This window comes from Ixodes scapularis, unplaced genomic scaffold (assembly GCF_016920785.2).
Source record: "Ixodes scapularis isolate PalLabHiFi unplaced genomic scaffold, ASM1692078v2 ptg000005l_1___fragment_1__unscaffolded, whole genome shotgun sequence".
Classification (NCBI taxonomy): domain Eukaryota; kingdom Metazoa; phylum Arthropoda; class Arachnida; order Ixodida; family Ixodidae; genus Ixodes; species Ixodes scapularis.
The window spans coordinates 2,723,879-2,795,967 of NW_024609885.1; the positions used below are offsets into that span (position 1 = coordinate 2,723,879).

The 72,089-nt window shown below is 46.9% G+C and overlaps 1 protein-coding gene across 6 annotated transcripts; it reads right to left on the reverse strand.

Annotated features, from left to right (window-relative positions):
- Positions 1 to 18,974: 18,974 nt before the first annotated feature.
- Positions 18,975 to 40,731, reverse strand: LOC120848314. 6 transcript variants are annotated; one of them, XM_040220316.3, is made up of 5 exons: positions 32,773 to 32,920; positions 32,021 to 32,102; positions 30,967 to 31,018; positions 28,565 to 28,670; positions 18,975 to 19,194 (listed from the first exon to the last, which is right to left on the reverse strand). In XM_040220316.3, exons 1-5 carry the CDS (start codon positions 32,796 to 32,798, stop codon positions 19,116 to 19,118), a joined length of 345 nt encoding a protein of 114 aa, XP_040076250.1. In that variant the 5' UTR covers positions 32,799 to 32,920; the 3' UTR covers positions 18,975 to 19,115. The 6 variants fall into 6 exon arrangements, 4 of the variants coding, with proteins under 4 accessions (XP_040076250.1, XP_040076243.1, XP_040076241.1 ...); XM_040220309.3 differs by lacking the exon at positions 32,773 to 32,920 and adding an exon at positions 40,675 to 40,731 and having other exon boundaries at positions 18,977 to 19,194; positions 31,831 to 32,102; XM_040220307.3 differs by lacking the exon at positions 32,773 to 32,920 and adding an exon at positions 40,204 to 40,392 and having other exon boundaries at positions 18,977 to 19,194; positions 31,831 to 32,102.
- Positions 40,732 to 72,089: the final 31,358 nt, after the last annotated feature.

Here is a 72,089-nt window from a genome sequence, read left to right on the forward strand (position 1 = left end):
TAAGCAAGGGGTCATCGCTGCAGCGTCTGTATTTCAATGGCAACCTCACTAGGCTCTACCGAGAGCTCTTCTGGATGGCCCATTCCCACGCCAGAGAAATGCACTTGAAGTTTGTGTAGGTAAGGGACGTCAATGTCTTTGCAAAGATGGACAAGAAAGGCCGTCCCATCTGAATTTACTGACACGCTGACCTGGAAGAAATAGTGTAACATGATGACTTCGTCTCAGGTTTTTTTTTTAGGCTGACTATCGGATTTTTTGAGCCTTATGAGTAACTTGGCACTGGACGGCGGCATCATATATACTGTGAGCCGCCTCGGTGGCTCCGAGGCGAGAGCGCCGGCCTACGGATCCCCAGGTGGCGGGTTCGAATCCCGACCGAGGTGCCCGCAATATGACGGAGGCTTATTGCGGAGAAGGCGCCGTGTAACCGAGCTTTCGGTTGCACGTCAAAAGATCCCCAGGTGGTCGAAATTAATCCTCAGTCCTCCGCTGGGGCGTGCCAGATGCCCGTCGTAGGTTTGGCACGTAAAACCCCCAAATTTGATATATACTGTGGTACACGTAAATATTCGGATCATTAGAAAATATTGGGACCAGTTCTGTTTTTTTGATAAGAGGTGTCATCGCCAACGTTATTGTGTTTGTACTATCGGAGACCAACGCTCATGAGTGAGCAACTAAATGTTATCATCTGGATGGTTTTAGTAAGTTTTGTTTCACACGACAAAGCAGAAGAGGGGAAGGTACAGCCGTATTCATAAAAAATGGGCGGCATGCAGAATGTCAGGATCACACACACACCCGAGACAATATACCCAAGGAGCAAGAGGCAATATCTATGAATCGAGACGAGAGCCACAGGCACATAAAAACATCGAGGAAGTTTTCCCTTTCCTCCGGCATCAGTCAGCGAAATGGTTCACCGTCTCCGACTTCCAGTGACGACTTTCCAATCACGTTTCAAGAGAGTCAGAACGATCCTGCAACGCCGGAGGCAGGCCCTCCAAACTCGCCTGCCACGCCGCTTAGTTGCACACGGGACCAAGACACGGGGGGCATTCCACCTCTTCTCAGAAGATCCACACAGATGCGCCAGCCACCTACGCGGCTGGGCATTTGAAAACTTGTTTTTTTTTTAAAGGGATATTTTGCCGTTAGAGGCACTCGACTTCCACCAGATGGTGGAAGTCGAGTGCCTCTAACTTCCACCATCTGGAAATCGATTCGAAAGCTGCAGATCTATGTGGAGGGACAGTGGTTAAATGTAAAAGAAATGTGGGCTTCCTGCTTTAAGAGTGAGCTAACTGTTAGAACTAATACAGAAGCCCAAAACAAGATGCTCAAAGAGCACTACTTAAAATGCCACAGTGGACGAAAGAGCCTGATAAGTCTGCTGCAGATGATGAAGACATTTCTGAGTGACAGGGAGAAACATTTCTCAAAAGACAACTTGCACTTCTCCTCAGGCCACAGAGTTTATCACTAGTCTGTACCAACATTCCTGCACAACAGGCCACGTGCCGTGGTCAAGCACATAATGGCAAGTCTACATGCTGCCGGGGACAATGATGCGGACCACATAATCACAGATGAGCCTAGTGGCATATTTCATGTTCAAAGTGCTGCATCGGCAAATGCTTCTTACCTTGCACAGTTCACCACAACAAGCTGCAGTTGCCCTGATTTTCAGAAGACGAGACTGCCCTGCAAACACTTTGGTGCCATAATTTTGAATATCCAAGGTTGGTGCTTCGACAGGCTGCCTGCCTCTTATAGGAATGGCCCATTAATGAGCCTTGACAGCTTAACTGTCTCGGATCTTGCAGTAGCCACCCCATCGGAAAGGTGTGGACATCTTGCGGCTAATGTGAGTAAAGATTGCAGAGCCACAGACACCACACTCCCAGACTTGAAACATCGGGAAAAGTTGGGAATAAGAGTGCTGAAAGCAAAAGTCCCAGCTGAATTTGAAAGGGGAAAAAGCTTTTCCTACTACTGCACCAGCCAAGATAACCTGAGTGCTAGAACTGCTTAGAGAGTGCAGCTCCATGCTTCAGGAAGGGACACCATCTGTTGGCGGTCTGGGTCTGTGCGGCTCACCCACAAAGGGGCACTCCGGTCAGTGCAAAAGACAATCGGGCAACTGCAGCCTATCCAATGTTTCTGGGCTGAAACGACACTGCCCTCTTCATCAAGAGCATTGGCGTGCACGGGGACGTGTTTTGGAAAAGGCAGCCATACTACGGAAAACATACAATGTTGCACCAACATGAGTAAAAATTCAAGATGGGGGAAAGGATTCCAAGATCTAAATTTTTTAAATAGAATTCGATTTTAACATGTTCCAAATTGTAATATAGTACATTCTGTGGGACGTGGTTGTCCGTGAATGTTCCCTTAGAACCACCTTCAACCCTCGCTTGGTTTGTGTCCGTTTGGTTTGAATGAATGATTGACATGTTTCCAATTTTTATGACACTATTATGTACTCCTTGTATTGTACACTTTCTAGTACTCTCATCACACTGCAGAAGTGTACAGTATCCTGTACGATTTTTTGGTCCAAACACAACATTCATGCTTTGTTTCACTTTACTCATACGGATTAGCACTAGAAAACAGATTTTACCATTTAAGTGGAGGCCCAACTGGCCCACACTAGCTCATTCCATTACGTAGTATCTTGGGTGAGAACTATTCAGGTGTGAAAAAAAACACAAAAATTTGGCAACTGCAGATTTGTGTAAGCTGTGTCAAATTCTCTACCTATGAAGACACCACCTGAAGTGCACCAGACGTGTTGATTATTCAGTTTCCTCACCTACCTATTTTTTTCCATAAATCATCAGAACTTTCTGTGGTGCCTCAGTGAAAGATATGGTGTACACGTACATAGCATTGCAATTTCTTTAGCGATGCAATGACAATTTTTTTTTAATTTCGAGGTTTATTTTATACTAGAATGTTTAACCAAATGAGAAACATAATGAACAACCATGCACTTGCATACAAGTACCAAACACAGTACTGTACAAACTTGATACACCTCCATATTTTGTGTAAATAAAAAATTGTTTCACGTGGAACACTGTTCACTGCAAAAAAACCTGTCAATAAGTGCAGTTCAAGCGTGCCTAACGACACCTTCCCTAGTTAAACTGGACTTTCCCTTTAGCGCAGCTCGTCCTCTCTTAAAACAACATAGTCATGCCCTACAATGACCGATAGCCCATAAGTGCAATAACGACAGATATCTTTGCAATTTCAAGATATGTTTATGTAACGTAGAAACTTGAGATATTGAAATAAAGAATAACTAACCAATACTTCGTCTCATCCTAACATCAACTAGCCTGTGAGGTTACAAGCGCGAGCTCCTTGCATTGAATCATACTACCTCGGCTGCACGAGCGCACGTTCACCGGGAGTACCACAGCTACTCGTTCACGATTGTAGGCTTTGCAGTTAGTCCATCTCAGGATGAAAAGAAGTGTAGAAGAAAGTACATTCAAGTCGACACACTTGCGAGAGCAGCTGCTTAACCACACAACACAGATATAATAAATAATGTACAATGACACAAATCTCAATTGACTCCTGAGTGCAATGTGTTGCCTCTGCTACACTGTACTTGTACCACTTGTACGCCAAGAGGGGCGGTTACTGTGCAGCGCCAAAGAAAATGTGTTTCTGGAGCAATTTCTTGATTTTGTATGCGTCAACAAATATATACATTGTTAATGAGTGGAGACTTCAATATAGACCTGTCCACTGTATCTGCTTCGCAAACTGTATTTACCTCTATTCTCGAATCAAATGGTTTTAACAATTTAATCGAATGTCTAACATTTGACATCTTCATAACAAATAATGATAATGAACATGGGTATTCTGGCGTAATACTCAGTGATGTCAGCGACCCTTTCACCATTTTTATTTTTTCATTTATTAGAAAATTTCGCAGTAAAACATCAATACCACTACAGGAACCAATATTTGCTCAACAAATGAATGCCCAAAGATTGGACATGTTTTTTAATGCCATAGGTAATACTGACTGGAGCTTAGTATACATAAAGAAACAGCAGATGAAGCTCATAACATTTTCTTGTCTTCTTTAACTAGGATTCATGAAAATTGTTTTTCATATAACAAATAGGGAAAAGCAAAAAGTCGAGAACGCCATGGGTCACACTTGAACCAGTTCGTAAAATAAACATACCGTAAAAAAAAATCTTTTTAAAAAATTTATTCAAAACAGGGATCCAAGTCAATTATGTGATTATAAATCTTTCCGTAACAAACTGAATTCCGTACTGAAACATGCTAAATTGAATTACTACAGTTGAACCTCGATGTAACGAAGTCGGTAAAATTCGCAATTTACTTCGTTACATTGAAATTTTGCTAAATCGAAATTTGGCTTTAGCATGCGAAAAAAAATTCCGAAACATTTTACGGGTATGAAAACTCACCGAAAATGACATTTATTTAGGGGCGAAGTAGTCCGCGAGTTTTGCTTGCGCCTTGTCCGACAGTAGCAGCGGCGTCATACGGCGTTCGAGCGCCCAGAGCGCTTGCACGGCATCCTGCTGCCCATGCGACGCCGTGTACCTCCTCAGTACGTCCATTGCGTCGAGCACTTCCCGAGTGCTCGTGATCTCGGCAGTTTCTTCAGGATGGCGTCCAAAACGTTTGCTTTCTCATCCAAAGAAAGAACTTTACGTTTCCTTATGGCAGCAAGCACGTAAGTGAACCGCCCGGTTAAAAAATAAAGCTGTTTAGTTTAGACAGTTTAGGCGGTGCCAATGTTTCCAACCTACACAGCACTCTTCACCGCACAGTTTACTTGCCCCCTTGCCACCCTTGCGCCCACAGTGATGCTTGCGCCGCTTGCGCCCACGCTCGCAAGACGATAATCGGTCTTTTCGGTCTTCTCCTAGATGGCACTGCCCGTGCGGTCGCGCCATCACGTCGCTCCCCCGCTGAAGTTGGCTCCCGCGCTACCCGCGGTGCAGTGGAGTGGACTATGGTTATCAGTGAATGTCAGTGGTGATGCTGGTATGCCGTGTTAACTTTTTGCTCGGCATTTTCTGGCCAACCTCGCGGAATCCGCTTTGCCGCATGCCTCGCCGGTGCTACCGGCGCCGCATCCTCGGGCAGCCTGGGAACGTTGGAAGGCCTGTCCCCGTTAAGTAACCTATCAAGCGCTCGCGTTTGCGCATAATTTTTTTTTTTAACCACAATTTTTTTGCGAAGTTGTTTTTTAGAGTTGATTTATTTATTGCCTTCTATGGCAATGGCACTTCGTTATAGACTTAGACTTCGTTATATAGAGACTAAAAATACATGGGGTCTATGGGCAAGAAATTATGAAAAATAAAATACTTCGTTAAATCGAAGATTTCGTTACATTGAAGTTCGTTATATCGAGGTTCGACTGTATAACAATCTGTTCAATAATACCGTAAGACAAAAGGGAGATATTTTATGGAAACTCAAATTTTATAAAACCAGTTGAAAAATGTTCTCGTTATAATGTTGAACTAGATGGAAGCAAACTGCCCGACTTACAGGTTGCTACCACTTTTAATGATTACTTCGTAAATTTGGTACAACCAGCAAATTATAGCATAGATCCGTCGGTAACATCGCGATATGTTCCTAATGAATCTACGTTTTTTCCTACTACAATAAGTGAAGTGATTAGCATGTTCCTAAATCTTAAAAACTGCTGATCCCAGAACATAAGTGGATTGCAAATTAAACCCATCAAATATGCCATTGATATATTTGCTCCTCCACTCACGTACATTTTTAGCCTCGTTTTAACAACCAGTGTTTTTCCAAAAGTGCAAAAGGCAGAAGTAACGGAGCTGCACAAAGGTGGTGACAAAAACAACGTAACTATAGGTCGATATCAATTTTACCGATACTGTCTAAGGGTCTTGAGAAAATAATTCATTCAAGACTAACCAACTTGCTTAGCCCTTAAAAGCCCAAAGGGAATATGCTTCCCACTTCGAAAAAGGCGCCATAAACAACTGATGCAAATTTTTTATTTTTTCTGTATTGTGGCGCCATCTAGCCACATGCCTAACAAACTACACAAAATTATTTTGAAGGTTTTCGGTGCATCCACTAGGCGGCGAGAATGGTTTTTTCCCGGCAAGGTGGCATGGCTTCGGCTCTTTGTGCTCGTACAATTTGCCGAAGAAACTTTAGCCTGAGGACGGCAAAAAACAACTTCTAAAGGTGCATATATTTAATTAATGTCTCTACGGCATCTCGTGCATCGATTTTAACCACTTATAAGCATGTTCATTGCGTTCATTAGATGCTGTAATGGTTTTTCCCGACCATAGGTGGTGGGAATATATTTCCCTATGGGCGTTTAGCAGAACATTATACCTGCGCTTGTTTCTCCACATATGTCGAAGTTCTTGTCAGTGGACGAGGCACTGGATGTCTTTTTCTCCCTGCCTGATGACCCAAATCAGTCAAGTGACAGCGAGGAAGAAGAAGACGGCGACGATGTTCCGTCGGGTGCGGTAACCCGTTCGGAAGTCCAGCCGAGTAGCACAGCGTCACAAGGAGCAGCACAGGTGAGTGCGTATGATGTGCACTCAAGTGATGACGCCAGTGATGATGAAGAGACTGCAAGTGAGTGGACAATACGTTCGCTTCCCCACCGAAGCAACATTCCCGATTATTGCTGCCAAACACCTGCAACTCCTAAGCTTCCTCCAACGCACACGCCAATAATGATCTTTGATGCCCTGTTCGGAGGTGCTTTGACCATACTCGTTGAGCAAACGAACATATACGCCAAAGAAACCAAAACGAAAGCTTGGCAGGATACCGCAGCTGAAGAAATGAAAGGATTCCTAGATATTCTCATCAGAATGGGCATTCTTCAACTTCAAAACAGACGGGACTACTGGTCCACGGACAGCGACCTCGGAGTGGCATTAGTTTGCCCAGTGATGCCAAGAGCACGACTTTTTCAGCTTCTTCGATCACTGCATGCCAACGACAACAAGACAGCGACTAGAAAAGGAGACGTCGGCCATGTCCCTTTGCACAAACTTCGACCTCTTATCACAGAGCTCTCCGAAACATTCAGAGCTAGCTACCAGCCATCTGCATACCACTCAATTGATGAGAGTATGATTCTGTTCAAAGGAAGGAAGTCATTCAAACAGTACATGCCCATGAAGCCTATCAAATGTGGGTTCAAAGTATGGGTGCTTGCTGATGCTACAACTGGCTCTATTAACCAGTTCGAAGTCTACACGGGCAAAGAGGGCGATGGCGGTGGGCTCGGCTACAGGGTAATCCAGAAATTCACTGAGGAACTTGTCGGGACGGAGTGTCTGGTAGTGTTCGACAACTTTTTTAGTTCACCCGAACTCATGCAAAACCTGTTTGACCACGGGATATATGCCGTGGGAACTGTCCGTGCACAAAGAAAAGGTCTTCCTGATGTTGTGAAGAACAAAAAGAAAATCAATGAAGGCGACCACAACTACAAGGTGAAGGGAAATGTTGCTGCGATCCAGTGGCAAGACAAGCGGCTAGCCAACGTAGTAGCAACAGACCACGATCCTTCAGAGACGGTAACAGTGGAAAAGAAAAATAAGGACGCGTCAAAGAGAAGCATCAAGTGTCCACTAGCAATTGTGCAGTACACGGGGGTGGAACTCATGAAATGTACTTGGGAGCAGCCACGGGAGCAGCTGAAACAGCCGTTTTAGAGCATGTTGGGAGCAGCTAAAACTACATTCTGGAGAAGGCTAGGAGCAGCTCAGATCAGTTTGCATTGCACTTCAGCTTGTGTCTTAGATAAGCACGGGAACAATTTCAATTTTGCTGAGGAGCAGAGATGAACATCAGTGGTTAGGGACCCAGGCAGATGGGATAACAGTGTAATAGATGCGAAAACTTGAAACTTTGTGAGCCTTAATGAGAATCAAAAAGCTAGTACCTGATGTTTCTGAAGATAGCGTCCTTAATATTTTCTTAGTGGCTTTCGGCTGCTCAAAATGCAAACCAGCACTACTTATCGCACAACCCGCACGTGATTGACATAGTAATTATATGTGCGAACCACGTGACGAGCGTAAACAACGGACATGCAGTTGCACGGAGGAGCAGAGCAACAAATTTCGAGTTTATCCCATTGTGCAACTCGATATCGAAGCAGCAGGCTACGATTAACGAAGTTATCGTATTTGAAGCGATAAGCAGGAGCAAGGTTAAAGTACGCCGAGCAGATAAGTAGAGCTGCTGGCCGGCAAGGTAAGAGCTGCTGGCCGGAGAGGTTTCGGATCGGACCGCATTTCAGTTCTATCGAATCACGATTTATCTTACGAGAATGCGGTTCCAACTCCTAAGGATGAAGTACTAAAAGGAATTTTTTGCTCATTTGCTTTCGACTGGATGGCGTCCGGATCCCGAGCCGCAGAGCCTCATGCAATCTGGTGCTTACCGACTCGACCTCACCTCGGCCGACTTGCGCTACCGCTTATGGTTGAAGAATAACAATCCAGTCGCAGGTCGTGTAGCGCTTAGAATCCGAGTTTTTTTCGCGCGCTTCCGACTCGGGATAGACAGGGGGAATAAACACAACAAAGGATTACAAGGCCGACCAGGCTAATCGCCCTCATTGTTGCCAATCGAGTCGATAGAAACCGAAACTAAGACGAAATAAAGAGTTTTTTGGCGCACGTTTTGCGATTTGGCGCATAATGGCGCGAGGTATTGGCTGTGGCGCAGTTTCTGCAACATGGCGCAGGATGGCGCAGACACATGCGTCTGGCGCAAAATGGCGCAAATGGCGCAGCCGTTCCACGCCTGAGTACACGAAGCACATGCGGGGAGTAGACCGCTTTGATCAGCTGCGAGAGTATCACACCGTTACTCGTAAGTCAAGAAAATGGTGGATGCGAATCTTCTACTTTCTTCTGGACTGTGCTCTTGTGAATAACTTCATCCTTTACCAGCTGTCAGAGGGGGAGGCGAACCACCAGAGTTTTCTCCTAATACTTGCACGCCAGTTGGCCAACGGCTATAATGGAAGGAAAAGGTCAGCCACGACCGCTTTTCGACGCGTCTTGCAGCAAGCAAGTACCAACAAAAACCTTGGCGTGCCAGATGAGGTGCACCTGTCCAACGGGCCACATTACCCACAGGGCAAAGCAGCCTACAAAAGGTGTAGGTACTGCTCCACGGCCAAAAATGACAAAAGATCAAAGATCACATGCACAACTTGCAAAGTACACCTTTGTGTGGTGCCCTGTTTTGCCAAGTGTCACCAAGAGTATGTGTGGCACTGAAGGCCCAGAGGGAAGAATATTCCCATGCCCTAATTAATGGCTTTCAATTAGTATTTTCATACCTTTTATTATTTGTGCTTGTGCAGCAATAAACATTATTTCTAGCGAGTTTCATGTTCCTATCACTGATAGAAACATTATGGGGTTTTAAGAGTTAACAAACATAATATTCTATCTAACTCACAATTTGGTTTTCGTAAACACAGGTCGACAGAAACCACACTATTAACACAAAAAGAATGAATTGTTGAAGCATTTAAGAAGAAAGAACTCATACCTGGAATATTTATTGACCTTAATAAGGTGTTTGACGACATAAATCATGATATACTACACCTTAAGCTTCACGCTTATGGTATTAGAGGAAGCGCAGCATTATTAATTCAATCTTATTTACAGCCTCGGTCTCAATCTGTTTGTATAAACTTTTCTTTATCTCCACTTGACACTATTACAACAGGTGTGACCCAGGGCAGCACATTAGGCCCTCTTCTCTTCATGCTTTACATTGACATTATCAACATAATGACATCAGCAAAAATAATAGCCTATGCCGATGATATGACTTCTTTTTACTGGTACTGACCCGACTGATATAGCTTCAGAAGCAAATAGCTCTTTTAGAAATTTGCAAAGATACATCATTGCAAACTGTCTGCAAATAAACCCTTATAAAACTAGAGCGATTTTCTATAGACCCAGAAACAAATTAACTTGTAGGCCAACATATCTTCATTTAGACAACCAGAAAATAGAAGTTGTAAGTGAAATGAAATCCTTGGGTGTTCATTTTACAGAACACCTCGCATGGGACTATCATACCATTAATCACATCCGTACAAAGCCGAATGGCTGGTAAATAAATGGGCTGGTAATAATGCCGAATGCCGAACAAAGCCGAATGGCTGGTAAAAAATGGGCTGGTAAATAAACATAGATACAGCCTACCATGCAATATTAAGAAAATGTTATACAATGGCTCATTTTGTTCCTCACCTAACATATTCTAATCTCCATATGAGGTACAACTAATAAACATAACACACATATCCTCCTTCGTGCACAGAAAAAGTCAATTAGAATAATAGCAAATCTCGCATAGAATGAGAGCACTGCTAATTATTTGCAGCAGTTAAACATCCTAAATATATCTTTCCTATACAAACTAAGACTCACGTGCCTTTACAGATCTGCCCTACTCGCAAATAACACCTTCATAATTGAATTTTTTAATCTAAACAAGCATCTCACAAGCCATAATACACAACATGCAGAACCATGGTTTGTGCCGACATCTCAAACAACATATGGACATGAATCAAAAAGGCACAATCTAGCTTACTTACTAAACAAATTGATTCAATATCACGTCATACTTGAGGTTGTCACCAAGCCCCACGTGATATCCCTGTTTATGACGCTCACTGACACTCACTAACAAAATCTCACGTCTTTTGTTGACTACTGCTCAAATTTTATTGTATGTGTGTAGTTTTGTATTTGTTATTTCATTTGGTTTGTAAATGAGTGATTAGGAAACATTGTCATCACTGCTCTCTCTGCCGTTTCAATCGGGGCAGGGACCTCGTCAAGTAGCTGAATGCAGCTTTTTGTCCTTGCCCCTCCGCTCCCTGGAGAGGAAATAAAAAGTATCATATATTTTTTCAATACTCTTATGTGCATGTGTTTATTTTTAGGTTTAGAGTGGCTATGCTATGCTATGCTTGACTTTTTAACTGCAGGGTGGCATCACACAAGCACCTTATTTGCTTTGATGTGCCCGTTTTCTTAAAGAGAGCCGATGTCTGTGGTAATGAATTTATTAGTAGTTGTTGCGGCCGGAAGCGGGAACCTTGGCCAGAGCCGCCAGCCTTCTTCCGGCAAAGCAACAACAATCGTCGAGCGCAACGCCATCACGCCGACTAGGGTCGGACGTCAGTAACCTGTACTCTAACAATGTATTCACGTTTCTCGTCACCTATAAAGAACCCGAGTTACAAAACGTTGTGTTTCCTGACGCGCTAACAATGACGACGAGGATGGGATAAGGAGAGGACAACCGAACGCCAGTACATGAACGTTAAGTGGTGTTAGTCGGTGTGACGGTGGGGCCCGGGAACAAAGGAGAAGCGGTGGCCGCCATGGCGCAAGCTCAAGCCCTCTACGCCGCGCCGATCCAGTATGACCCGGCGGTGGAGAATCGGACAAACTACGTGGAGCGACTGGAGGCATACTTCGACGCCAGCAGGGTGAGGGACAACGGTAGGAAACGTTCGATCCTAATATCCGCTTTTAGCCCGGAAGTTATGCATGACTGCGAAGCTTGGTGGCGCCAAACAAACCGCGAGACGAAACCTTCGACACGATCATGAAAGCGCTTACGCAGCACCTCAGTCCGGAACCGTCCGAGATCTATGAGACGTTCAGGCTCCAGTCACTAAAGCAAAATGAGGGGGAAAGCGTCGCGGACTACCTGGCCGAATTACGGAGAATCGCAGACCACTGCGGTTTTGGGGACGCTCTAGACAACAACCTAAGGGACCGATTTGTCATCGGACGGTGCGAGAAGACGGTGCAGAGGATCCTCCTGGCAAAACCAAAGAAACTTACGCTCAAAGAGGCGCTGGACACAGCGTTGGCTGCGGAGTTAGCAATGCGGAACGCCGACCGGCTTCCTGGCTCAAGTTCGCTACGCACTACTGCAGGGGACGTGAATGCCTTGCGGTTTAAGAAGCACAAGGGACGTCAGCAGGAAACGTCTCGGACGAAGACTGCGCAGCCCTGCATTCGTTGCGGAGACAGCTCTCATGACCAGCCAAACTGTCCACACAAGAAAACGACGTGCTTCACGTGTAACAAGCAGGGAGATTTGGCGAGCCGGTGCTTTCGCACTCAGTCGACACCGGCGGTCAACCGAAAGAAGCAGCAGGCCAACCTGCTCACGGAAGAAGCACAGCTAGGACAGGCAGAGGAGGCTTTCCACTTGTTCACAGTGCACACTCCAAAAGCTACGGTTGATTCAGTCAACGAAGTGCTCCAGTGGGGAACAGTAGAAGTGACCATGCAGGTTGACACTGGCTTCCCGTGTGCATGATTTCTAGGGACACATACTCCAAGAATGATAAGGTCTGGCCACCCCTACAGGAAACTACCAAGGAGCTCCACTGCTACCTGGGGAAACTACCAGTGCTGGGAGTCCTGGCGATGCCAGTAAGGTATGGAAACAAACAAGTGCAAGGACAACTGTACATTGTGGATTGTACGGGTCTATCCTTGTGTGGTCGAGACGTCATCTAAGCATTGAACCTCCTGGAAGAGCATCTAATTGGGAGCATGCAAACAAGTGACAACCAAGTGCAGGACACGGTCAAGAAGCTGAAAGAAGACTTCAAGGATCTCTTCTAGCCGGGGACGGGGTTGATGAAGGGACCTGTGGCCTACATCAACTTAAAGAAAGAGGTAAACCCCAAGTTCTGCAAGGCCTGGTCTCTTCCCTATGCCCTACGTGACGGGGTAGGAGAAGAACTGGCCTGAATGTGCAAAGAGGAGATATTGTCTCTGGTATTCCACAGTGAGTGGGCAACGCCAGTAGTGCCAGTGACCAAGGCCAATGGAGGTCTCAGGATCTGTGGGGACTTTAAAGTAACCCTGAACATGGCATGCGACATCGAACAATACCCACTTCCCAAAGTGGAGGACATCTTTGCACCTCTGAAGGATGGCCATTGGTTCTCGAAATTGGATCTTCGGGAAGCCTACTGCCATGTGGCCTTAGATGAAAAATCCAGACAGGCAGCAGTGCTCAACACCCACAAGGGTCTCTTCTGCTACAACCGGCTGCCATACGGCATCGCTTCAGCACCAGCGATCTTCCAAAGGAAAATGGAGGCGTTGTTGAAGGACATTCTGGGAACGCAGGTTTTCTTGGATGATGTCTTGGTGGCAGAAGGCAAAGACGAATTTGGGCAGACGCTGCGGAAGGTTCTGCAGAGATTCAGGAAAAATGGCATCCGACTGCGGGAAGAGAAATGTGTGTTTGGTGAAGGTTACCTACCTCGGACATTGGATCGACCGACGTGGGCTGCATCCATCAGAAAAGAAAGTGGACGCCATCGTGAAGGCTCCTGCACCTCGCAACCTCCAAGAAATTCGGTCCTTTTTAGGACTCATCACATACTAAAGGAGTTTCCTGCCTAGGATGTCTACACTTCTGGCTCCGCTCCACAACCTGCTGAGGAGTGAGGTGAAATGGAAATGGGGAACAGAAGAACAGGCTGCATTCGACGGGGCGAAAACAACCTTGCAGAAGTCCAACCTTCTTGTGCACTATGACCCAAGTAGGGAACTCATTTTGGAGTGTGATGAGTCACCAGAAGGCCTAGGAGCAGTGCTGTCTCACTGCGTGAATGGCATCGACAGGCCTATCGCCTTCCAGTCAGGATCCCTTACCAAGGCTGAGAAGAACTATTAGCAGCTGGAGAAGGAAGCGCTTGCGCTCATTTTTGGGGTAACGAAGTTTAGGGATTACCTTCTCTGCAGGAGCTTCACCCTAAAGACAGACGACAGACCACCAACCTTTGGTGGGATTGTTCAAAGAAAGCAAATCGATTCCAAACATGGCTGCGGCACGCATCTAGAGGTGGGCACTAACGCTTGGAGCGTGTAAGTATGTGATCAAGTACAAGCCTGGGTCACAAAACCTGAACGCAGACACTCGGTCGTCTGCCGATGGCAACTGCCCCAGATGGAGCAGAAACCGAAGAAGCCCAAGATATGGGGGTCTTCACAGCGGACATGTTGGACGCCAGCCCAGTGTCCAGACGACAGCTAGAAGACCTGACGGGGAAGGACCCAATTATGCAAAGCCTACAAGACACGATCAGCAGAGGTTGACCAAAAAGACTTTTGGACAGTTGCCTTCAGCCATACTGGCATCATCGTAATGCACTCACGCTGGAAGGGGCCCTCATCTGCATGGGTGGAAGAGTGGTGATTCCAGAATGTGCACGGAGGGCATTTCTATTGGAGCTTCATGATACTCACAAGGGAGTCAATGCAACTAAGGCACTGGCACGCACGCTGGTGTGGTGGCCAGGCATTGACCGTGAGGTGGAAGAGTTGCTTCACCGGTGCACAGTGTGCCAACGGGCGGCTCCCATGCCACCGAGTAGGGAGCCACTGGCATGGCCAGCAACTAAACAGCCGAGGTCAGGCTGTTTGTGCAAGGGACTTTGGTAATGAACCCCGCTGGCTGAGTGGAACCATCACGTAAGAACTTGGAAACCGCATGGCGCTGGTGCAAACACCTGGTGGGATGATCCGCAGACATCATGACCAGCTACGCCTGAGGCTTGAGGTCAACACACCTGACCCTCTGCACCAACCCAGTGAGCGCAATGAGGATTTAACGTTAGAATGGGGCCAATCCTCAGTGGCTCCAGAGACTTCAAGGGCCACCGTGGAGCCAAGCAAGGAGCAGCGTCCAGTGCAACAACACCGACCGCCCGAGCGGCTGGACTTGTAGTTCCACCATTCCACCAAGTGTGGGGGAAGTGTTGCGGCCGGAAGCGGCAACACTGGCCAGAGCCGCCAGCCTTCTTCCGGCAAAGCAACAACTGTTGTCGAGCGCGACGCCATCACGCCGACTAGGGTCGGACGTCTGTAACCTGTACCCTAACAATGTATTCACGTTTCTCGTCTCTTATAAAAAACCCGAGTTACAAAGCGCTGTATTTCCTGACGCGCTAACAGTAGTAGTAATCTTATTATCAGTAATAGTAGTAGTATTATTGCTCCCAGCAAGGACAGATGCTGTTATTATTATTATTATTATTATTATTATTATTATTATTATTTTTATTATTATTATTATTATTAATAATTGTCGGCTTAGACGGACCCGTCATTTGACATACCGAAAGCGTTGTGTGAATAAAAAGATTATTATTATTATTATTATTATTGCGCACAGCAAAGGACGCATGCTGAATCTGCTCCCGCTGCTTCTATGGAATACTGCTGTTTCTACACTGTTCAGGGTGCCAGCTATGTGCCCACACCAAGTATACCTGCTGGACGGAAAATAAGACCACCTTTCTGCAATCTGGGGTAAGCTCCTTAATCTGCAAGAGTTGCAAAACATCAGCGGGGCTGCTAGTCCTAACAGCAGAAGCCAGGCCGGATTTGACGGAAGCGTCGTTCAGCCACCACTCCGCACCGCCCTCCCCCACTGCTTCCACTCGTTCGGAGAAACCTTCCTCTTCCCCAGGCGGTCCTCATGCAGAAGTATGAAATGGATTCTGTATGAAATGGAAAACCAATAAAGAAAGAAAGAACATGAAATCCTTACAAGCCCTCCTCCTCAACTCCCTCGAGGGGATCTCGTTCCTCACACACGAGGTCGCTGCTCTTTCATGACGAGAACGCGCAGCTCTGCCAAGGGTATAGGTATACCTCCCAGCTGCACGCAAGTGCCATACTGTCTTAGCGGACTGAGCTCGGAGCTGTGCGTAACACTCGGAACCAATGGAACCGGCCGGCAGGAAACAGCTGCCTTTTTCCTAAACTGCGGCGATGAGCCGCCACCATCCCCTTCCTTTGGTGACCCTGTCCAACCTTCAGGGCATCCATGCCATCAAGCTCCATCAAACTTCAATGGGGCTGGGTTCCGCAAGGAGGGGCCAAAGGTCCCCAGGGCAAGACGGCCGTTGTTGAGGGCAAGTGTGTCAGCCAGCTGTACACCTGTGGCACTGCCACCCTCTCCACCACGTCGCCAACACGCTGTGCACATGACGCATTTCGGCCCATCTTGCGATCCTCCGAGCCTTTAAACCCACATTAGGAAGCAGGGCCCTCTTCGCGAGCTTGCGTGCACCCGACTGAAGACACGGCATGAAAGCTACTCGTCCTTACGAGTGATGGCTGCAAATGAAGAAATAGAGAAACTTTTTGATCCCCTTCTCTGGCCAGAGGGAAGCCTTTTCAACGAGTTGACAGGTCAGCTGAATGAGAGCCACACATAGCAAGCGGTATTCGAAGCGCCTCTCTTCCATAATGCCGGAACATATACGTAACCTAGACATTTACTATCAGAATGTCCAAGGTCTTCCCACAAAAGCTAACTTTTTTTCTAATGTAACCCTAACTGATGTGTCTATTATTGCGCTAAACGAGACCTGGCCTTGTTCTAACATTTATTTATCCAATGTCTTCCCACCTAATTTTGCAGTACTTAGACGTGATCGTGTATTCTCTACTAGGAAAAAGACGTTGGGTGGAGTGCTGAGAGAAATTGATGCGTCCTTACAACGTGTTAGGCGTCCGGATCTTGAGACATTGTTTGAGTCAGTGTGGATAGAGCTGCCATGTGCGAATGGCGAGCATATCCTCCTGGGCGCTTATTACTTGCCCTCTGACACGTCTCCAGATGGTTTTCGCCAATGTCTACTGGGCATTGAGTGTACAACCAAGGCCCTGAATAAATTCAAATTTATAGTTCTTGGAGATTTTAATGTCTGTAACATATGCTGGAAAGCAGCCTCAGTGTCCTCTAGAAGTTACTATATTATTCAGAAATCTAATTTCTTGCTGAATTTTTCATCATTTACAAATTTAAAACAATACAACTGTATCTCAAACACCCAGGGCAACATGCTTGATCTATGTTTCGCAAATCTAGACTGTACAGATATAACAGAGGGTATGTCAAGCTTGGTTTCCTTGCTCCTCTCCTCTCTCTCTCCCCCCCCCTCCCTCCCTCCCTCCCTTTCCTCCCCTCCCCCTCCTCCTCCTCCTCCTCCTCCTCCTCCTCCTCCTCCTCCTCCTCCTCCTCCCTCCCTCCTTCCTCTCTCCCTCCCTCCCCCCCCCCCCGGACGGACATCATGCCCCACTGGAGATCAGTATACCTATCTGACATGGCATGAGATGTTATTCACGGAGACATCCTGAAGTGAATAGACACAATCTTTCCGCTGGAGATTACGTTAGTTTGTACAATCATTTCTCCAATTACGACTGGTCCTCAATCACTCCGTGCTCCCGACGTTGCCCAAAAGGTTCACGATTTCGCTCGCATCGTTCAAGAACGAATGAATCAATTCATCCCGTTACAGGGGGGGGAACACCGACGGCCGCCGTAGAGGCGAAGTGTGTTTCTGATGAGCTCTGTGTTGCACACCCAAAAGTTCAGAAAAATCATATTCTGCACAAATTAGTGATTACCACCATATTCTATTAAGCAAAAGGCACATGAAGACACCAGTTTTTCGCCGGTGAGTGCAATTGTGGTGAAATTAGGAAGACTTTCCCGAGCGGGAAGGCTAAGCCTTCTGTTAGCGTTGTAGGCCTAGCTAATAATACGGCGATGAATCAGGCCCCGCCCGGTGGAACCGATGCGGGCTGCACGGCTGTCACGTATGCCTCGGAAATCAGCTTGGATATAAATGAAAATAATTTCATCTACCGAAAAGATGCAAGTGCAGCAGATAACCAGGATTACCCATCGTCGGGAACGAAGAAAACAAGGCAACTCTGGATCAACGTAGTCTTGAAGGCACAGCGTCGACGAGCTCGGCAACAGCTAAACCTAACTCAAAAGCAAGTCACGCTGCCACCTTCGCTTTCGTCGCCGAGGCAGCTGAGAAGAGCTACGACCCGCAGACCTGCTCCCACGCCCACACCCTTTCCCCTGAAAGAGTTTAAGCGAATTTTGCGACCATGCAACGGACTCAACGTAGGCCGGCTCCAAGCGTCCTCACTGCTCTAGCCCAGCTTCAGGGCACCAGCACAATGGGGCAACAAGCCAACAGGTGCCTGCAGATCAACCAGAGCCAAAACACTGCAATAGTGAGCATCCCATCTAAAGTTGCGAAACTATTACTTCACATAACCCAAACCAAGATTGGCAAAGCAGAGCACACAGTGGAGGTCTGCGGACTTGCGCCAAACGATGCAGTAAGGAGTTTTACAAGAAGTCCAAGCCCAGTTTTCGATTCAAGAAATCATGAAAAATATAGACCAAGATGAACTTTACCTGAAAGACGCAAGGAGTGCAGCAAAGCACACCCGGAAGAGAAGCACTCAGGAGAGACATACTGCGCAAACTGCCACATCAGGCAAAATGACACAGGGTGACACCTTTCTAGCCAAGAAGAATGCAAATGCGTGTCTCCAGAAGAGACCAAAGGATCCGACGATGCAAGGAAGGTTGCAACACAACCGCACAACAACGAAGCGTGAGGAGGCCGAAACAAATAAAACAGATTCTCACCGCGTTAAAGATTTCCCTCCGCTAAGCAATTATCACACGGGGCACACCAGGTAAGCAGACGTACAAACAAGCCCTTAGAGCAAAAGGCGAAACAGCATGACCCCGAAATGGGAAAGCAGCATCCATGTCAAGCATCCAAGACGCTGCCAGTCAAGCCCAGTGTGGCTTAGGCAGGTCTGACTTCAACCTCGCTTTGTTCATATGCAATAAATTATTATTATGTCCTCGTTTATGGCTTCATGGACAAAGACATTCAGCTGGCTCCAGGCCAAGCCCACCATAGCATTCTATCCAAAGCAACAAGCCCAAACGTCAGCTCGCAAAAAGTATAAGTGTCGATGAGACACGATTCATGGGGCAGCAATGTTGACCAGGCGGAAGCAGAAACCAGGACCTTTAGACAATGCCGCAGCTTCATCTTCTCTTGAAACGCAATATCAAACAAAGAAATGGCTGCATGCATCACTCACCTTGCAGACATCTACGTAGCCGCTTCCGTTGCAGTCTTACCTCATTCCTGATCTAGACTGCAGAGACAGCAGATGCCGTTCAGCGAACACGCTGCCGCTCGAATCAAGCCAAGTTCTGCGGGATGCACCAGACAAAATATGCTCGTGAGCTTGTATCATTAACACAATCACATTTCATATGCCAGAATATCCTACCTTAAGATGACAAGTGCTGCTAAAATGTAAATGAAGACACAGCCTACTGTACGTAAATTTTCTGGATGTTGCACCATTTTGGCATACCTTACAATAATAATAATAATGCTTTATTTGAATCATGCCCCAGAACGACCACTAGGTCATGTGTGGTGGCACATAAAATGGTAGTACATGACTTAACACAATGTACCCCATTTGTAAAAAAGAAAAGACTAACATGCAATCAGGAATTGAAAAGATAAAAAATTAGCTCCCTTCTAAACACTGATATATCTGAAAAGATATTAACATGAGAGGACAGTTCATTACCACAAATCTGCATCCTTACCATCGGTGACAATTTCGATTGAATGGAGGGGTAAAATATACTAAATTCTCTAACAACACTGTTACAAAAGCAAGAAAGAAAAACATCACTTATTTAAGCCACCAGCAGACATCCAGAAAAAACCACCTTGGGACCTCGCGATACTGCTCACACGCCAGTCTTTCTCGGCAAATTACCATGTGCAGTCTCCACATTAACAGTGCGCACGTTCCGACAGTGTACAAACAAAAAATAGGCAACGACAATAGCGAGAGGAAAATGGGAGCTCGTTCGTGGTGCCGTGCCTCGCATCTCCCCTGTAGACCAAACTGACCATTTTAAACCGAAGCAGCGCCAACGGGCATGGCCTAAGAAGTATGAACGTAAGCACAGTATCTCTAACCCTGCCATGTCCACGATGTGTGAGCATCGACAGCTGCTGGAGGAAGCACGACAGGTTGAACCTTGCTTTCCCTCGGAGGGGTGGAAGGGAGATTTGTTATTGAAGGCCTCGAAACTAAGCGCTCATCTAGCATGCTGCAAGGGCTTGATCGTGGACGGCGAGTATAGTTTAGATGACCGTCAAAGTTCTCTAAGGGGCCTGAGTACCCTTTAACAATTCCTGAGGGGTGTAAGAGACCCATCATAGCTTTTTGAGAGACCTGTGAGGTCTGTCCCAATCCTTTTCGTGAAACTACAGCCCCTATCAAAAATTATTTTAACGGGTCTCTAGGTCAGATCATGCGACCATTCAGGATACATTCCGTCGGGGAAGCCACTCGGCCATTTTGCAACGGGTTGCGCGACAAGTTTTAGAAATATAGGAGACATTCCCCAGTCCCTTCCCGTAGTGGCGCGGCCCCAGCGAAGAGAAAACGGGCACGCACGAAACAACCCGTTGTGGAAAGGACGTTGCTCCTCTCCACTTCAGCTCTTAGTTTTCACCATTTCCCCCTTCACAGGTTTTGCTGTTTGATTGTAGATAACCTGTTTTAGTCAGTCGAAATACAGTCTTTGTCAGAATCTGGTCACCCTGTTTTTTCTCAGTTTTTGGAGACCAAGTGTCGCGTTTTCCGGGTTCAGGGTCTAGTTGGAGGAGTCCCGGCACACTTATGACACAGAGCTCTGCTTTTGCTGATTGTTTAAGGGCTTGCTTCGGTATCAAGGAGGCAGCCGGGCATGCTGCCTATATTTCGTGTGCAGGCTTTTTTGCCCCTACGTGCCGAACCTTGGTTTTCCCACGACAGGCTGTTTGTTACATCCAGGATTGCATACGTCTGCTCCTTAAAAACCGACGACCAGTTTGCGCTTTCCACTATTCCCTCGCTTCCTCCTCTCCCATGGTGAGGAGGAAATTCTGCCTTGCAGAATCTCGAGTCTGGTCGTCGGCCTTTAACCCCGAAACGCAGGGCCAAACGTAAAGATTCACAGAGGAAACCAGGTCCGGGAGACAGATGAGTCGATGGCCGTTAGGTCTCTCGCTAAGCCGGAGACAAGGTGCCTCTGGTTCTTGTAATCGTACCTCTCCCATGATGCTCACAGACCAGGCATGATACTCTGGAATGACTGGCATACTTTTCTTCTTGCTCGATCATCTCCGCTTACGTTTCTCAGCCCCAAAAACGTGCTTCGGTTGACAAGCGCCGACAGTTTGGTTTTGCAGCGAAGAGCAGTTGGTTGGCGTCCTGCATTAGGCTATTTCCTACTTACACCAAAATTCATAGCATGCTAACCCAGGAGCCAAATAATTGTGGCCCGAGAGAGTCTGGCCCGAGCCAATGAGATTATTCTGCCTCCGTTAAAGCCCCAAGATCTGTACCATTCTTCCCACTAATGAATGTACTCTTATTCGACGTATCTTTTATTTTAAATGTAGAACCTGGGTATAACTGTAATATTTGTAACGCTGTCACTGGACCCATCAAGTGTTCATCTCGTAGTACGTAATCTGCCCACCCAAGTCTCCGATTACAAGCTACCAGCACTGGTTCAGGGATGAAAATGTTTGATAGCTCAAATTTCTTTGTGTAGCAGGAAAAAATGGTGCTTCTAGATAACTTTAAACGACCAATCTCAGTGGCCAATGGTCAGAGCAGCACAACTGACATTGCTAGGTCAGATATACTTACGAAACAAAAGATCTGGTGGCTGTTCCTTGTAGCCTCTACCCAAGATTGAGGTAAACAACAATGGGCGATGCAGGTTTGCAAGACATTATTTACATGGTTGAGCAAGCCAATTAAATTACCGACATAACATTTTTTCCTGCCAGTTTGACTTTCAATCAGCAGGTCCTCTCGAAAGTCATAAAACCATACCAGTAGCCCCATTTTAGTACAAGTGCACTTTCAGACAACTCCTGGAAATGTTATGCGAGAACATTCATGGCAAATACGGTTCCATTTTTGTCTGCAGGTGACAGATGCTACCTCTGGAGCCCTGGCTACTCACCCCTATTTCTGGCAACCCCAGCAAGAGGCAGCGCTCAACAACAGCGTGTTGAGCGGTGCGTCTTGTCGAGTCTGGCCTCGGCCAACACCGCTCAACACGCTGTTGTTGAGCAATGCATTGGTAAACTGAAAAACCAGTTCCGGTGCCTGCAGAAGTACCACGCTCTGCACTACGACCCAGAAAGAGCACGTAATTTAGCAACAGGATGTGCTATTCTGCACTATGTTTGCTTACACAGCTCCGTTCCGGAGTCTGCCCCAGACCCCTTTGTGTAGGAAGAGTCTGACTGCGGGTACAATGATGACAGTAGCGACACCAACAGCGACACTGGCACTAGGAGCCTCAAAGAAAGAACACTAGCAATGCAGCGTCGGAAAGTCAGGAAGGTGGACGCCCTCTCTCATCGAGCTTGTCATGCTCTGCGGTGTTGGCATGCTTGCCGTAATCATTCAGCTCACTGGAGTCGCGCTGTGCAAGCTTAATCATATCTCATCAAAGACTGGGAAGCACAGAAGGTGTACAGTTCTACATCCATGTAATGTGGGTGGCTGCACAAATTTTAGCTCTGATGTGGGAAAGTCAAATTTGGGGGTTTTACGTGCCAAACCTATGACGGGCATCTGGCACCTATGACGGGCATCTGGCACGCCCCAGCGGAGGACTGAGGATTAATTTGGACCACCTGCGGAGCTCGGTTACACAGTGCCTTCTCTGCAATAAGCCTCCGTCATATTGCGGGCACCTCGGTCGGGATTCGAACCCGCCACCTGAGGACCTGTAGGCCGGTGCTCTCGCCTCAGAGCCACCGAGGCGGCTTCTGATGTGGGAAATCACTTATTGGGTTGGGGTGAAGGCATGTTTTTGCATCCACATACATCATGTGCACGCAGAACTTCACACATTCTATGCTCACCAGTTCGTTGCAATGACATGCTCTTAAATCGTAATGCAGATATTTTTTTCTTCCTTTTTTACTTTTTTTGTTTCTCTTTATAAGCCTAAGCAGTCAATGTAGTCCACTTGTTTGCTCTCGTAAATGTCTCTGTCAGGGTTTCTTTTGGTACACATTTTCATAAAATTTGGCTGATAAAACACTGTGTTCAAAGAGGTTTTGGCAGAGCTTTGGTGGGCCGATACAAATTTTTTTTTTTTTTTGAGTGGGTGCATTTTTTTAGTTGCACTACCTGTACCGGTGTGAAAAAGTGCAATGTGGTGTACTTCTGGCATGTGTAAGAAAGTGCAAGGTGGTGTACTTCTGGCATGTGTATCGAGATAGAACCGTAAATACATTGCCCTACAATTTTCTTCACCAGTGCAGGTGTGGCTAAAAAGATGCACCTAGAGTCGGTGACAGGTCAAGAACGAAGTGGAAGCTCCTCCCACCCTTTTCCACTTCAGCCGAGCAAACGTTAAAGGGCAACTCCGGTCCATACTTTCGGTTTTGGGATTATGACTGTTTTTAGTCCAGTCAGCGTCCCTGAACTGCAAGGTGCAATTTTTTTCTCGTTATTGTGCGTAGTTCTACAGATATGGACCCCTCAAAGTTTTGTTTGGGGCGCGGCCAACAAACCCGAAACTAGCCGCTCGAGGCTCCGGCAACGCTCGAAATCAACCGCTATGTGAACGTGACGTCAGGATCGTTCTCGTTCAACGAGCACGCACGCCGAGCGGCACCTACCTCTGTTGCGCTAGCCGTCTAAAGATAGGAGGTAAGCTGATTTTGTTTTAATTCTGTATACGTGGTAGTTATCCAGCATATGTAGCAAGGGCTAGTGCATATACCCAAAAGCTAGCGACTGGAAAACCCGTGAACTCGTACGATTCCGTACTCGGCGGCCGCCGCCATGCGTGCGCTATGCCGTACTCGTCGCTTGTATACCCAAAAGCTAGCGACTGGAAAACAAGTGAACTCGTTCGGTGCCGTACTCTGCGGCTGTCGCCGTGTGTGTGGTCTTCCGTACTCGTCGCTAGACCTAAATTGTCATCGGGGCTCTGTGGATGGAGCGGCGTTGCTCTACGCTGTGCTGCCAGTGACGTACAGTACTGGGGGCCCTCTCACTTTCGCGCTGCGGGTCAGTCCCAGACACGAAGCTTTGAGGCTCTACGGCGCGAGCTGCGGCGTCCGAACACACGAGTGCTGGGCTGTACACCTCTGTTTTTTCGTTCTTTTTTCCTCGGGCGCATAAAAGCCGAAGTCCAAAGTCCACTCATCGAACAGCGTTCACCCACACTTTCTTCAATTTCCGGTCCGTTCGAAACTTGTGAAGAAGCACCTCCGGGTTGCACAGCGGGTTGTTTGAGCAGCCCACAGCGCTACAAGTTGCGCTCGGCATCTTTCGAGGAACAGCTGGGCAGTCTTGGGCGCACCGAGTTGCTCGCTAAAACGAGTCTTGAAGTCCTCACAAGCAAATAAACAAAAATCTATACCGAAGCTACACGGGCTACAGATAAAAGCAACGGCTAAACATGCCAATCGCAAGCCGAAGTAGCTGTGGTAGTGGCTCAAAGAAGCGCACTACGCGCAACTCCTGGACCAGAGGAAAAAAAGAGAAGGATACTGACGTCACGGCCCAATGTTGCTTTGGCGATCGACAAACCGCTTGCCGCCCGCTAAGGAGCAGCGGCTTGCGGCGGGTCGCATTTTTATTATCGGCATTAGTTGAGAATGCGGCGTCCCACGGACGTAATATTTTGGCTGGGGTCGTAATTTGCAGAGCAGTCGCTTTCTTGTATGGGATCGCCATTGTCGCGGCTTGGTTTGATGGCAGAGTTATTGTTTTTTGGTGACACCATGTTCCAAAACTTCCTTGGGTTACCATTCAAAATAAACAGCGAGTCATAAAAACAAAACTTAGCCAATTTCAACTTTTTATTGTAGTTTTTAAGGGCAAAGTTATAAGCACCCAAAGCTTGAGGTGTTAACACGTTTAGCCTTTGCAAATAGCCTTTTCTTGTTATGCAAAAAGAGCAGCATTTTGGTGAACCATGGGTTATTTGAATCAGTGCATACTCAGGCTGTCGGAACAAACATATTTATAAGACTGTTCATTTTAGCTTTAAATAATGCCGGTTTCCTCTACTGATGGAAGAGGACAATTTAAATGTAATGGTCAAAAAAGATTGTCAACCCATGATCTATTCATCTATAATCAGCCTCATTATAATCGCGAATGATCTTGGAAATAGAATGTTTGACGAGAACGGAGTGGCAAGTCGACATGTTGTAACCTATAATCACGGAGCCCGTCGCAGTATTGAATGGACTTGACAAGGTCCGGTGACGTAGTTAGTGCAGGGGTGGAACTCACGAAATGTCCTTGGGAACAGCCACGGGAGCAACTGAAACAGCTGTTTAGGAGCAGGTTGGGAGCAGCTAAAACTATGTTCTGGAGCAGGCTAGGAGCAGCTCAGATCAGTTTTCATTGCACTTCAGCTTGTGTCTTAGACACGCACGGGAGCAATTTCAATAGCGCTTAGCAGCACAGATGAACATGAGTGGTTAGGGACCTAGGTAGATGGGATAACAGTGTAAAAGGTGTGAAAACTTGAAACTTTGTGAGCCTCTATACTTTCCAGACTCGTACGTAACGTGTTACAAGGTTACTTGTAATTGATTATTTTTACTGCAATTTTGTGACGCTTCGATTACTTCCTTTAAGGGGTAATGATCTTTTTAGTTGAACTAATTTTTTGCTGTAATCGATTACAAAATTACCCCCCATTACAATCTTCCTCATTTCTTTTTTTTTTTTTTGGGGGGGGGGGGGGAGGGAGTTGGAGTTATTCAGCTCCGGGCAACGGGCTTTTTTTTTTCGAAATTATTAAGCACGAGGCTGTGAGGATTAGTAGGCCACTTTACTATGCTTCTTTTTCGTGGGTACATTTTTATTTCTACACCGGAGACTACTTATGGGTATGAAAAATGACTTTATCTAGCCTCTTGTGAGGGATTAGGTGTGTGCCATCACTCACTCAGCTTTAAGCGCGAAACACACGTACAACCAAACCGTCCGATCCGACGTGCGGACTGCCGGAATGACCTTGGGGGGCGAGGGGGTTCCGCAGCATCGGAGAGCGTTGAAAACCCTTGCCTCCGACCGTCGTATTGCGCGGTCAGACGTCGGATCGGACGGTTTGGTTGTACAGTCGGGGACAAAAGTCTCCAGAACACGCGAGCTGCGGCTGAAACGCATTGCTCTGCCATCTGCCGGCGGGTTGCCTGGTTTCGAGATCACACAAAAGCGCATGCGCGTCCTACTCTGTCTGCAAACATGTGTGTTTTCCCGCTTTTCTGCGGCACAGCGCCTACCTCGGAATCGGGCGCGTGGTACCGCCTCGGATATAGCGCTGGCGGCTTACGAGCGTCTGCTACACATTCCGAAACACGAGATACCACCTGGGGCATTGCGCCGCATTTCGCTGTGTCAGCGCACCTTGCTTTATAACCAGTTGAGTTTATCGCTCAGTTGAGTTGCCGTGACTTCTTGCTTTATAAGTGCCATGTCAGTAAGCGCTATCTCCGAGGCGGTACCCCGCGCCCGATTCCGAGTTAGGCGCCGCGCCGCAGAAAAGCAGGAAAGTGCACACGTTGGCACGCACAGTAGGACGCGCATGCGCTTTTCTGTGGTCTCGAAACCAGGCGACCCACCGGCAGATGGCAGAGGAATGCGTTTCAGTCGCAGCTCGCGTGTCCTGGAGACTTTTGTCCCCGACTGTACGTGTGTTTCGCGCTTTAAGCAAAAACAGTCGAGGCTTTCTTTTTTTTTTTTCTTTAACAACTGAGCGCGAGATTCCACGGATTATGCTGTCATAAAAAAAGTTTGAATGAAAAGTAACGTGGGAAGTAATTGCTTACTTTAGAGTAATTTTTCGATTACTTCTTTGAGGCTGTAATTGTAATTGTAGTCGGGTACTTTATACAGCAAAGTGATTGTAACTGTCATCGGTTACTTTTTCAGTGACGGGTACAAGTCTGATTATTTTCTTAGTGGCTTTCAGCTGCTCAAAATGCAAACCAGCTCTGCTTATCACACAACCCACACGTGCTCGACATAGTACTTATATGTGCGAACCACGTGACGTGCGTAAGCAACGGACGCGGAGTTGCGCGGAGGTACAGGGCACCAAATTTCGAGTTTATCCTATTGTGCAACTGAATATCGAAGCAGCAGACTACGATTAACGAAGTTATCGTATTCGAAGTGACAAGCAGGTGCAAGGTTAAAGTACACCAAACAGATCTACCGATCGCGTGAAAGCTGCTGGCCGGCAAGGTTTCGGATCGGATCACGTTTCAGTTCTATCAAATCACGATTTATCTTGCGGGAACGCGGTTCCAACTTCTAACGATAAAGTACTAAAAGTTTGAGGACACATGCGAAGTAAAAAAACATTTTTTTTGTAAACAGACCAGATGGAAAAAGAATGTTATAAAATAAAATTAGAACGAAGAAAAAAAAATTTTAGAGCTATATTGACGGCACAAAATGATTTTGTAGTTGCGCCCGTGGGAGCCGCCGCGAGTCATGTGATAGACCTGTGCGCCGTCTCAAAGTCGACTCACAGTCACGCCGCCGCTGCACGCTGAGCGTGGTGCGCCGCCGTCAACTCATTTCTCCACACCGCCACCGCCGCGCAAGTTTGTCTACCCCGCAGCGCTGCCGCCGTCATCTGACCGGCACACAGGTCTATCACGTCTGCTTCCGCTTTTTCAGGAGCTTTCTTTGGGTTCGAAAAGTTACCGATTAATCTTTGTGTTTTGTTGCACTTGAAATAAAGATGAATAACTAACTTTTAGAGACCATAGGAAGCTTCCGATAGAGCGGAAGCACCACGTGACAAATAGCGACCAGTCACGTGACAACTAGCAGCCACTTTTCCGCAGCGCCCGCCGGCGCCAACTACAAATTCGTATAGGGCCGTGAATATAGCTCTTAAAATTTTTATTTTCCTTGTGAATTCGTTTTATGACTTCCTTTTCCCAACCAGGCTGTTTAAAAAAACTTTATTAGTCCTTTGCATGTGTCCTTTAAGAAGTGCTCGAGCTTCCTTAGGCTTCCTTGCTGGAAATCCTTTGTATTCCTGTTACTAACAAGTGCACCAAGTGAGACACTTCGGCCATTATTGAACACTTTGAATAAACAAATATGAATAGTTGGAAGATGTTACAAAGCAGTCTACATTGATAAAAATTCCTTCTTTCTGCATGTCAAGTTCGCTTGTGGCGTAATCTAAGATTACTACGACATACCAGTTAAGGAAAGTTGGTCTTCAAATGCGGACACCACACGCGAGCCACAGCGAGCTACAATAGGGAGCAGTGCCACGCTTGAGAAGCCCATCGAGGCACAGATGTTGTTTGGTCTAGCCACAGTTTACAAAATGGCCGCTGCAGCAAGAACAGCGGGACTGCGACTGCTCGCTTTTAACAATTCTGCAAAGCGGACACCTATGGCAGTTTTTCAGCTGAGATGTTCAAGTAACGGTGGTGTAACCCGTGCCAAAAATGAAATGGAGCATAGAGACCCACTTTATTCGGCTGGCGGATGGAGATTCTGCACACCGACGAGCTGAAGCACTAGCGAAGTCAGTGCGGACGACTGGTGCGCACTTGCTGCTGCTTGTCCCTCTACAGCCTGCAGGAAAAGGGGAGCGCATTATGCACAAAATGCAAACTGTTACGCAACACATTAGTAAAGTGAAAAGCACGCCAGAGGTTTTCAGACGCGTTGCAAGCAATACAATAGGAAACTTTTGCCAAACAACTTTTCACCTTGGTAAGCTCTGTGCAGTCATGTTGCAGAGCAGTTTTCACCATTCACCTTATTAGATTACTCGTAGACAACGAGTTACTGGCATTTTAGGTGCTCCTAAAGCACAGAAGAAAAGAGAATGGCTGTGTTAACGAAAGAAGTCGAGAAGTCTGATCAAAGGCGTATGTGGGGCGAGTAAATCCACCCTTACTCTGTTCTCTTTCCCCTTTGGAGCTGCCTTGGTGGTGTCCTTGCCTGCGCTTGCGAATGATGCATTTTAGTTACACTGACGGCAGAGTTGCCGCGTGACAAGTCCTTCAGTAACGAGGCCAGTTTCCTATAATTACACGAACACACGCTGGTGGCGGAATATTATTTATTTGTTTCTTTAGTTACTTAGAATTACCCTCAAGGCCCCGAAGGGCATTACAGAGGGGAGTGCATGGTTAGTACAGTTCTGATTTTAGCGTTATCGGTGATGGTGACAATATCATCTGGAAGGCCATTCCAGTCTACAATAGCTTCTGGTAGAAGGGAATGTTGAAATGGTCTTGGGAAGGGTAATCTTGCACGAATGATCGAGTCTTGCAGAGATATAGCTGGGCTGGCTGAGGAGAGACTGTCGTAATGGTTCCGAATAGTACATTTTATGGAAAGGCAAAGACGGGAAATTCTGCGACGAACGGAAAGATCAGGAAGAGCTAATTGACATTTCATTGCAGTGACACAAGAAAAGCGAGACTAATTAGAAAAAATAAATCGAGCAGCACGATTCTGGACAGATTCGATTTGCGTTAGTTAAAAAAAGACTGATGTGGGTGCCAGATAGCTGAAGCATACTCTAGTTTAGGGCGAACAAGCATGGCGTAAAGGAGACGTTTAAGGATAGAAAAGGCAGAGTTGAAATTGCGACAAACAAAACCGAGTGAGCGGTTTGAGGATGATATTGTCTCGTCGACATGAACATTCCTGGATATATTAGTGGTTAAACGAACGCCTAGATATTTTTACTGTGTAGCAGTCAGAATGGTAGTGCCATTGAATGTTAACGAGTTTAAGGGCTGGAAGCAAGAATGTGTAAAGCAAAGGTGTGTGCATTTGCTAATGTTGAGACACATCTGCCATGTGTGACACACTGCTTCAAGAGCTTTTTTATATAACTTGCGATTCAAATAAAATGAAATTTACATGGCTTATTTGGCATTACAATCGGACTACAAATATGTACTTTGTTTTGAGGTAACCTAATTAGATTTATTAATATTAAAAATTTAATTTGCAATGATTATGGAAAGGATTAACGCAAATTAAAATACTGAGCTCAGAAAATAAACATAGATCAGTGAACTGAGAGGTATGTGCAATCCAATAAGGTATAAATGAAAGCTCTAGGATGATTTATAAATTACTTATGACACTTTTGAACCTTCCAGTTTCAAAATCATTTTTTGCCGGATGCCTAAAAGGCACCCACAAAAAGCCTGACAGCCTATTTAATATATTTGTAGCCCTCATTCAATATGTCGAAAATCCTTCAGGACAAGATGATAAGTGCTTGCCAAACTTCAAAAAACACATTTTTAAAAATGTGTTTTCTTAGTAAAATTTTGCTTCAAAGAGCAGTGTCTCCCCTTAAATGCCGTTCTGGAGTGCAACATGGTCATATGGGTTTTTTATTAGTCTATAAACAGCACAGGTCATCAGTGAAAAGATGAACAGAGGATGAGATGTGAAGAGGGAGATCATTAATGTAGATTAAAAAGAGCAAAGGCCCAAGCACAATTTCCTGTGGAACACCGGAAGAAACGGGAGAGAAAGAGGAGGATGTGCTGTTAGTGAAAACGAATTGAGAGCGATGAATAAGGAATGATTCAATCCACTTAGGAACATGAGGATCTAGTTTTAGGAAAGAAAGTTTAAGAAGAATGCGATTGTCCGGGACTTTAGCAAAAACTTTGGCGAAATTAAGCAAAACAGCGTCAGTAGGAAAGCCGGTGTCAAGATTTTTAAACAAATCGTTAGTTATAATAAGTAGTTGGGTCCCAATAGAAAGGCGTTTCCAGAGGCCATGCTGCACATTGGTGAAGAAATTGCAGGAATCCAGGAAGTTAATCAGGTGCCTGTAAATGACATGCTCGAGGATCTTGTAGAGGCAGGTGAGTGATATTGGCCTACTTACTAATTTTCCGGTCAGAGGGCAACACCCCTGTGTCCACGGACTGCTCAAATATCTTTGAGGTAAAGACCGGATGAAAATTTAGTGTTAGTGAGAGCCTTCGTAATGATTTCCTCTATGCCACATGATGGAGATATTTTGAGGGTTTCTATACCGCTGAAAACACCCTGAATGTTTATAACAATTGAATCCATTGGAAAATCATTCTCTATAACAGGAGAAATTCCAGTAATGGGTGTAGAAATAGTGAAAGCATCAGAAAACGCACTATTTAAATATTCACACATTCACTATTCAATATGTTATTACAAGAGCTATTCACTAGATTAATTTCAGAGTACAAATCTCCAAAATTTGCGAGGGTTGTTTATTAACATATTAGGTAGAGTTTGCAGAAAGAATGTCTGCTTAGAGTTATCAGAAAGAATGTGTGCTAACACCCCTTTAACATAGTTTTTTATTCGGAAGAGCAAGTGGCAAGCTTAGGCCAAGTATTTCCTTTTTTAGCGCTCCTGAAACATCTTTTCTTTTTATGAGATAAACGATGAAGTGGATTATTGAACCACGGTTTAGACGTAGTAGTTCGGATTGTCGAGCACAGTATGGTAATTTTCAATAAGTTGAAAAAATTTTGTCTCAAGGCTTGCCAATTTTCATTAGCATTATGGCACTGGAAGGTTTCATTGAAATAAACAAAATAAAGCCTTCGCTGTTGGACACTTCAAATACACATACAAATCATATCTGGTTTCAGTTTGAGTCTAAGAACACTGCCTTCTAACTTAACTGGCTAAAGTAGGGTTGACCAAAATCAGCCGAACAACAATAATTGGGAGTGCACTACACTACAGTTCTCTTAACACCTACGCTTGCAAGTCGACGGAGTGCATCGACTGCCTCTCTCTGCACGAGCAGCATTTCCTGCTGAACTGCCAGCTGCTGCTGCTGGGTGGCCAGCAGACCCTGCTGTGTGGCCAGCAGTTCTCGCTGGACAGCCAGCTGGTCCTGCCGAATGGACAGCAGATCCCGTGCCGTATCAACTCCAGACCGTTCGTACCATTCGGTGGTAGGGGGCATGCCACTTGCGCAGGACGTTCCTCCTCTCCTCCCTTTGCCATGTCGCCTTCAGCCACAGACCCCTGCATAATATAATTCAACTATGTAACACGCCACAACGCTATACAGCCCTTCTAGTTATACCTGTGTCTAATAGTGTGCACCCTAAACTCAATATTATTTTTTTTTCGAATGTCACGGATTTATTGTCTCCGAGTGGGTCTAGAAATATGCTGCAGCCCCGATATCCAAGCTTTCGTGGAAAACACCACGAGGCAATACATTCGCACCACATTGTTTTGTACATTAGTGTTCAATAAGGTAAAAAGCAACATGGTGTCTGCTCATGATCCAAGAGATTCACGGTACTTATCGAAGCTGCTGCTGCAGCCGTGAAGTCCCACAGCGGCGCGTCCACTGTCGGGGGCGCACGCCCGCCCCCTCGAGAGAAATCCGTCCCCACAAAAAATAATAATTTTTCTTGCTCCGCGTTTAGGGACGGCCCATCACTCGCGCCTCCACCGGCATACCTGCCAACCTGTGGACATTAAAATTCGTAAAACTCACGCAATTGCGGGGGGGGGGGGGGGGGGGCTGTTTCGCAAGGTGGCAAGGCTTAATGTCAGCCTTGTCACCGTGCAAAACGCTTACGTTACACGTGCACGTGCTACAGAATCCAAACTTCTCTCCTTTTTTGACGGCACAAAGCACTGGAATTCCGACGTGTAGGACTTCAAGAACACCTGAAAGTACCTCTTTTTAGGTTTGGAATTTGCCATTGCACCGCGAAGCCACCGCAACCAGAGGAATGCTATGATTACACGTGTAACAAACACAGACGCTGCACTTCTCGCCTCGAAACTGGCCGAAACAGAGGCCCAACCACGTCTGAACACGCCAAACCAACATGCGCCGCCAAACACACAAACAAAGGCTTTGGGCTTTGGATTGATTTTGGATATGTGGCCCCCGGATAGACGGATAGTAAAAACCACAACGCTGCCGTGGACGGCACCTGTCGCCCTCTTGTGGCAGTGTGAGGTACCGCCAGCAACGGTTTTACGAAAAAAATGTTAAAAAAAATAGAAATGAAAAAAGTATCTTTTTTTCGTAAAATTTGAAGCAAGATTCGTAAAATCGTAGAATTAGTCCCAATTCATACATTTTACAAAAAATTCGGAAGAGTTGGCAGGTTTGCACCGGTCTTCTGTTAGGGACACGAGACTCTCAGGTCGCAAGCCCACGTCTGGCATGCACGTGAGTTCCAGAAAGTTATTCTTTATGGCCGAAGGGCATTTAACTCTCAAACTATTACGCCCCATAATGTATATCGCTCCTCCTTGGTAACAAAGCTCTCTGTAGCAGTCCCCGAGAAAACTCGACTTTCACCGAGAAAGTCCAGGAGAAGCGCAAACTGTCGTGCCGAGACGTAGCGACCTAGCTTGCGCTTCTTAGCGTTGTCGGCCACAACTGTCTTCGCAACGTAAAGGGTTGTAGTTAACGTTGATTGTATTGCCGCGCGCAGGGTCACGGACCTCTAGTACTTTCTCGTTTATTCTCGCTCCGGACCTAACTTCTGTCGTTTATCCCTGCTTATGTTGTTCTAGAAAGTGCGTGTACATTCTCGCCGCGAGCGCGCTACGCTCGAACCTTCTCCGCCGAATCTTCGAGATAGTGACTCACTCTAGATAAGACGCCGCTCGCGACCTTGTCGAGTCAGTCTCGCCTCTGCGCTCGATCCTGCGGTTTCGCCGATATCGACGCCCGCGACGCTCTGCTGTTTTCTTTTGTACCCTTTTATTTTTGGCACAAGTTCGCCACATTAAACGTTTATTTCTTCTTGTTCATTTTCTGTTTTCTTTTGGTCACCACCCGTGACATTTTGGTGGAGGTGCTGGGTAGCAAGGGTCCTGATTCCGGGGGTAGGCCAAGGTTCCGGCGACATAGTCGGATCTCGGTCTGGTCTTCGTTGGGTTCTTGGGGGCTTGTGTTCGGACTTGCACTGCGAGAACTCGGGGGGGGAGCGCTGCACGGGCATGCGGTTACCCCGCACCTCCACCAAAATGTCACGGGTGGTGACCAAAAGAAAACAGAAAATGAACAAGAAGAACGCATGGTCGGAAGGTAACGACCATGCTGGACGCCATGCTGCCCCATGAGCCATCTGACAACGAGAGCGACGACGCCCAGGCGGTTGCTCAACGCGCCGAAGAAGTCCGCCAGCTCGCCCGACTCATGATTCAAGACCAGCAACGCGTCGACGCCGGCCGCTACAACCTTCGTCGTAGGGACGTTCACTTCCAGCCCGGAGATAATGCCGCGCGCAGGGTCACGGACTTCTAGTACTTTCTCGTTTATTCTTGCTCCGGACCTAACTTCTGTCGTTTATCCCTGCTTATGTTGTTCTAGAAAGTGCGTGTACATAATGCCGCGCGCAGGGTCACGGACTTCTAGTACTTTCTCGTTTATTCTTGCTCCGGACCTAACTTCTGTCGTTTATCCCTGCTTATGTTGTTCTAGAAAGTGCGTGTACATTCTCGCCGCGAGCGCGCTACGCTCGAACCTTCTCCGCCGAATCTTCGAGATAGTGACTCACTCTAGATAAGACGCCGCTCGCGACCTTGTCGAGTCAGTCTCGCCTCTGCGCTCGATCCTGCGGTTTCGCCGATATCGACGCCCGCGACGCTCTGCTGTTTTCTTTTGTACCCTTTTAATGTGGTGAACTTGTGCCAAAAATAAAAGGGTACAAAAGAAAACAGCAGAGCGTCGCGGGCGTCGATATCGGCGAAACCGCAGGATCGAGCGCAGAGGCGAGACTGACTCGACAAGGTCGCGAGCGGCGTCTTATCTAGAGTGAGTCACTATCTCGAAGATTCGGCGGAGAAGGTTCGAGCGTAGCGCGCTCGCGGCGAGAATGTACACGCACTTTCTAGAACAACATAAGCAGGGATAAACGACAGAAGTTAGGTCCGGAGCAAGAATAAACGAGAAAGTACTAGAAGTCCGTGACCCTGCGTGCGGCATTATCCCCCCCTTTAAAAGCGCATCGTCCCGATGCAGCACAAAACAAAAAAACAAAAAAACAAAAAAACACAAATCCTTAACAAAACGGTAGCAAAATCGCGAGCCACAGTTCACAGTTCTCAGTTCACTCGTCGACAAGAGTAGAAAGTTCTATCGTTCGTAATACGGCTTCAGCCGGACGAGGTGCACCACCTCGGAACTCGCCCATCTGCAAGACGTCAGCCGCGACCCGAGGTGGTGCACGTCGTCCGGCTGAAGCCGTATTACGAACGATAGAACTTTCTACTCTTGTCGACGAGTGAACTGAGAACTGTGAACTGTGGCTCACGATTTTGATACCGTTTTGTTGAGGATTTGTGTTTTTTTTTTTTTTTTTTTTTTTTTTGTTTTGTGCTGCATCGGGACGATGCGCTTTTAAAGGGGGGGATAATGCCGCGCGCAGGGTCACGGACTTCTAGTACTTTCTCGTTTATTCTTGCTCCGGACCTAACTTCTGTCGTTTATCCCTGCTTATGTTGTTCTAGAAAGTGCGTGTACATTCTCGCCGCGAGCGCGCTACGCTCGAACCTTCTCCGCCGAATCTTCGAGATAGTGACTCACTCTAGATAAGACGCCGCTCGCGACCTTGTCGAGTCAGTCTCGCCTCTGCGCTCGATCCTGCGGTTCGCCGATATCGACGCCCGCGACGCTCTGCTGTTTTCTTTTGTACCCTTTTATTTTTGGCACAAGTTCGCCACATTAAACGTTTATTTCTTCTTGTTCATTTTCTGTTTTCTTTTGGTCACCACCCGTGACAGTATTCATTATTTCAGTACATTAGGTACTAATTCATGCAACCAGATTTCAGGAATATATTTTTTTAATTTTGTCTCATGCTATTCATTTTGCCAACTTAAAAATAATATTTTTACTGTTATACTCACCGCGGTGTTTTGAGATTCTTAGTGGGGACACTTTAAGGGAAAAATCCCGATAGAGTTTCAACTCAGTCGTGCGTGTTGACCGACGTCACAATGGAGTTGGTTCGCCGGTGGAGTTTGCCAAAGATGGAGATGAAGCTGCTCCCATTGGCAATCCCACGAAGGAGATTCACCACTGCTTCTTTCAGCATAGACAGACGGGCGATGAGGTCAGAGGGGATGCACCTACCGAAGAAGCTGCATCACAGAGGCTAGCCTCACCACGTCATGTCATGGCCCTGCTCTTTTCAGCATGTTATTTATTATATTGCGCCAGAAAGCCAGCGACATCAGTACCTGGGCTAGTTGGTGCCACTGATCTCTGTTGTAGTAAGCTGGATCACGGATCGAGGCTCGTCTTAATAGGGAGGAGTGGTGCCACCAGCGCCCATCACTTGACATTGGCTAATGCATAAAACTCTATGGGAAAGACAAAGAAAAGTGACGTTCCCCCGCTCGTAAACTGTTGTCGTCACTGAATCTTTTGGCTGCTGTCGGGAAGCCTGTCAAATAGCTAGTGCACAAACATTAAATCTGACAACCCTCGCGGTTGTTATATAGAAATGTTTTGTTGTCGAGAGTGACTCTACTGGGCAAAAAATGTAGAGCAGCTCACTGAGAAGAGAGTTACCTAGAGGTACCTCGGAGTCGGTGGCGGTTTCAATGAGTCGGGTTTAGCAGGTGACAAGCTTGAAGGCTCTGCTATGATTTCGCTCACTCCCGGAAAGACGCTGCCAATATGGAACTTTGTTGACGTTCAGCAACTTCTGGGCTCCCCCACGACGGCATTATTGACAGCAAGTTTATTTGTTCACTCCACCACGAGAGCAAGCTTGCCAGATCAGCCATGGGTGCTATAGCACAATATTTTAATGGGCATTCGAATGCTTGAGAAATCGCAATTCAACCTCCAAACACACAATAAAATTATTGCAGCACATCGTAAAATACATGCCTTCGAACACTGTGTAGAAGCTTTAATTTCCTTCTTTTGTGTGTTTCTCCCATAGACTTGCGTGTATACACGACTTGCATTGACGTCACATCAGCCACCATTGCTGCGGACCATGCTCCAGTGCCCGTACCTTCCGGAGCACACATTTAGGACCAATGAATTTCTTCCTCTCGGAGAACTTTGCGGAGAAGAACAGATTCGATGCTGCCAAAATGTATGTTCCAGAGGGTACGGGCACAGGAATGGTATGGAGCCATATGACGTCCCGTGCAAGGCACGTCTTGCTTGGTGCCAAGCAATGGCTGCCGGTGGCGCCACCGACAGACTTCCGATTTGAATCCAGCCTACTACAATAGAGACCAGTGGTTGGTCCACGCTTCAAGAAAATTGGTCTATGCGTAGGTTTACTCAGCTGCACAAATTTCCGTAGAACTATGGCAGCAGTTGAAGAAACGTTTAGGGTTCCTGCCACATGACAATGTTGGATGCGCAAGAAGCAAATGCCCGTGGCTCAGAGTCCGGTAGAGGCAAATGTGCAGCCCTCCCCGTCGCAACCTCCGAGGCGGAGTTGCGGAATTGCACACAACTGCTTTTAACACTTCGACAAGTCGCGCGAGCGAGTTGCGTGAACTGCTCGTGCCGCAGAGCACGTGAGCTCGGCAGCTGTCCAGAGTGATGAGCGAAGATTGTGGAATCAGGGCTGCCGAAGCGGCATGTACAGCCGTTACGATCAGACAGGAGCACGTCGCTTTGAAGAAAGCAGGCCAGCAGATAAGAAAGGACGTGGTTGCACACTGCACAGTTCTGACGTCACCCGTGATAAAGTTTTCGTGTCATCGACCTCCAGACCAAGCGGGCAGAGCTATACGTAGAAACCATGGTGTAATACGCCACGTCCTGTCCAGTTCTCCCTTCTTTTTCGTCTCTGTTGTTTTGGTGTTTTACATCATGATGCAAAACCAACTAGCCCAACTAGCCATCCTTATACACCTTTCCAAAAAACACTCAACCCCAGGGGCAACAAACTGTTTTCGAGCCCAGTCACTGAGTTTGAGGCTAGACTCTCACCAGCGTCCCTCCTAACCCTAACCGAGTGGACTGTGATGACAATAGGCGCAGCCTGCGTAGGCGCAGTTTCAAACACTGCTGGCGTATAAATTATCGTCGTTTCCCGCTATATTTTGTGTTTCATGCTACATGTATTTTCCCGAGGACATTGAAAAAGAATTGTCCCACATTTAAAAAAAAAAAAAAAACTAAACTATTTTTGTTGGGTACGCGCGCGACAGAACGAGTTCGATTGGAATGTATAGTTCTAGTTGTTTGTGTTTATTTCTTACGATAAGCTTTGACGGCGCCGCAGGATTCACCGCATGTGAAACGACAAAGCGCTTTGCTGTCAAAAATAAATTGCAACAGAAGAGGGCCGCAAGGCATGCATTTTTCATGCTCACAAATAACGTGTTTACCGATGGACAGGACACGGACATACAATTGAGGAAGTGGTAACATTCAAACAATATATCGTACGTACCACACGATGCAGCGTTATCCGAAAAGAATTTATTTGAGAAAGATCTCAAATATCACAGTCACAGTCGACGACAGTCACATCTTGATGATCGGACGGAATCAGAGATGACTTCGTCTCGGGGCCCGTTTTGGGAAGAGCTACCTTTTCTCATAACCGCACCAAAGCAAAGAAACAAACGCGACTGACCCGTTTCTCACCCCAACCCGGACAGCTATATTTGGAGACGACTGAGGATTCTACGCGGATTATCTCTGGGAGGGGGAAGAACAATGTTTGCAAAATCGCGTCGAGGGTCGTTCGACGTCCTTCACCTCCTTCCTTTCCCGTGAATGTCGAGCAGAAAAGCTTGAATGGCAGGTACTTACCAGCCTTATTTATCACAGTGGAAGATAACACAAAAAGGGTACGCAGCACGCATAAAAAAAATTAAGTGGAAACTTTCAAGAGGGGCGAGAAAACATTGAATGCAAAACCGCAAAAACATAGGTAGAGAACCACGCCGAGCGGGTCTTCACAGTCCCAGAGGGTGGCAGAAAATTTCTAGCTGATAGAGGGCGCGAGAGTCGCACCAGCCGCATCAGCATCAGCAACATGGCAGTGGCCTAGGAGCGTTTTTTGGAAAGGTGTATACATAGAAAGAGTTTGGCCATTCATTGGAAAGTATAGGAAGCAAATGAAGAGGCGCCATTGGCCGAAAGCGGGCTGGGCGTGTCCCAGGGCGTCTTCACAGATTTGAATGTGGCCAGCCAGAAGCCGCAAATAATACCCTGGCAGTGGTCGCGAGAAACAAAATTAATAAGTGCGTCGGACTAACCCTTGGCGAGTGAAAACATGATGCATGTGATTGTACTATCACGGTCATACAAAATCAATATCTAGGAGAACGGTCGACATGATCTGTATGCCAGGCGTCTGAGCCACGTCCGAGCGGTCAGACTCTGTCCGAGCAAAACGGAGTTCGAGCGGGACATTCGATTCTTACACCTTTTTGCACGATCATAATCGAAGCATCACGTAGACTATATTTTCAGCCATAAACAGTTACTCTATTAAACTCTTTGGCACAGGTTAAAATTTTTCGCGCTAACACTGCTAGGCGATTATTTGCGGCTTCTGGTTGGCGTGTCAAGCCTTCTATCTGCGTCTCGTACACGCCCTGGCTCTGCCCGCTTCTCCTATTGACCAAAGTCTCGACGACAGCGCTACCAAGGTCGCACGAACGGAAGAGGCCGGCTCTCCGAAGCGCGGCTGCTCGTGGCTTCGTTTGGCTTCGCACGAAACCGAGTGCGAATGAAACGCAAGACATTCTTCTCGCGGCAAGTGCGTGGTTTGAGTGCTGCGGAAGCCACGCTAACGTCGATTGTCCGGTAGATCAGCGCCTTATCACGGCGTGAAACAGCAGGTCAGCGAGGCTAGCATGTGCCTTCTGCCACACGTGAGTAGACCCACTGACCTGCTGTTTCACGCCGCGATAAAGCGCTGATCCACGGGACAATCGACGTTCGCGCGATATCGTTGGAAAATCTGGAGGCTGTGCCACAAAACAGCTGACGCCGTGTTTAAAACCTATGGGAGCACAATAGTGGAAGTCGGCCTTGTGCAAGATGAAACGAAATACAGCGGCTATTTACGGCATACAGCACACGCTGTCAGGATGTCACGACAAAGAATTTCGGCCCAATGGCTGGGGGAGCCAGTTTTTCGGTGCCTACCTTGTGATGTGAAAGTGTCGCCCTTCGGCCAGTCTTGTCTCGGAGTCGGGGTGTGTCGTAAAGCTGGTGTCTACGACGTGGAACTAGAAGGCCTATGAACTGTGCGAGTAGAACGTCGCACGACTACGCAGGAACAATACAAAATAACTGCGACCGCGAAATGCGAAGCATGGTGCGAAGCGTCGATTGCCGCGGACACGGCAAAAGACAGCCAGACAGCTACGACACTGGATTGGATTGAAAGCCGCAAGTCTGGTGTTTCACAACAAACCGTTGCTAGGGGTGTTGCTAAGGGCGAATACACCATCGTTCAAAAATTCGACGTAGAACATAAACGTCTAAAAAAAAATACACTACTTTTATAAAATTCCAGCATGCAGCAGTCCGCATTTCGCACCCATGGAACTAGTTAGCCAGGGAAGATTGTGGCATGGTTTCGGTTTCGATTGACAGGTTGACAAGAGTTCATACGCAGAGCAGGCCGTCTACATCACCATGACTCTTGTGACTTGGCAGCGGGTCAGGTGCCCCAACCAAGGGGCTGGCTGGCATCCTGACAGGAGCTGCGAGAGTTTCACAAAACAGCGTTCCTGCAATTATTAAAATAAACAAATGTTACGTGCGTGCTTGACCCAACATATGAGAAACCTAGGAGAGCTGTGAGTATTCAAATATCTATCTCCTAATGCCATGCACAAATGTCTTGCATGAACCATGTGCAAAACTTTCATTTTGTTTCTTGAGTTCTTAATGGTTGGAATGAAAATGCAAATTGTGATGTTGAGCTATTCGCCTCGAGATCGAACCGTGCCGCCACTGTGCGGCCGAAATTGGAAACGCGCGAAAGCGGGGATACCGCCGTGCGTCGTCTGCTACGGGCGCACGCTCAGAAGCATGGACCTCGACGACGCAAGCCCGTTTCCGGCTGAGCTTGATATTCCTTATTAAATTCTTTATGTTTTTGTTGCCGTTTCTTCTTACTAAAGGTTGTGTTGTATCGTTTGCCATGCGTAGAAATTCAGCAAAGCGATTATTATTATTATTATTAAGCTTCCATAATCTTAGTGTGTTGTTTTTTATACAATCGCTGGTCCCACGTATTTTTGTTATCTCGCACAAACCGTGGCTTTCATAAAGCATTGAATGTTGAGTGGGTTTGTGGTTTGATTAGAAAATTAACCCGACTAATCGCTATCCTTAAAATAGACTAATCAATTAATCCGTACGTTGATTTTTTCCCGGTCATATTGCGTGAAAGACGTTAAAACTACATATTTTGTACTGGTTTTACTATGTCACAAATGGCATATTGCATTCCCATTCTAGACTTCACGCTGTGAGTCCTACATAAATATGATCACGGGAAGCCTTTTAAAATAAAGTATTTCTTAAGTTATTATTTAAACAGTATAATCACCCTCGGCGAAATGACAAGCACGCTGAAGTGGTTTACCGTGCAAGCTAGTGTCACAAAAGAAATAAAGACGTCAAAAATATTGAAGCCGGCATATTTTACTGCTTGCTGACTTTCTCCAGTACTAGACTCCAATTGAATGGAAAAAAAAAAAATTAAAGCATTACTTGAATAATCTAAAAGTTAATCGATGAACTGCCCAGTCCCGATATAGGTTAGGTGAGGGCGGAGGGAGATCGGAAAATCTCGTGAAGGTCGCTAGCCCTCATCAGTAAAAGAGTATCACTGCGGCCGATGCTGTCTGTGTCGTGGTGCGCGTCGTTTGTTGGGGTTGCAGAGTCTACTGTGTTTGAATACAAGATTATTTAGCCAGAAATGTATAGTATTAGCCTCTTGACATCCGCGGCCCTCACCAAGAAAATTGAAGGGGGTGAACCCACACTACCGAGAAAAGCATTTAATAGCAGGAACATTGTTGCGTTGCTCGGTTACACTCGTTTATTACAGTCACGGCAGATATATTAGAACAGTTTGTTTCACTTGTTTCAGTTGTCCTGCCAACCGTGCAGTTTGCAGATTTTAACTAGAAGAGACACTCACTCCTCATCGCAACGCAGTAGATTTGTTCAGACTCCAACCGTGCAGTTTGCAGATTTTAACTAGAAGAGACACTCACTCCTCATCGCAACGCAGTAGATTTGTTCAGACTCCAAAAAATTTACCCACACTATGGCACAGTAAAAGGGCAGAGGAACTCAATAGCATGGTAATTTCTAATACAACGCTAGCTTATCTTCATTCTGAATATTTATATTACTGCAAAAGCTTGACGTTAAAAAAAGCATAGAAGCTGCGATTTCACAGCCCACAGTACCAGTATTATGTTAACTGGGTCGGACTTTATTTTTATTTTTTTTTATTTCCACGTTGATGAACCGATACATCCATTTTAAAAGAAACAAATATTTAACATAAATATTCCAGTTCAGCCGGAGACAGGCATCAGTCGTGGTGATCCATGCTCTCCAAAGTCTGCCTAGAGCAGACGACGCACCCACAGAAGCGATTATATAAATTTGGGCCGCACGCTGGTAACACGATTCGATCTTCACTGAAGCACCGAACAGTACTGCATCTTTTTCCGCTAGAATTGTTTTCCCACCGATAGTATGCGACAAAATAAACGGAAGAATCTACGCCGTCTCGCGCGCCGACGTGGAGAGCCTATGGGGCGGCCGTTCTCCTATCCCCGCTTTGATGATGATGATAGCGCGACCGTAGCGCCACCTCTAGGTCGATCTCGAGGCGAATAGCGTACAGCAAACTGAGCAGGCGCAGATCAACATATTGGCATGACACTGCAACGTACAACAGCATGTTCTTGCCCGGTATGTTCAATAGAACCTGGGACGGAGCTTGATGGTACTTATATCTCAACTAGAAAAGGAAAATATTAAGAAGAAATTAGAAATTAAGAGGGAGCGCTCCTCCAAGCCTCATAGAGAATACACGCGATTTTCTGCCATTTTACGAAAATTCTCATTTAATAACCGTTACACCGATTTTTTCACACTTTTTTGCTATAAAAAGATTGATTCTTCGTCCAACTATCCCACAGAGCATATTTTTCATAAAAAAATTTATTATATTTTATATTAAATCGTGAAATCGGTCGGAATTGGCTGTTTTGACATGTTTACGTTAGAACGCGTTTTTAAAAACCTGTGAATTTTTAACTACAAATGTGTCTTGCGGGATATCTGCGGAATTTAACACGGAATTCAATTATAATAAAATTATAGCTGTAAGTACATCCGTTCTTTAACTACATCGAAAAAACTGAACCAAGGTGTTGTGGCTTGTTTTCCTCGTTTGGACGGTCAAGACTAGTTCGACGAGCGCCGCGTGAGGGCGCCACTATTTCGCCACGCACGCTGCTTTGATTTTGTATTACTCCGCGCGCATGCGCTCTTCAGTAACGCGCTTGTGGTGGTCCAGAGGCGGCAAGACCCGTCCAGACAGAGTGGTTTTGTTTCTCGGGGCGGGGTGTCGGGTGGATAGCTGTGCGTGTTTTCATAACTAGAAAGGCCGTCCTCGCAGCTATGGGTCCAAAGAGGTATAAATATGGCAAGCGAAAGGTCTCGAAGTCGCAAATAGAGTTTGCACGTAAGCGACCCTCTGCTGAAACTACGGATGGTGAGGTTGAGTCATCGTGTCGTAGTGCTGCGAGAACGAATTGACTCGGGGTGTTGAAGATGCCGCTTGGGAATCCATGCGACAGGCCGGAGTGGAAGAAGCGAGGCGCACGAAGGAATCTGGCGAGATCGATGCCGAAGGCTATCCGCTTGTTACCGTCGTTGCAGACTGTGCGTGATCAAAGCGATCGTAGAACAACGCTCCTTCTGGTACGGTAAGTACTACATTTCTTCCTCTAAAAGGGGCGCCAATTTTGATCGTAGATATAATATACAATTCTTTAGAGTGCGTTCGAAAGAAATCCGAAGCATGTTTTTCTCGCCACGAAAATACATTAGTCTCTGTCGCTAGGCTACATTTGGGCGGACGCTGAGCATTTGGCAATGCGTAGTTTATTTTTATGGTGAGATGACCGTGGTTAGAATCCCTCTCTGTTGTATGTGTATCTCTGTGAATGCAAAATTTGTTTCGGCAACTGGGGTGACGATTTCTCACGAAGCACTGGAAACAGTTATGCTTTTTGTGTGCCTGTTTTAGTGACCGCTGTTTTATGTACTATACATTCCGAATATACGCGGTGCCATGCAGTCAGTTCGTCAGACGACGTTTTAGACAGCTCGTTTCTTCGAAGCTGCACCTTTTCAAGGATAAATCGTTCCATCGGAAATAGCCGGCGTTCGTTTCATCGATACACCTTGTGACGTTTCGTCTAGTTTTTCTATTATGTGCGTGCTCGCGCTTGCGAACGTAATTGCGCGTCCGTGTCTGCTTGCGTGTGCGCCTGCATGAGCGAGGATGCTTATGTGCGTGCCCCCCGTGCACATGCGTGTTTTCATGCCTACGCGTGAGTATATATACCCGCGTATCTGTGTGCGTGTTAAGGCTAGCCCACATGGTGCGCTTTTCTCCGCGTCTGCGTCGCGTCTGCGCCTGCGCTTTGACGTCACTTCCGGCGCCGGGACGAAACGCAGCGTTTTTTGGCGCATCCCGGCGTATCTGGAAGAGCCAGATATTTTGCGTCCACGCGTCGCGTCTCGCGCTGCGTCCAGAAGGCAACAACCAATGAACCGCCGTGTTCACTAGTTGCAAGGAGCGTTTGAATTTTCTCCACTGTAGGATTGTAGTTTTCGCCACAGACCTCGCGACGAAGGCGATAATAATTATAATAATAATACTTTTTATTTGCACATATTGCGATACCCACTCGGCAGCGTGCGAGGCTAGGCAAAAAGGTCGAGACCCTTACGCAGGTGGGCCTGCTAGCCCGCCGCCAAGTAGGGAAAGGGATACGGGAAAGGAAAATAAATAAAAACACTCAAAACAGAAAGATACACACAAATACGGGTAGCAGCCCTGTGCCATCAAAGCGCACGCGCGCACGCACACACACATACCCGCGCGCGCGGAGTTTACAAAATTTGCACGCTCGCGGCCTTCAATAAAAACGGCTTTTAGGCCCTGCCAACGCTAGCAGCAGGGCGAACATGGGTAGTTACGTCCTTCCCCCCGCGGATATCAGTTTATCATACCTTTTACACAAGTCCAGGGAATCCTCTCTGCTCCGCGGGAGAGGCTGACGCTGCTTCAGCGGAACAGAGAGGACCTAGCGAAGTACAAAAGCGTCCTGCACTCTGGCAGGCCAAATGTAAAGAATACAAGGACACCGAGAGACAAAGGTACAAAACTAATACTACCGGCAACAACCGCTACAACATAACCACTGTAGCGGCCAGCGGCCAGCTGTAAATGTTTTGGCGCGGGCGATGGGGATGCCAATGGCGTATCGAAACGTGGATGAGGCGTACGCACTAAAAAGAATGAAAATTAGTGAAATTGAGCTTCATTGCGATTGTTGTAATTAAAAATGAGTGATTACTATTACTAAAATTAAATATTACGGCATGTAGCCATCATTTACCGCGCGATTTCTATTTAATGTTTGCTTTTGTTTCTTAAGCGCGTCTGGCTACGTTGGGCAGACGCTTCGGAAACGCAGATATGGTGTACTAGAAGACTGGGCAGTGTAGCGAGCGCCGGCGGAGGGAGGGCTCTTTCAGCGATGACCGGATCGGTGGCCGCGAGAGGGCGCAACGTGTAGTAGGCGTGCTGCCGGAGTGCGGAGCGCAGGCAGCGGTAGCGCTTGGCTGGCTTGGCGTTCCGCACGGGTTCGATTGTTTCGTATTGTTTGGCTAACTCTTTACGGTATTCTTTATTTCTGCTGTTTCACATAATATTTATCGCACTAATTCGTTGCCAAATGCTTTACCCGAGACGTGCATCTTCGGACAGGACGCCACAGTACACATCGCGGCACTGCTAGCGCGAACAAGACATTGGCGCTTTCTCGCATTTATTTCGAAAGAGTATTAGTGAGGGCGAACTTTTATCACCTGTGTTATAGACCCGAATGAGCTTTTTCCCCAGCAAGTAGAACTTTGCTGAGTTTCTTTGGTTTCTCACAAAAAAAAAAACAAAAAAAAACGGCGATCGCTCTTTCGCGCTAACAATGTTGCGTTCTGAATAGGCGGGAAATCCATCCCCCAGAAAAACGTTCGGGAAGTATCTTGAAACAGACGTCGCAAACGTGTGTCATCCCCTGAATAACGTAGGATAAGCATGCTGATGGCATGATACCTAAACAAATGTCTGCTTTTAATTGTGACTCTATAATTTGGTCCATATCACATGAGCGAATGACATTTTAGCGAACAGCGACATTTGAGCGAATGGACGTTTTAGCGAATAACGGGGGCGCGCGTTAACCCATCCGCCGCGCTGCGCTTTACGCGGCTTCGCGGCGACAGTCTGCGGCGGTTCATTACAAAAATGTGAACCCATTTGGCCCACCCGAAAACGCCGCTTCGCGGCGTCCGACTATTCGCTAAAGTGTCATTCGGTGAAACGTGGGCGTTCGCTAAAACGTCATTCGATCAAGTGAGTGCCTCCCCTATAATTTCGCTGTCACTGTAGTTGTGATAAATGAATTCCGTGGTTGAAGCGCACTACCCTAATGAATTGTTTCAATGTTTGGGAAAACAAAATGGGGCTTACAAAACGGATTATATCGTCTACTTCCGTAGGCTGCATGGAGGTGCCACTGTCGACTCTCGCAATTACTTCCACGGGCTTTCGAAGGAATTTCCATCACTAGCCTTTATCGTAGTTGCTGTTACTTCGTAGGCTCAACAAACAGGACTGTGCGAATAGTTAGAAAAATGTATCCACTCACCAGCTCTGGTAGTAACCACAGTAGATAAATTCTTATTTATCCACTGAGCACCAGCTATAGTGATATGTGGGTACCAGGGCAGACAGATAAATTTTTAATGATACACTGGGCGCCAGCGCACAGATGAGATTAATGAGGTGCACCCAAGGATTCCGGAGGCGATGGTACTTGCTTTTCCCAAGAGCTCGGGAGAGGGAGGCTCCCGAGCTCCCCCGTAGTCGGCGCCTATGGCGTTTTGTACCTCTGCATTCTCCGACGTGAGGTCATGATCTTGATGAGCTTCGACATCTTCAGGATAAATGACTCAGTATCATCCGCTGGGCCATTAGACCCTTCAATTTTCTTGCGGTAAAAAGAGGCCTCTTAGCACCTTTTCATTGAAGAGACGGAGTGCTGGGCCAACCCTCATCTTTTTAAAGCCGTTAAGAAAAAAAAATAATAATAATTTGCTTATGTGAGGCCATAACCGTTAACGTCACATTTTCACAGTCACTTCTCCAAGCCTTTCTAAAGCAGTCAGCGTGCACAGGACCCTTCGGTGTGTCGAAACCAGTGTCTATTAGACCGATTTAGCAGATACTTTAAAGTGCAAAAAGTCCGCAAAAAAAAATGTAGAGGAAGACTGTCATGACTGCGTGCATCACATGAAGCAGAGTCTCCCTGTCACTCCTTTTATTGTTGCGGGATCACGACTTACGCCGTTCGAACTCGAGAGGGGCACGAAAAAGGGAACGGGCTTTTTTGGAGGACCGGTAGCCACTGTTGCAACCCGGCACGGGCCCCAGGAATTGAGGTTAGAAAGGGGGGGTTTCGGGGGGCATTGAGAATATAAGAGTCGTTGCGAATTATACGGGTGCTTTTCGAAAGACAAGGGGGGAGTGCACCCCCGTAGAGGGGTGTAGGGAAATCACTGCCTCGACACAAAACACGGCCCGTCTCTCTTGTCCCGCCGTTTTTCCGTCATTGTACGCGTTGTCTACATCCCACTGAACGGCACCGATCACAATCCATTTCACTCAACCATAAAAAAAAAAAAAAAAAAAAAAGGAACTGCAGCAAAACAAGGCGACGACGCGAACCAGGCGATCACATGCAGTACGACCACACGGCAATCCGAGCGGGGAGGAGCACGCCTGTTACCCGCAGCGCCCCCTGGCGTCCTTGCTCGCTGTCATCGCTGCGCCGACCTCCTCCCTCCGTTGCTTCTCGGCGCGGACGACACACTGCCCAGTTCTAGTACACCAGACGCGAAGCGCTGCACGGTAGCGCTGCGTGTGGTTTGACTGGGCGCACGCGTCCTGCTTAGCGCGCGCGCCAAGCCGAGACGCGCGTCTAGACGCACTGAAAAACGCGCCATGTGGGCTAGCCTTTATACGTGCATCTGCGTGCGTGTTTGCACGCGTGGGCGTTTGCCTGCTCATAAGTGCGCGTGCCTGTGCAAGTGCGCGCGTGCACGTGCGTGTGTAATTCGTGCGTACGTGTGCGCGGGTGTGCTTGTGCGTGTGTACGTGAATTTGCATCCGTGCCTCCGCGTGCATCCGCGTATCTGTGTTCGCGCATGCGTATGAGTGCCTAATTCGTGCGTGTTTGAGTGGGCGCATGCATACTTGGGCGTACGTGTGCCCAAGTACGCACGTTGTCGGACTTTGCGGGAAAGGTTCGAGAAGCTCGAACCTGGTCGAACTCGAACGTCGGCTGGTTCGCGACACCTTTAGTACTCACGTTCCGGACGGTTGGTGATTGGCCGCTGATAACTTCACCGTAACTTTTTGCTTTATGTTTAGCGCCATTTTTTATATTTCTATTCGTGCTATTGTAATCTTTTGCGATTAAACTCTCTGTACCCTTTCCTTGTGACCTATGAAACGATCTCGAACGCCTCGAACAACAGCGACGCTTGCGTTCGTTCTCGGGGCTAGTAGGCAAGAGGGTTACAAGTATTTATATGACGTCAGACTGCCTTTTGATGCCGAGTCACAACACAGAAGTATGGCCACCGAAGGCAAAAGCAGTTATCCCATTGGCGAGTTTGCTTTGTCTTTCAATTTTCACAACTCTCCCGAATCAGTTTTGCTTTATCGTTTGGTGGTCATGTTTGTGGGCGATGACTCAGCACGTGACTAGACCCTATAACCGTTCATGGTGTTTTTCTCTGTTTTTATTTTTTAGATTGAACGATTCTGCTGCAGTGTGGAACGAACTACACGAAAGTGCTCAACCTTCTACGAAGTCTTCCGAGGAGCAGAACGTGTGGGGATCAGGACTATTGGAAGATATGTTCTCAAGTCATGAAAAACTGCCCGGTCGCCAATCATTACAAATTGTCTATGAAATACTATAAGAAACAATCAGTGTCGTGAAAAATTGTATAAAAATACTTTGTTGTGCAGTGCTGGTGGCTAGTTGTGATGAAGTAACGAAGGTATATGCCGGTAGTTTGTCATATATGTATTCGATTATGTGTTTATTTTTAAAATACCTAATATACAGTGTTGTTTTTCCTTAACTGGAACGTGTTTTTCTTTTAAAAGAGGGGGAGACCCGTCCGCGCGCGTGGAAGACCTGCAGGTGTCTGCGCCCCCGTTTACCCGGCAGGCTTTTGCGGGATGATTTTGCGGGGAGCAGGCGTTTTTTCTTTTTCTTTTTTGTCTCGCCACCGTGAATAGGGTGCCTTCGTACACATTCGCTTGTGCGGAGTGGCGACATCTCGGCGATTTCACTGCCCGACCTTTTTTTTTTTATTTATTTATTTTATTTTTTTGTTTATGCAGAGTATACGTGCTTTGGCATCTCTCGGTGCGAGCCCGCAATTTTGGCTATAGACTTTTTCTGTGTACTCTCGTCTCCAGCCACCTAATAGGCGTATCCGGTATGGGCGACGAAAAAATAATCCAACGTTTCAACCTGCAAATAGTAAAAAAATAAAGGGGAGGCAAAACGAGAATGGGTGACGGTTACGCTTATATCCTAAATGCCTTCTATTGGCGTGGCGACGGCAAAACAATGTTTTCGCCCATATTGGAAGTGATGTCAATTCAAGATGGCGGCGCACTTGCAGAAAAGGTCTATAGACGAGCGCGCGAAGACCGCCCTGTTTACAAACACGGTTTTTGCTTTGCCCACACCGGGTGTGGGCACTGCGGAATCGCAGCGTCTCGTTTTTGAAGAGAAGCCGCCTCTGCGTGGTGCGCCGTACTCAAGGCAGCGCCACCGCAGAGGGACGGCGTCGGAGCCGCGTGTCGGTGTATATACTTCGTTTCACGTCATGTGCGAGCGAAGTCAAAGCTAGAAGCGCGAGCCCAAGGCTCCGAGCGTGCCGGCTTCGCACGTGCGTACGTGCACCACAGGCGCTGTTACAAGCAGCATGCTCGCGCTTGTAGCGTTGGCTTCGCTCGCCCATAAGGTGAAACGAACTAGCCTTTTGATACCAAATTCCCTCCAGAAGTTAATTTATAAACCGGGTGTTCTTTTTTGTTCTTTTTCTTTTCTTTCTTTCATTAAACTTTCAAGTTGTATGATAAAGCCTCAAAGGCAATACAGTGTCTCTGTCAGTTACTTCAAAATATCTGTATTCCTTGGCAGAGTCCTGCCTTTTCCGTGCGGATACTTCGAAAGTCTGACTGATTATTGAATTCCTGTTGCCCACGAGGATAACAAAGGAATATGTGCAGAGAAAGACGCTTCTTTTGACGCTTACAAAAACAAAAAAGAAAAAAAAAAAAAAAACGGTTGCAAAACTTGTCCTCGGATCCCTGGAAAAGGTCAAGACCGCTCAAGATTTTACAACTGACAGCCGTCGAATTCGGAGTTGTTCGGATAAATCCGAATTCGCGATAGTTTCACCGGCGAGTGTTTCACGGAGTTTATAGCATTTGTCCGAAAGTTAAAGTCCCTATCTACAACCTAGGTTAGGGCCCACCAGGTCCAATCACAGACCAGTTATAGGCACGTGTGCATTAGCGTGCTTTTCTTATACGCGCGTCGAAGTAATGCATTACGTGACTGGCTCCCGATTGAACCTAACGGGCCGTGGCGTCGGCTGACGACCATCGCAGGACGAGACGCAATCATAGTGCTAAATTCTTCTCGTTGATAAGACTGAAGGATGTGAATGAAATGTACTGTACGTTTTGCTTGGTGGATGTTTTAATGATTTCGCGTACATAGAGCTGACTATCATGTCATGATTCGTGTGGCACCGAACTCCGGCTGGTGGATTGCTGAAATCATCACCTCATCAACCCTCCCGGAACCCGCTAGGAACCCACTTGCCAGTATTCGTTAGACCCACTGTGTCCGACCAAATCCCATCAACTGCCTCGCGCTTCGACACCAAGGCGGTTTTCGTTTGCAGCGTCTAGACGATCTGAACCGATTATTTTATCTATACTTCAAATGGTGCAGGTGTCAACGATTTGCAGTGTTGTTCAAGATACTCGACAAAAGTATTTAAGACAAGATACTAAATACCCAAGTGAGACAGTATTTAGAGTAGTATTCAAGTTACTTTTGCGCCAAACTATTTTGAGTAAAGTGCAAATACTTTGAAAAATAATTGAATTACTTTTGAAGATACTTTATAAGCGCGCGACGAGCTGAAGTTATTACAACTAAATAAAAAAATGGGGGCATCTTGATTATATTAACTTAGCTGAAACGCATATCGTTCGATGACCTCCTAGTGTACACCTCATTTGTCCCCCTAGACACGTGCAAAGGAGAAAGAAAGAACATTTAGTCTTAGTACTTCCCCTTTGGGGACAAACTTCTTCGTACGCCGGAAAAGGTATTTGAGATACTGAGTAGAAGATACTAAGCAATGTAGTTAAGATAGAGTGCTATTTACTCTCAATCGAATGTATCTTCAAGATACCAAAATACCGACAAAAGTATCTTAATTACAGTATCTTGAGTAGAGTATTTGAGATACGTAGAAGCCTTGCTATTTGCTTGTTTCAAGCGAGCCTCCTGCCGTCATATTGCTGGCGACACAGGAGAAAAGTGGTTTACCCGCCCTCTTGTTCAACATACCATAAAATACGCAGTATAATTACGAAATATTTACATAAATCTTTACTGACATGCGTATGTACATACACAGAAAGCTGGTGCACAACTGTTGAGGAAACGCACTGGTCGACACTTTTCAATATTTTAAAGATAAAGGTAAAACAAATAAACAGTGGGCGACACCAGTCCAAAATGTATACCTCGGTAAAAAAAGTTCCCGTGTGTCTGTGTTTCCCCAAAGCAATTCGAGAGCCAGTTCTGTAAGCTACGGAGGATGCTCGGCGAATGGCGAAGCCATTGATGTGTCTAGACTGAAAAATAGTCGCCGAGAGGACACTCAGAGGCATGACACGACTGTTGTCTGTCCGTCATAAAGACATCGTTTTTAGAGCGAAACAATAATTCGGATTCGCCATTCGCCGAGCTTCCCCCGCAGATTACAGAGATTGATCCTCTACTCTAGGAAAAGTAGACGCGCAGGAAGTTGTGCGAGGAAAGAAAAAAGGTAGCGAGTGGCGAATATTTGTGATTGCGTGTGCCGGAAAAATATAAAAAGAACCTGAACAATACTTAAAAATTAAAAATCTCGACCAGCCAGCAGACTTCACTGAGGCCTGCATTTTCATTTTCGGAAATTTCGGCAAACTCCAGTCGTGTGGCTTTAGCCCCATAACTTTTGCAACTGTGAATCCGTGGGCGTCAATCAACGCCAGGCCGCTTCGTCATCCATAGCCCAAAAGCGACGTTCACGGCGCCCACCAGGGGATACCAGCCAAGGTCGCTGTACCGGGGCCGCCCGATACGTGATACTTGTCCGCCGCCAGCAGGCCTTTTTTCGTCTTTTTTCTCTCGGTCGAGGCAGGGCCGGCATTTGGAGTGGGCGACCTATGCAGTTGCACCGGGCGCCATTCATAGAGGGGCGCCGAAAGGGCCGCCAGGTCATGCAGGGCTCAAACCTCGAGGGGATAAAATCAAAAACAAAAAACGACCGCATCGCCGTTTGGAATTTCGGCCGCAAAACCAACGACTAAGTTCTTGTTATAATTGGCGTCCATCAACCCGCAGCCACCTGTGAATGTTGTTTTACTATAGAGAACCTCTCCCCCCGGTGAGAATCAAAGCGTCATTGAATGAGTCATGAACGACTGGGCAAGCGGTCACCTCCGCACAGCTCTCAAATTACGAGCGGAGCAAAACCTGACTGGCAAAAAGCGATGGAGCCAGCATGCCGCACTCTTAGCGCAACTTACTAAACGGTGGCGCCAAACCCATCGGCGAGCAAATCAGTGTGTCGGAGCGAGTCACGGAGTTTTGCTCTTAGTAATCACGTGCTTCGCTCAGAGTCTCTGATTGGCTCGCAGAAAACGTAGGCTTCACCCTTTGCCAAGTTATTCTGAGCCGAAGAATGACTTCGCTCAGTAGGTCTGACCGGGGGTAAAATGAACCCGATTCCTCCCGACATTCGAGCTGCGCTTTGGGCAATGCTTGCTGTGGAGTCTCTTGCAGTAAGCTGAACGAACCAATGCCCCCTCAGCATCCGGTGAGTCTCTGTGCCCAGAGGCTTCAACCTAACTGAAAATAATATGTGTAAAGAACTTTGGATCCGCAGCTCTTTCTTTTTTTGTGTGTAAGCGACCAGCGACGACTACGGACTTCCAATGCCGATCAGTGTTGCCATTTCAAAATTCAGAAACTCGCCACAAAAATCCCGAAAACCGCGAAAAACATATAAATTTATAATGTTGCGCAAGAATGGCCGCATCACTGCAGGCAAACCTGGTGTCCGACATGAAGCTCAAACTCTTGCAGTTCAGTTTCTCGTTTACATTGTTGTGTGGTACGACATTCTTTTTACAAGTTAATGTTGTAAGCGAGAACATGCAATGCAAAACGAAGGACATCGTAGCAACCACCCAGCTGATGAAAGCATGCAGCGATTGCATCGACAATTATCGCGATGTCGGGTACTGCAACTGGCAACTGCGAACGGTCTTCCCGAGAGCATGGGTATTGACAGTGCGACGAAACCGGCCCCTCGACTGCGGCGGAAAAAGCGCCAGTTCTGTTATGAGTGCCAGGACGAGGTTGATGATGTCGAGACAAAATTCAAGCGAGAGTTCTTCTACGAGATGATTCACACCGTGAGATGTCGATTGAAGAACGCTTCACGCGGATGGAGCAGCACGTGAGCTTCTGGGGGTTCCTTTACGGCCTCACCCGACTTCCCGACAAAGCGGAATGTCTTAAACTTTGCCAATGCCTTGACCATGCATGCACTCAGAGTCTGAGACACCTAGAAAGTGCAGACATCGACGGTACAGATCTCTGCGAGGAGCTGATCTAACTATGCAGCCTGCTGCCCTCTGGATGCAGTGCTCGCCAGGACGTCCTCCAGTTCATTCTGGACAACCATCTATGTGACAAATTCCCTCATACGTGGGTGTCATTGAGAATCCTCCTCCCTTTGCCAATGTCAATGGCCACCGCTGAGAGGAGTTTCTAAAATTAAAGCTTGTTAAGACATACCTAAGATCAACCATGGCGGATGACAGGATATCGTCATTGGCAATATCGTCCATTGAAAACAAGATAGCGTCTAGCCTGGATATGTCGCAAGACGTAGCCCAATTTGCGTTGTTGAAGGTTCGGAAGGTTGCCTTCTACGGCATTTGACATGGTTAACTTGTGCTTTTGTTTTCTCTGTCCCTTAGACGTTAGCTTGCTATGGGAGACCCACAGCTGAAGTTTGGTTAATCTAAGAAATAAATGATTCTTGAACTTTGAACACGGTGCCGACAAAGCTCACAATGCTCGAGGACGTCGTTCGTTTTTAGGACGCGGTTTTCGACTGACAACGACAAAATCGCGACCATTCGCGCTGGGTCACTGTGGCATGTTTGCTTACAACATGATGTTTGGTGCGAGAATAGTATACGTGTGTGTAAGGGGGGGGGGGGGGGGGCGCCACGCCTGCAGTTTGCCCAGGGCGCTTGCTGCTCTAAGGCCGGCCCTGGGTCGAGAAATTTGTGCTGAAAACGAAGAGACACGTAGTGGATGTATTTGGACAGAGCAGGCCTATTCAACTCAGAGTACCGCAAGATTGAACGGCTTATTATGATCATGGTTAATGCTGTTTCATTAGAGGGGCCATGCAACGATTTTGCTACTTTCACCGAATACTTTCTGAATGAATACTTGAAGTTCATTATGGGCGGAAAGCGTGTGGCAACCCTCCACAGACCTTGCGTATTCGTGCTCGTCGTGCTCTAATAAGTGATCGGTGGGCCATTGTCCGTGGGATCCTGTGCACCACGTGACCACGCTGGAAAAAACGCACCTCTGGTGGTCACATGACCACGTGACCATGTCCCGTGGGGGTCATGTGAACATGGTCAGTTGGATCCCGCCCACCACGTGACCAAACTGCGAATAGCGCGCCTATGGTGGTCGCATGATCACGTGACCTTGTTGCGTGGGGTCACGTAATTACGCAGCGACAATTAAACTTGTAGCTCATGGCGTTGCGCATGAGATACTTGCGTGACACTTGTGTCAGTATGGTTGTGCAAAGTGCCCGAAATTCGAACTTAAAATTGCTGCAACGGAACTTTAAACCGCGTGGAAGCAAATTAGTCACGGCTTCCGGTTTTAGCGCACGCGCCAGCCTTCGTCCCTACAATAGGCGAAATAAAAGGCAGTACATTGGGGGATAAGCGAGTGAGGAGAGGACACTTTCATGGTAGCCGGCAGGTAGACCGGCATAACATACTTGTTTGTTGCTGTTGTTAAAAAACATCTGTATTAGGTCTAATAAAAGAAAAATAGAAAGGGAGAACGATGTGTGACTACCCCTATTCCGGGTCCCATTAAATTTCTATCGAGGTGCGCGCTGTCCGAGGCAGAACGAAAGTTCTTGTGTTCGTGGCTTTTATTTTCAGCGCTGTAATAATACGAATGTTGAGGACCCAAATAAGTCACTAAGATTATCAAAATATTTTTCCTGCTTCTCCTGGCTCGTGCAAATGTACTTTCCCATTTGCGAAAATCAATGCCGCTATGCTCTAGAATGTAATGCGTCAAAAAGTAGGAGTAATTTCGTTAGACTGAACAAAATTACGCGTAAACTCCTCTCAATAGTGTTATGGTAGGTCATATGATAGAGTTAGTATGCCATATGATAGTTGTCCTCTTCTAATTAGCTTCTTAGAACATCTAAGGACCTTGCGTTTGCAAGAGACGAGCGATTTTATGGGAAAGGGCAACTCAGAAAGATACAAACTTACGTCCACATTCAAGACGACCAAGATCCGCTCCTTTGTGCACTCTATTGCACGTGGCAGTGCCTTGTTGAATAACCGTACTTCGGGCTCAACTGCCTTCTTTCGGAGTTGCGGTATGAGCTTGTAACAGAACACAAAATGTACTGTTTGCCTGAGCCATAGGAGCAGGTCCCGAAAAGCAAAGTCCAGATGCTAGCTGTGCTTTGCAAAAACGCGCACACTTATTGAATCATCGGAAAATATGTGATAGCATTTCTCGGTAGAAAGAACACGAAAATATAAAATTTAGCCAAAAGATGTAGATACGTCATGTTTTTCTTTGGGATCTAGTATAAAACTAAAATAACAAGACCTTGAGATAGTTGCATGATTTTCGTGTTGCAAAACAAACTTTGATGTTTGCTTCAAACGACTATTGAAGGTGTCAAAAAGAAAAAAAAAGACGGGTTTATTACGGTTATCGAACGCGGTTTTATCCAGGTTCGTTTCAACGAAAGGGGTGCGGTATATCGAAGCACGGTTTAGCGAAAATGGATACATTTTATCGAGGCCTCCGTTTGAGAAATGCTGTTTGTAGGCGGCGGCAAGCTAGGCTTCCAAACAGACCGCGCTTTGTGCGGGCAACCCTCGCTGTCGCTCGGGAAAAGTTTAATATAAGTTCGAGCGTGGATCGCCAAAGGTTGGTTAGCATGCGGGCGGTCGCCATTTTCTCTAAACGGCGATCCGATCTGCTGTTGTCGCGAAAACGGTGTTCGCTAAAACGAGCTTCCCTAAACCCCACTTCTCCGAAAATCAGCACATTTTTCTCCATAGCTTACAACCATGCTGGGGTGTTGTAAGCTCTTCTTCTTTGACCGAGGCTGGCCCCCTGTCGCCATTTTGCAGGTTGTTTCCGCCTGCGTAGACTACCGCAAAATTGAACTTCTTGAGAGGCAACCCGTCAATGTTCTCCTTGAGAGCCTGCACCGTCGCTCCCGAGAAGCTAAAGCTGCACACTTGTATGCACTCATCTAAAAAGCGCGGCAAAGCCATTTCACTGGGCTGCTCCCGAAGATTGCGCCTTTCATCTTCGTCCGGACCTCAGTGAAATCTTCTAAATCTCACTTCTTTGTATACCAAGGTCGAACGCTAGAGCACGTTTTTTGAAAGCAATACACCACAAGCGCACACAAGGAACTGAATAAAGACCCAGGATCGGCTGAGTGAGAAACAGCTAGCTAGACTTATTTTTGCCTCAAACATGCAGTCCGTGTTTGAAGTGCAGGCTACCGAAACTAGACTACCGAAAAGTAGCTCCTAAAGTCATTTTTACGGAACGTGCAGATGGTCTTCACCGGAGAAGAAAATTGTGGCGGAGCGCTTATTTGTACGTGTTTTACTTGTTTTGATATCTAGCATTCAACAATGCTGCAGAGTGCCACCGTGAAAACTAACACCAAACGAAAACTAACCCAAAACAAACGAAAGAGCCAGAACCCGTGCAAACTGCGAGCGAGGTCTTTCCTTTCGTTTTTACTTTGTGCACGCGGCCCAACGCTGCCCGGTGCCGCCAGCTTCGTCCAGACGGACTTTGCGGGCACTGAAAGTGAAGGGAAAGAAAAGGAGACAGACGCGCGCGTCTCCAACCGAGAAAAAGGAGGCAGCAGGCTTTGAAGTTGAACTGGTTGAACTTGAGCGCAGACGTCTCTGTCGAAGAGCGGGCCCCGGACGGACGAGTTCACCCCAAGTTGGAGGGGAGGCAGGCGAAACCAAATTCGCGTAACCTGCCGATCGCGGCGGCGGCATTTGCACCCGCAAATGAATGGGCTTGGCAACTTACAGACTCGCAAGACTTCACACTCAATGAACCGATCAAGTAAACCAGTTGACAGAAAAAAAAAGTGAAATAAAATATTCTGCTACGCGAAAGCGGTAGGTTTTGTACTAACAGCGACAAAGCGTCTTTGCTACGGCGGATCGAACGCCGTTATATCGAGGCTCATCTTAGCGAAAGGGGTACGGTTTATCGAAGCACGGTTTAGCGAGAGGTGCACGTTTTATCGAGGCCTCCGTATGAGAACTGCTGTTTCTAGGCGGCGGCAAGCTAGTAGTAATGCAAAACTATCGATAAATTGACTATCGATACTATCGATAGTTTTTCCAAAACTATCGATAGTGTCGCAGAACTATCGATAGTAGACTATCGGTAGTACTATCGACAGTTTTTCGATAGTCGACTGTCGATAGTACTCTCGATAGTTTTTCGACAGTCAACTATCGAGAGTTTTTCGATAGTACTATCGATTCCTTTTTTACTATCGATACTCAGTTTTCTGGTGACTATCGATAGTACTATCGATTGTTTTGCACTACTAGAGCGAACACAGTTGCCGCACCGCCACTCGCTTCCCCTTCCTCCTCTCTTCGGCCAAACTCCCGTCTTCGTCATCACTGAAAGCTGAACCGAAGTTGAGACGGTAATTGCTTGGGCTAGTTGGTGTCCCATTTGAAAAAAAAAAAAATAAAATAAAAAATAAAGCGAGAAAAAGAGACGAGGGAGCGACGCACACTACTAATGTCGCATAGCTATCGATAGTAAACTGTCGACAGTACTATCGATAGGTTTACGATAGTCGACTATCGATAGTTTTCTGATAGTCGCTTAACAACAATTTTCCGATCGTCGAGTATCGATAGTACTATCCATAGATTTTCGATAGTCGACTATCGATAGTTTTTCGATAGACGACTATCGATAGTACTATCGATAGTTTCTTTTACTATCGATGGTCAAATTTCTGGCGACTATCGATACTATCGATAGTACTATCGATATTTTTGGACCACTACAAGCTAGGCTTCCAATCAGACCGCGCTTGGCGCGGTCGCCCCTCACTGTCGCTGGGGGAAAATTTATTATAACCTCAAGCTTGAGCGTGCACTACCAATAGTTCACCGCCAAGGGTTCGGCAATCTAGGCTAATGAACCAGGGGGGTATCGGAAACGGCACCCCGGCTGCCGTCATTTTCTCTAAACTGCGATTGGATAAACTGATATCGATAAAACGGCGTTCCCTAAAAGGAGCTTTTCTAAACCGCATGCCTCCGGGACAAAACGGGAATCCGCGGAGGTAAGAGCGGCATCGAAATACGCACATCTGAGTCCATTTGGACTGTTGGCGTTTTGTCTTCGCCAACGGGCGACACAGTGCAGATAACCCGTGCCGCGTTTTTTTTACATTTGCTTTTGCTCTTTTGAGGTGTGCGTGTCCTGCGTGTGTTGCTAGAAAAGTATGCCAATTATTGAGATTCTAAAAGTAAACGTCTCGCAAGATGAGGTAATCGGATAACACTAACACTGACATTATGTCAAACTGATAACCTGTATCTCCCTAGGTTTACCCCTAAAATTTACAAAACGTCCTTGTACTTACACAAGATAATGACTTCGGAAGGCATTTTAGGTGTGTTTTGCTATTTTTTTTTTTACTTTACGAGCTACCTTGCGGATGTTAGTTTGGAACAATACAGAGGCGTGAACTTCAAAACACCAAGTAATCAAATGACTAATGCCGAACGTATAAATGCCGGAAAATTAGATAGAAGTATGTCGTGCTAAATAAAAAAAAAAAAAAAAAAAAACTCGTTTGTCCACAGGTAACTTAAATCGATACATGGGGATTTAATTCCCCATGTGTAATTTGTTCGGGAAATTCATAATCTCGCGAAGGGAATTTTTGTGCAATAAGAAGAATTATTTTTTCATTTCCGCAGTTCAATATCGTAGCTTATCATCATGTATGTCAGCACAAATGACATTCACCAACAAAAACAGAATCACACTTTCTTCGAACGCATTGCTACACATTAAAAAAAAAAAAAAGTGCAATAATAGGCCTCGTGAACAATTATAGCAAACAACGAAGACATTATTTATTTTGTTTAATCTACGCGCTTTGATATGCTTTGCACAATTCGGAAGGTGCATCTGGTGTTTCAGATAAGAACGGTCGACAATATCCGGTGACCATTTTTAATTCTGACTAGAAAAATGCATCTTGCTGCCACAATGCCCAGGAAAACGGAACCGGTCGTTGTTGTTGTTGTTTTCTTTTTTTTTTTCTTTAGGGGGGGAGGGGGGGGGGGGGGCGGGGTTGCCTCCAAGAAAAATAAGTCAGAAACACCTGGTCAATCTGAAGCGTTGTTTGCGGATTTCGCAACATTGGCATTTCAAGCAACTTTCCCCCAAAATGTGTTGTGACTACTGGTCCAGAAATATTTACCGACAAAGTAAGTATGGGAATGATTGACCCAAATTATTTATCACGAAGTATCGACGTCGTTATTTTGAAATAAAAAATCGCACAGACGACTGCACAATAAGCCGTACAGCTCAAGTTTTATCTTTTTTTCTCCGCATTTATTCCAGCCAGGATTTTCAAACTTTGTCAGCGTGTTATCCTCTATTTGGCTAATCTTCGTGACAAGTATTGTTGTCCTTGTTAGCGGGAAAAGTTCACGAAAAACGCTCAAATAAAGGCATTTCCGTAAATGTGCATAATTTTGAAAATCAATTTAAAAAGAAAGGCCATCTTCGATTTTTTCAAACTCTTTCAAGTTAGCGCCAGTGATATGTACTAACAGGATGTGCAAAAATATGTTGCATTATTTGTGTCTTTAAAGTTACAAAGCAAGAAAATCTGGCCAAATGGAGGCTACCGCGGTTGCCATGAATGAGGCCTGTGCGTACGCCTATTTGACAATTTCATTATTTTTACACAGCGTAAAACTTCTCCCGGGTGGTCAGATTGACAGCACAGAGGTGGAGGGTACTTTTGAAGTGATGATTCTTGATACGTCTTTTTTTGTCCTTACTATTAGTACAAGAGTCAAAAAAATGCGCAGAAGCTGGAGCAATCGCGAGACGCTAGCCTGTCGCACGCTTCGCAGGGCCCGCTTTCTATGGCGGGCGTGTAGCGTCTCTGCGCACGCCACGTAGGGGAAACGATCGGTGCGGCTCCGATAACAGGCGTTTAGGTAACAGGATATAGGGCTCTAACACGATATTGAGGATAGGGCGCCGTACAACGGGGTCACCTTCGCGCGGCAATAGAGCCTCGGCCGTGGTGAACCGCACACCGCAAAAAAAAAAAAAAAGAGGAAGAAAGATTTTCGTTTGTTTATAATGCAATTAAATGCAAAGGTGCAAGCGAGCTGGACAGTTCGTTTGTTTGAGACCTTTTATGCTCCCTTTTCATCACATTTTTGTCTTAGACGCATTGTAGCCGCTTCGCACTAGCCTGCCAGCAGGCCTGGGTGGAATCGGGCCTTTATTGTCCGAGTGGCTTGCTTGTAGACGCTATCGTTCGTGCTACGAGCAATTCGTGTCGCAGTGAGTTGACGCATCTATACACTGTCAGCAGTGCCAGGATTGAATTCCAGGCACGGGATGGAGGGAATCCCAGGCTGTTGTTTTCATTTCAACTGAACTCCTAAAAGTCAGCCCTTGCTAATCAATGCCACGTTGGGTAATTTGGTGCTGAGGACGTCCACCATATCTGACGCACATTTCATATCTGATGTAGCCGGCCCTTGAAGGTTGTAAACAGTTGCATCATGGTGCTTGACGAGGCCTCCAATCCCATCGCAGGCGTTCTTGGTATGCCCAGTAGCGGAAACTAGCCACTTGGCCGAAGGGTACTCGGTCTTAGCGAGCTCATGAAGTTGGTGCCTATTCCTGAAGTAGCTTGCTCCGCCGTCACTGACGCACATAAAATGTGCGTAGAAAGGAGCAACCTCCCCAAGCCACTCGTGAATGTTCCCAAGGCCATAGTATGCGCGGGCGGAATCGTGGCTGGTGTCATCACTGATTGGAGCGCAGCTACAAGTCCCCTTTTTAGAGCGCAGCTCTTAGGGGCCCGTTCCCGGCTTGAGCGGCGTCGCCGTCGGCGTCGGCGTCGCCGTCGCCGTCGCCGTCGCCGTCGGCGTAACCAAGGTCATCCCAAGGTCACGTGACCCCCCAAGGTCACGTGACCCCTCCCAAGGTCATCTCAAGGTCACGTGACCCCACGTGACCCCCTGAAGGTCACGTGACCCCTCGAGGTCACGTGACCCCTTCCAAGGTCATCTCAAGGTCACGTGACCCCAACATGACCCCACGTGACCCTTTGAAGGTCACGTGACCCCCAAGTCACGTGACCCCTCTGAGGTCACGTGACCCCCGAGGTCACGTGGTCGCCTCCCCAAGGTCACGTGACCCCCGAGGTCACGTGACCCCCAAGGTCACTTGGGGGTCACGTGACTTCATCATCACTGATGTCACGTGACTTCATCATCACGTGACGTCATCATCACTGATGACGTCACCGGCATCCACATCGTCATCGTCATCATCACTGATGACGTCACCGGCATCCACATCGTCATCGTCATCACTGATGACGTCACCGGCATCCGCATCGTCATCGTCATCATCACTGATGACGTCACCGGCATCCACATCGTCATCGTCATCATCACTGATGACGTCACCGGCATCCACATCGTCATCGTCATCATCACTGATGACGTCACCGGCATCCGCATCGTCATCGTCATCATCACTGATGACGTCACCGGCATCCACATCGTCATCGTCATCATCACTGATGACGTCACCGGCATCCACATCGTCATCGTCATCATCACTGATGACGTCACCGGCATCCACATCGTCATCGTCATCATCACTGATGACGTCACCGACATCCGCATTGTCATCGTCATCATCACTGATGACGTCATCAGTGACGTCACTGATGTCGTCACCGGCATCCGCATCGTCATCGTCATCATCACTGATGACGTCATCAGCGACGTTACTGATGACGTCACCGACATTCGCATCGTCATCGTCATCATCACTGGTGAAGTCATCAGTGACGTCACTAATGACGTCATCGGTACCCGCATCGTCATCGTCACTGATGACGTCATCAGTGACGTCAGTGATGACATCATCGGCATTGGGGGTCACGTGACCCCCAAGGTAACGTGACCCCCCCTGGTTAGTTTAACCCCCCCCCCCCAGTGCCCTTCCCTCCTCCTCCTCAAGAGCTGCGCTCTAATTCGGCGTTACAGGGAGTTGTAAGCGGCTTTTTGGTTGTCACTATGCATGACGTCGCATGTGAATATCTTCTCTAATAATATATGGCAACCGAAGAGGTTGTGCCCTCTAATGGTTTCGCCTCCCCTCCTTTTCCTTCAATCAACGCACCCTTTCTTGTGACGTAATCCTCCGGGTGACCAATTAATCAAAAACACGAAAGATGCAGCTACACTGCCTAAAACGTGAACGGGAAGGAAAATACGACGTTTCGGGCGAACGTCCTTCTTCAAGTGATAGATACGAAACACGGCGAGAAACAAAGAAAGGGTCGTATACGTCACAAGAAAAGGGGGCTATACTCACCGATTTTTTGTTTCTTACACGAAGATGGGCGTCCGCCCGAAACTTCGTGTATTCCTTCCCGTTCACGTCCTATTTATTGTAGCACAATAATATTTCTTTTGTGATTACGTGCCGAAGATCATTGTTCTCGGCAGCCCCCATTCTCTTACACGCTGAAATAAACATCTGCTATCGGAACCACTTCTGTTGATTCCTTTGCTTGGCGTACACAGAGACGCTACACGCCGACTACCGAAAACGTACCCTGCGAAGCGTGTGACAGGCTAGCGTCTCTCGATTGCTCCGGCTCATGCGTACTTTTTTTTTTAAATCTCGTACGAAGAAAAAATAACTTGCTAAACATTATCACTTAGAAACTATCGCCCACCCCTGCGCTGCCAATCTGACCACCCCGGAGCACTCTTACGGGCTGTAAAAATTATGAACTTGTCAACTACGGGTATGTATAAGACACAGAAACAATGCAATAATATTTTTGCACATCATGCTCATAGATACTATTGGCGTTATTTTGGAAGAGTTAAAATATCGAAGATAGCATTTTTTTTAATTGATTTGCAAAAGTATGCATATTTAGTAAAATGCCTCGATTTGAGCGTTTCTCGTCAACTTTTCCTGCTAATCAGGACGACAATATTTATAGCAAAATAGAGGACAACACGCTGGCAAAGTTTGAAAACGGGCTTGAATAAATGCGGACAAAAAAAGAAGTTAAAACTTTGGCAGTTTTGCTCAATGTGCCGTCGTCTGTGCGATTTTTTTATTTCAAAATAACGACGTCGATACGTAGTGATAAATAATTTGGGTCAACCATTCCGATACGGGCCAGCAGCCACAACACATTTTCGGGGAGAGCTGCCTGAAATGCCAATTTTGCTAAATCCCCAGATAACGCTTCAGATTGAGCAGGTGTTTCTGACTTGTTTTCTTGAAGGTAACTTTGTTTTTTTTTTTTTTTTCCTAAAACAAAGACCGGTTCCGTTTTTCTGGGCATTGAGGCAGCAAGATGCATTTTTCTGGTCAAAATTAAAAACTGTCACCGGACACGGTCGGCCGTTCTTATCTGAAGACAGAGTCGTCCTAGAGAAAACTGCCGCGGCATAACATAACAGAACTGCATGTATATTTGACGCACAAATATCAGTAAGCTAGGTGGCCTCTTTACGTTTTATTTATGTAGAATACGCTTGCAGCATCACATTTGAATGCTTTCTTTTAGTGGGTAGAGGAAAATCGGACCCTTCACGTAACATATTTTTGTAGATTTACTTTTTCGAGTACAAAAGAGGTAGTAGTGGAGGAGAAGTAACCAAACTTAGGAACGACTATAGAGACACGACAAGAAATGTAGAAACGAAAACTGGTGGTCAGTCAAGTGCAAAACAAGCACCCAGGAGATTTTATTCACATTGCGTGGTCGCATTTTAATATTGCAATTATGAAATTTGTCTAAATTTGGAAAATAGACGCAAGTGGAAACGTTCTCAATTGAAAGAACGCATGTTGTTCCTTTCCTCACTCAGAATACTGTAGCGGGACTTCGCTCTTCCTCCACAACCCCAATACAGTGAAGACGATGACGAGTTAATGTTTCAAAGGCCTGCTCATAGAATGATAACATCATGTCCCTTGATTGCAGATTAGCGCAGTCTTCAGGCACGGGTCCGCCCAAGTTGAAGGACTGGAGGCGGTCACAAACTGGAGTCGATAAGACTGTTTGCCGAGCCGACCAAGTCTTGCGCTAGAACGTATAAATAGCAGATTGGTTAAAAGCAGAGTCAATAATTATGTTCAATGCAGGACACCAAGTAACAATTGCGAGCTTTCATGAAAATTTCAAACTAGGTAATGATAGCGACGTACTTCGTCCCTCGAACACATCCGAATCTGGAAGCAATCTGTTTACAATAGAAGCTATACGTTTATTCAGTGTGTGGTTCGCACCAGCCTGAAGTACACAAAGTGATTCTCAATCGATCGTGGCAATCGCACCATTCTGATAAAGGGAAAATGTACATCACTTGCGACAGAAATCATAACTGGATGGGGACGTCATAAAAAAAGTTCTGACCTCTTGATTTCGGTTTTCTTAGGGAAGGCCAGCCGACTGACATATCGCGACTGAAAAGTCTAGGCCTTCTAAACCAATTACGACCACAACAGAGCGGTCGTGCGCGAACAGCCGTCACCGCCGGACGGACAACATATCGGCGTTCAGAGTTCTCCGAATCCTCCGGAGAAGTCACTCCCCGCGAACATTTACCTACCCCACGCGCCACTCCGCACCCCTCTAGCCCCTCGGGGAAACTGCCGGCCGCGGCCCGCCGCCGCCGCTGCCGTGGGCGACTCGGCACGAGCCTCACAAACCCGCGAATCCGCTGCGAGCATCGAATGCGACGTCATCACGTGTCATTTACGTCACCCTACCGAAGGAGACGTGAAGCGCCGTCCGCAAGTTTCTCGGGGCACGGAAGCACTGTGAAGGCTGTCACTAGCGGCGTTTTGGTTGCGTTTCGACTACACTGAAGGAAATGCAACTGTAACGAACAAAAATGTGGTTTACGTTCTTTCCCGAGGAGTCTTAAGGGACATGAGCTCTCATTTCGCTGCTAGACCCAGATACGTTACGCACTCATTCGCCTCGGAGGGAGAGCGCCTTTTCACGCCTTCGACGCGCGCGCCACCTGGATTCTTGAAAAGTTCCTATCGGAGATGAAAATCGAGGAGCGCTCCTTCTTAAGGAAGACGCGAACATTGCATAAAAGTGAAATCACGCGCAGGTGACAGTTTCACTTCATATCATTTACGAAGTTTGGAACGTCCGTTTGTTTTCGAAAACATAGAAGTGCCAGTAGTAAAGGCCAGGCACGTAGCCGGGATTTTGTTTCGGAGGGGGGGGGGGGGGCATGACAAAATGCTGTATGAGGGGGAGGGGGAGAGTGGTTTACTCTCTAGGCAACGAAAGCCTAAAGGCGCGTTCACACTCTTGCAACCGAGTACGACCGAGAAAGACTTCTTGGGACCGGATGCACTGAGCGGAGCTGGTCCTAAGAGATCGCAAAAGGCTTAAAAACCGGTTTGGTCTCTCTCGGTCGCACTCGGTTGCAAGAGTGTGAACGGGCCTTAACTGAAAACTGTATGAACTTGCGCGAAGAGGAAAAAGTTAGCAAAACTTGATAATGTCTGCCTAAAAGTGCATGCGCAACAACGCGGTGCCTGAAATCGCCTTTGAAGCATTTGCTAACCTTTCAAAAAAATGAAAGCCGCTTACAACTCCCTGTAACGCCGAATTAGAGCGCAGCTCTTGAGGAGGAGGAGGGAAGGGCACTGGGGGGGGGGGGGTTAAACTAACCAGGGGGGGGTCACGTTACCTTGGGGGTCACGTGACCCCCAATGCCGATGATGTCATCACTGACGTCACTGATGACGTCATCAGTGACGATGACGATGCGGGTACCGATGACGTCATTAGTGACGTCACTGATGACTTCACCAGTGATGATGACGATGACGATGCGAATGTCGGTGACGTCATCAGTGACGTCGCTGATGACGTCATCAGTGATGATGACGATGACGATGCGGATGCCGGTGACGACATCAGTGACGTCACTGATGACGTCATCAGTGATGATGACGATGACAATGCGGATGTCGGTGACGTCATCAGTGATGATGACGATGTGGATGCCGGTGACGTCATCAGTGATGATGACGATGACGATGTGGATGCCGGGTGACGTCATCAGTGATGATGACGATGACGATGTGGATGCCGGGTGACGTCATCAGTGATGATGACGATGACGATGCGGATGCCGGTGACGTCATCAGTGATGATGACGATGACGATGTGGATGCCGGTGACGTCATCAGTGACGATGACGATGTGGATGCCGGTGACGTCATCAGTGATGATGACGATGACGATGCGGATGCCGATGACGTCATCAGTGATGACGATGACGATGTGGATGCCGGTGACGTCATCAGTGATGACGATGACGATGTGGATGCCGGTGACGTCATCAGTGATGATGACGATGACGATGTGGATGCCGGTGACGTCATCAGTGACGATGACGTCATCGGGGGGTCACGCGACATCGGCGGGGGTCACGTGACCTCGAGGAGGGGGCCACGTGACCTCAGGGGAGTCACGTGACTTCGGGGGGTCACGTGACCCCCCACGAGGTCACGTGACCTTGGTGGGGGGCTCGCGCGGTGCATTATGGGACATTTCCCATGATGCACCGCGCGGTTACGCCGACGGCGACGGCGACGGCGACGGCGACGCCGACGCCGACGGCGACGCCGCTCAAGCCGGAAACGGGCCCCTAAGAGCTGCGCTCTAACAGGATAAAAAGTCAGTAGGATAAGGATAGATAACTGGGCGAGTTGGTGAGAGTTCATGTTGAAAAACAGCGCGACTAAGACGAGGACACAAAGAGACAAAAAGAGCACAAGACAAAGCGCTGTAGGATATCGAGGTGTCTTTCTTTCACAGACATGCACGTTTTCTAGCGATTCGTGCTGACATTTCCACACGTTGCCCTTGTGTGACAGTGCACTAGTCGACGGCGAGCCACCCATGACCTCCAGAGCTGCACACTGTCACCGTTATTACTCGAACCCCGCAGCACTGCAGGAAGTTGAAGTTCAACTTCCTGCAGTGCTCAACACTGCAGGAAGTCCACTCAACATCGCGTATGCGCATATTCGGACATACAAGCCGTTTTAAAGGGCAACTCCGCTCAATTCCGAAAATTTTAGGCTTCCATGTGATTCACATTCACAAGGCACTACTAAATAACTCTACGTCTTCGGATTTGCGAAATGTGGAATATTATTTGTATAATCCTAATTAAAACATCAGCAGATACCGAAACCGAAACTTCAGTTGCGTCAGGCAACATTGGTCTCGGGTCGTCAGAGTCATGGCCAGTGTTGCCAGGTTGGGCTATAAATAGCCAAATTGGGCTAGTTTCATTTGCAGTTGGCGGGAAAAAATGGTAGTTGGCGATTTGGCTAGTATTGGGCTATTTCTTACCTGTGCATTGGGCTATTTCTGAGCTGTGCATTGGGCAATTTCTGACCTGTGCTGGAACCAAAATGTCTGAAAGCACTTGGGTTTATAGGTTCGAATGTGTTTTTACAGTAATTTACGTGAACATTTGGCGCTTCAGACCCTTAACCCTGATAAGTTTGCGACAGCAAACAAATTCGTCTTCTTTTTGCGCGCCTTGTGCAATTGTTTACCTCCGAATGGAAGCATGTGCTGTTATTCCTCCATCTCAACAAGTGACAGCACCTGTTCTGCGCATTCTTTAGGTTGTCTTTCTGACGTCGTCCGTGACGTCGTCCCAATACAGTGGAAGGTATGTTGTCATGCTCTTGTACAAGCGTTTCAGGAAGTTCGCCGAACGTGCAAGGGACGCCATTTCTGGGGCATTTGATGGATAAAAATGTATTATGTGTCTTTTCTGCTCAAAATAAACGTTTTAAATGATAAGATTTGTTTTGGCTATTTTTGGGCTATTTTTTTGGATCGACATTTGGCTATTTTTGGGCTATATCTCGTAGACGTTTGGCGGGTTGGAGTTCAAACACCTGGCAACCCTGGTCATGGCCACGTCACGTCGAACCACGTGGTCTTGTGACGTTCGGGAGGGAGCGAGAAACAGAACACGCGACGCGGGCAGGTCTTCTTTTTTCTTTTGACGCGGGCAGGTCGCTTTGCATGGCGTGGACGGTGATGGCCCGGGGGAGAGGAGGAAGGGCAGAAGCAACGCAGAAGACGAAAGAGGAGAAGGGGAGCGGAGAAACAGACCGATAAGCGCGCAGGGCAGCGCAAACTAGCGCATCCGTGTTATGGTGATCTCGTGAACGCCCGGTAAGCCAACACCGGGAAGAGAAACTCATGACGTCATCATTCATTTTCGCTCTGAGAACTAAAAACAAACAAAACGTGAGAATGACGTAGACATGCCTCTGTCGTAGTGGTTCAACGTTGGCCGCTCCAACTCCGTGGCATTAGGGAGTTTTCGTAGACCGCGTTGCCCCCTCCGCTAAGCGTTACGCAGCGAAGAAGTTGCTACTGCGCCTGCGCGCCGATAGCCTTGACTGTGGAGTTCCCGCTATCGTAGCGGGTTGCGGAGGGCCTTGCGGGAGGGCGAAAACGATCTACGAAAACTCCCTATTGACTGCGCTGATGATTGCGCCTCGCGCCGCACGCTAGAGTCGGCAGATTTCGGCGATTAAAATCATCTGGTGGGCTAGTTGGCTAAACATAATGAGGAAATTAGCGCAAATATAATAGCGTCAAAGCTCTCCCCCGCATTCAGCGGGGGAGAGCTTTGACGCTCAAATTCACCGACTGAGGTGTTCAGGTTTTCCTGACTCAATCTTATTTGATGTTGCAGAACGTCTGCTCACGTCACAGAAAAGACAACGAAAATCAGAAAAGACACGGCGTCCTGCTATTGTACCCTATATCCATTGCTTGGCACACAATGTCAAGAGAGTAGCCTCCAAGTATGATGTACAGGTAGCACTTTCAGCACCGGACAAGCTCAAAAAACTTTGCCCAAGAATAAACAACAAAAAAGAAGAAAATGTTCAATGCCAAACAAGACACCAACATAAGTACGGGGACTGTAAGAGTCATGTCGTTTATGAAGTACCTTTTTCCTGTGGAAAGGCCTATGTGGGGCAGTCGGGTCGCCGCATCAATGTTAGATTGAGAGAGCATGACCTCTCACTGAAAGCCTCTCCATCTGGACATCTTACGGTGCATGTTCGTGACTGTCATTGTACCCCTTTGTTTAATCAGACGAAGGTGTTAAAACATCTCAATGACAAAAGAGCTAGAGAAATCTATGAAGCGTACAAGATCAAGAAAGAAGAAAGCAAATGTGTTAGTGCCCCGTCAGTCTTCCTTTCAGAGAAAGAGCTGAGATACCTCGACACATGCCCCTGATAATTGCGTCCTGCTGCTTGGGTACCGGCAACAGTGTCGCCACTTCATGCTGGAAGAATTTGCCGGTGTCCCGCGTGTGTGTGTGTGTGCGGCTACTGCAAGTGACTCATGTGTGACCAATAGATCTGCGGGATGGTCACCGGCAACAGTTCGCCTCTTCATGCTCGCAAAGGGTTTGCCGGTGTCTCGTGTGTGTGCTGCTAGTGCTGCTGCCTGCGCATTTGCCGATGCGATTCTGCAGATCTGCCTTTATTTTATTTTATTCTATTTTATTATTTTATTATTTTAATTTGTATTTTCACCTTAATTATTTTCGCTCTCTGTATCACTTCTTTTTTGTCAGTACTTTGTTCCCCTCTCCGGGTTTGTTTTCTTTTTCTTTTTCTTTTTTCACAATTAAAGCCAGTTGTAAGTAGCGCTCTTTCCTGTCCCAACGTTCTTCCTTCCTTGTATTTGCGCTAATTTCCTCATTAGATTTCGGCGACTTGGCTCGCTTGAGGGTTTGCTGGCCAGTTTATTAAATATATAAACGGAATTAGATCGTAATGTTTGACATGGGGTCTTCCTATATGATACTGAAGAGGGCTACATAGTTTCCTAAATATCAAAAGTGAAGCGGAGTTGCCCTTTAAGAAAGCAAAAGTCGAGCACTTGTGAAAAGGATGTCGCTCGCACCGTTCGCCGGAAGTGCGCCGGACGGGCATGAACCCCTATGTGGTGCGCCAAACGAACGAAATTATTCAAAGCGCATTTGACGGTTGCTAATGGCTATAATATTTGTTATGTGTTTGCTTTCTTTCTGACTGAGTATGCCGAGATAATTTCAGACACACCGTTCAGGCACAGATCTTGGGCGTCAGGAAAAGCTCGTCGAAAAAGGCTTACCGAGGAGTGGGGGACGCTTGTTAGGGCCTCCGTCGTAGCAAGCCGATCTCAGTGTTTGCGAAAAGTCAATCTTCTATCAGCATCAAATTTGAGTGTGAGATATGTGATGACACGAGGAAGACATCATAGTAACTTTTGTGCAGTAGTGAGGTCGAATTTATTAAAAGTTCATGCGCCAACGCTGGGCTCAACTTTGGTAATACTGTGAAGATGCGGCTTGCTTTTCGCCCAATGAAGTAACAAGAAGCGGAAGTTTGGCAAACAAAATACGTGTAGGGCTCAAGTGACCAAATTTCAGTTGTAGTTCACTGGTAGTAGACGAGATTACTGACATTGAGCTCAGAGATGCACTCGTGGGGTGAAGTGACTAAGCACGTTATACTACGTTTGCATACGCACGCACATTATCGGGTGTTTCGGGAACCAAGGAAAGTGCCCCTGGTCTTCGTTTTATATCGCTCGAG

Coding starts and splice junctions, on each gene's coding strand:
- LOC120848314 (XM_040220309.3), bottom strand. CDS start 32,040: ATGCCCCCTACCACCGAATGGTACGAACGGTCTGGAGTTGATACGGCA. Junction 31,019..31,830: donor CACTCCGTCGACTTGCAAGC/GTAGGTGTTAAG, acceptor TTTACCTCAAAG/ATATTTGAGCAGTCCGTGGA. Junction 28,671..30,966: donor GCCCTCTGACCGGAAAATTA/GTAAGTAGGCCA, acceptor CTTTTCCTGCAG/GCTGTAGAGGGACAAGCAGC.